Raw genomic sequence first — 72,089 nt, 5'->3', positions numbered from 1 at the left:
CGAACCCGGTTGTGACCCGTAGGTTTCTTAGGTGAAATTCATCATTTTTCCTATGGATTAGGCCAATCTACCACTCCCAATCCTCATATAGACCCTTCCTCTACCATTTCTACATCAAATTTGAGAGGATTGGGTTTGGAATTGAGAGGTTTTGCACCGGTTGGTGCGACAGCTTCGGGGTGGCAATCCACCAAATCCAAAGGTACCTCAGTCAATCACCACCATCGATAGACTTCCCATGAGGTCCAGAACAAAGCCAAATCAATTGTAGGGGTGGCGAAGCACCGGAGATGGCGAATCAAAAAGCACATTTTAAAGGGTTTCCGACGGGTTTTAGTGGAATTGGGGCTTTTTCCGACCAAATTGGTCTTAGCCATAGGTATGAAAGTTGCTCCACTCACTGAGATCTTCATTTTTTGTGAAGTTTGAGAATTTTTAGAAATAGTTGAATTTTCCGGCGAGACGGAGAAGTCGACCGCCACCGGCGGTGACGCGTGTGGCGGCGTGTGCCCAACGGGCAATGCTATTTTACACTAAATTGATATCCTGATCTCAAATTTGATATCCATATGATGTGATTTGAGTATTGTGAATCTAGTTTGATTAAGGTGCGTTACTTGATAATTATATGAATCGACGATCCGACCGTTGGATCGTCACCAAACTTTGATACGTTATAACACATAATATTTGAGGATATTAGAAACTTACGGATCAGGAATCCGACTTGCGGATCTTCCCAGTTAGGACATGTAAGTTATATGTTCTATTGATAAGAATTCTAAGACATGATTTGATAATTGTTCTAGGCGGCAATCGTTCGTGACGCCTTGATATTTGTGCTAGGGAGTTATAGCACGGACTCCAGGTGAGTGGGCTTTTCGATTTTCTATATATACGTATATACATTTCCCATTTTTCCCAGAAAGGGTTTTAAGTGGAATTTCATTTAAGATGTCATGTCATGGTTGCTTTACATTTTAACCTATGCATTAGTATAGTTTTGCATAATGTTGCATGATGTTGCAGAGCCCACGTAAGCTACAGGTGAGTACATTATGATGTTAATGGTTGTGATGTATATGGTTATGCCTGGATGCATTTGGTACTCATTATCCTGCACCCCGGTGTTAGTGTTCCGCCCGAGGTCAGGGTCAACCTTCACGTGATCGTTCACTTCCTGCACCGTACGCTCACCTTGGATCCAAGGCAGGTGCCAGCCTGTAGGTGACTTGCAATACTTCGCACAGCCTTCACGTGATCGTAACACTTAAGCGTATTTATTTACACCCACCTTGTCGTACAGACCACATTGGGTGGTTCTGACTTGTGTGTAGGTTTAGAGTCGTACAGGTTATGTTAGGTGACTCTGGCTGGCATATCATTTTACATTGATTTATTTCACATGGCTTACTTATTTCATTGCTAAGATACTTGATATGGCATATACTTGGTTTTCAATACTCTCGAGCATGATTTCTATATACGTATGTATTATTATTTTCTGGGAAATTATACGGGTTTTACGGCAAGGGGTTATACTGTTTTCAAAATTGTTTTTATTAAAAACTTTATTTTCAGGCCCACTCACCATTGATTTTTAGCCCTTCCAGGTTTTAGCTGTTGGAAGTTCGTATTGACAAGGATTTGTGGTGAATCTCAGTATAGGTGGCTACCTCTGAGGGTATGATCTTTACCTACCTCTGAGGGTATGATCTTTACAGTAGTGTCTGAATCTTCAAACCTATTTGAATCTCAATGCACAATCACAGAGCAGGAAACAGACACTACAACGAAGTGTCTGAATCCACAGAACAAGAAATAAACACTACATTGCAGTGTCTGAATTCACAAACTTATTTGAATCTCAATGCACAATCACAAAACAGAAAACAGACACTGCAATGAAGTGTTTGAATCCACAAAACAAGAAATAGACATTATTACAGTGTCTGAATCCACAAACCTATTTGAATCTAAATGCACAATCACAAAATAAGAAATAGACACTGCAACAAAGTGTCTGAATCCACAAAACAAGAAGTAGACACTGCATTGTACCCAAATATTAATTTGTGTAAAGATTGACGTTGTTATTTTATGACTCTGTTCACATCTCATGTATGTAGGGCTGGAAAAAAAAATTCTGAATTACCCAAACCCGATCGAAAAATCCATAATTCAAAACCGAAAAACCCCAAAATAAAAAATCCCGAAAAGTTTGGTAACCCATACCGAAAAAATCCCAATGATTCAGTACAGGAATTGGGACTTGGTTGGCAGATGTTCAGTAATCCCGAACCAATTTATATACATATTATACATGTATTTGTCACATATTATATATATTAGAACAAATTGTAACCATTGGATTCGGTTAAGATTGTTGGGTAAAAGACCCCACTCTCTCTAATCTCTCAAGGAAAATTTTATTTAAACCCATGTAACCTCTTTTTACACCCAACTTAAATTTTAAATGTTAATTGCCTATTTTACCCTATTGCATAATTACTATTAAGTACAAATTAATAATATAACTCAAATTTATCAATAAACCCAAACACTATAATTAAACCCTACGATCACTCTTTGTTTATCCTACTTTCATTCTGACTAAAACCCTAATAGCTTTCATAGAGAAAAATAAGTTTTTTTATTGATGGATGGTGATTTTGAAGTTTTGAATTCTCCAACCAAGGTATGACTCAATTTATGAAATTTTTGTTCGTTTGATTTCAATTTTTTAAAGTTTAAAAGTTATCTTACTGTAATGTTTTGCGTCTACCTCCTTGTACCTAAGTTCAAATCTCTTCCCCGTAGATTATAGTAGTTTTAAATATATGGTTTGCTTCTGGCTCTGGTTTTGGTCACAGGCTCACAGTTGTTGTTATTGGAATCGGTTTTGTTGAAAAAAAAATTATTATTTCTAGTTTAAGAAAGCAAAACTGGAGACATGCATGCTTGTTCTGTATGAGTTCAATTTCAAGGAGGAAGAAGAAGAAGAAAATAGCGTAATTAATCAATCTTAATTCTTAGTTTTAAAGAAATGGTGTTCAATATTCATCTCTCAGCTTGAAGAGATCATGATTGAAGCTTTTAATTGCCAAAATTCAATGGTTCTATAACCTAAATCGGGAGATACCAACCATTATGGATCTAATAGGTAGTACACTAGTTTGCATTGATGTACTAAACTCAAGAGAGACCAATAGTTTGCATTGATATACTAATTGCAGAAATAGTATTGCCTAAAAGTCCTAATAACTGATGATAATCTGAAAGCTAATCTTGAAAAGCAAAGCACGATGTCAGGAGAGACCAACAGTTATGGGTGTAAAAATAAATTCACATATTGAATTGGGTTTATGGGGGTATATTAGGTAGTAAATTAGGGTTTAAAGAGATATTAATAGTTTAGTTAAAAATCAAATGTGTGCAAAGAGTAAGTTGGGTGTAAAAATAGGTTACATCGGTTTAAATAAATTTTCCCATCTCTCAAATGTGTCAGCACTCTCTCACTCATATGACCTCACTCTCTCTAACCTCTCAAATATCTCCACACTCTTTCCTCTCCTCTTCTCCTCCTCTCCTCAACTATGTCAACAGGCTCTATTTAATCTCTCGAATCGTTTCTAGACTCTCTACTCTTCTCCTCCTCCATCTGTGAGCAAACTCAACACGTCCGACCACTACACCTCTATGACTCCTCCATATTCCAGATCCAAGCTTCCATGGTTCCACCTCCAACGACCTCCAAATCGAAGCTTCTCTGATATGAAGGAGCAAAGACTCATGAAATTATTGTACCTTGGTTTCAATTTGGATTCTTAAATTGAGAATTAGGGTTTTGAACATTCAATTTGGGGATTTAGAATTAAAATTAGGATTTATGTTTTGAAAATCCTCTAATTTCAATTACTGCTTGATATCTTTGTATTTGGCTTTCTGCTTTTGAATTTGATCGAGGGCTTCTTCGATCTTTGTATTGTTGACTCTCTGATTTTTTTAAGGGTTGTTTGCAAATTTGGGATTTGGGGTTTGCGTTCTTCATTCGATCTTCTAAATTAGGACTGTAGTCATTCCCAATCCTGAACTGGAAAACCGAAACAATTTTGAGAATCCCGAAATTCGGAAATACCAAAATTTTAGTTCGATTTCGGGTTTTAGAATTGCATCCCAAAAAAGAGTCGCTTTGGTAAGATGGTGTACTTAGAGAATTTTCAAGATAGTTCATAAAATTAAATTTAAAGTGCCACGTAGGATTTTTTGTGTTCCAAGAGAGATGTCAAATGAGTCTTCAAATATAGGACTTTTTGTGTATTCATAGCATCTTCAAGATCATTGAGCGGCGACAGTTTTCAAAAATTTTCTTTTTCTTTTGATTTATGCCCATGACAAAAGACTTTGAAGAGGATTCGACGTTTGTTGGAGATAATTCAAAGTAATGCTTGTTTATTGACGATTGCAAGATCATCAGACGGTATTGCAATCTTTTCGTTGTGATGCCTTTATGGTGGTTCTACAATTTGCAAGGTTTAGTCCATGACTGTTATCTTTCATGTTGGTTATTATCTGTGATTAAAGAATTGTATTGTATTGCTAATAAGTTTGACAAATCAATAATGCATATATTATATTTGCAAGGATTCTAGTCTTTTTTCAAAAGTGAAACATTTGACGCATAACATTCCGTTGTGGCTTAAATTTGATATTTTCGCACCATACAAGTACATCTTTGCTCATCGCTTCGTGTCTCAATTTTGAAGTATTTAACTAGAACTATATATAAAGTATTTGTTACAAAATATTGGTTGTTGTAATGAGGTTAACAAAGATTTGCAATCTAAAGAGATGCGTATTTATGTTGCTACAGAACAAGTACAATGATTGATCGCTTATTTTGAAAAGTATAGAGAAACTAGTTTGCAGAGGCCATAACTAATGCTATAAAGCTTCTTGTTGAAATGGACATTGATTTCGTGGTTCTAGAAAAGCATCAAGTTTGTAGCAAAAGACACTTTAATTAGAATGATTATGAATCATCCCAATCAACTGAACAATCAGTGGAGGAATCTTTTAGGGTTCATTACTTCTTACATATAATAGGTCAAGCTATTGGTTCACTAAAGAGAAGGTTTGAAGAATATCAAGCATATGATGATATATTTGGGTTTTTGTTCATTTCATAAAGGTTGAATTCGATGGACAATGATAAATTGAAAGATTGTTGTGATCATCTTCAAAACTTTCTCAAGAAAGTTAAGTTCTTTGATGTTGATGGGGATGCATTATTTGTAGAGTTTAAGCTTTTACGAGAGTGTTTGCCGAAAGAAATGAAGAACATTGACATATTGAACTACTTGAAGAGAATGCGTAGTTTCCAGACTACAAGCATTGTATACAGAATTTTGTTGATTGTACCGTTACGATTGCATCTGCGAAAAGAAGTTTCACAAAGTTAAAATTATTAAAAGCATACTTGCAATCAACCATGTTGTAGGAAAGGTTAGATGAACTTGCTTTGATATTGGTAGAAAGTGGTTTCTTAGACAAAATTGATTATGAAGGTTTAATTGATGATTTTATAGCAAAGAATGCACGAATAAGCATCTTTAAGTGAAACTTCAATGCTAGACTTTTTTAAGTTTTTTTCATTTGTTTCTCAAAATTGAAGTGGTTGTTGATTATTTACTAATATGGTTATTTTTGTAGTTTTCTTTATTTAATGATATTTAGAAACCGATAATTATTGTGATTTTTTAAGTTTGTTTCTGTATTTGCTTTTTATCACCAATACATTGTTCAATTTTTTTTCTAAGATTGTCTTAAGAATGGCCCTTTTATAAATTTGTCACAAGGCCCCTAAAATATCTGAGAGGCAGCCCTGAGGTACACACGGTAAGTGCAGGGAAACAGTCCTTGCAAGTTGGAACGGCAAGGGCAGAAAAAATATAGCCCCCCAGATTCTGAGCAGCAGCGGCACTGTGGTACGTTAGGTTTTCTTTAGACCTAGCTCTCGATGCTATGTAGAATTGTACACCCAAAATACTTTCTTATTTATTATTCACCAAAGCTGTACAATATATACACACACAAACCTTGTCTTACAAGGAAAACTATAAACACAACATATTTCCTTCCTAATAAAAGACTCCTACAATGTCTACAATGATTCTTACAATATATATTCTTGACGACTCAAGTTAACAGAAGGTTGTGCCTCGAACCGTGTCTTTCGACAGGGTTCGATCCCGTTTGCTGGAACTTCACAATTCATAATACAAAACATTTCAAAGAGAAAATGTTACTGCAGAGCACGCTGTACTGCTCTTCGTAATCATTTCAACCGGTCCAGCTTTGGTGTATGTGAACATGTCTTCGATGAGGGCCAAACCTTTCCTCCAGCTGAGGGAATATCTTACCAAGCATTTTATACATAGTTTTATAATACCATTTACTCCACCTCTTGCAAAACGCAAGTGATCCAGTAGCAATTCCAAAGCCAACAATAAATCCAACTTCAGCACCAATCAGATCCCATTCAATTCCGTGCGCAGGATTTGAATGTTTGCCTTCTAATGTTGGTGACAACCTTGCTGATCCGTCATCTATGTTACCTAGCGATAACGGTGGCCCATATAATCCTTTATTGCCTACGAAGGAATCTGCTGAAAAAGACTGAATCTGAGTGCCGGTTGGAATCTTCCCGATTAGTCGATTGTTCGAGAGATCCAGGAATGAGAGGAAATTAAGTTTGGAAAACTCTGATGGAATTGTTCCGCTCAATCTGTTGTCCGAAAGGTCTAACGATTCAAGTTGTCGTAGGTTGCCTAATGACGATGGGATTGAGCCAGTGAGAGCATTACTGGACAAGTTGAGGCCATAGAGGGATTTCAGCTCTCCCATATCCTCAGGTATTGATCCACTAAACCTGTTGCATGAGATGTCAATCAAGGTGAAAACAGTTAGAATCTTTACCAACTCCATTTGCTGACCTTTACTGGTAACTGTTATAGCATCCTGATAGTACACTTGCTCGAACTCTAGAACTTGAAATCGGAGGTGATTAATCTTTGACATGGCACCGTCTTCGTCAACCATCATTGCTTGCCATGTTTTCAAAAAACTTCTTGGTATTTCGCCAATAAAATTATTGCGAGCTATGTCAATAATTTGAAGCTTTGTCCAGGAACTGTTGGTCTTGAGGCATTCAATGCGATCATAAAGTTTGTTACAGCGCAAGATAAGTACACGCAAGCTGGATATGCTCTTCAGTAAGCACGGAAAGACATCTGTTATCTGATTGTTTCCCAGGTTTAACACCTCTAACATTGTGCAATTGGCTAGAGATTTTGGGAACTGACCACCAATCACATTGCCATTGAGGTCTAGAGTTTGTAGACTGCAGGGCTGAGGAAAATTATCTGGAAGAGTGCCAGAAAGTTTGTTTCCCCTTAAATTAAGTACTGCCAGTGTCCAGCTCATCGCAGTCAAGCACTGGGGGATCGGGCCACTTAGAAAATTATTGGACAAATCAAGAACCTGAAGATATGGTTTATTGCACATTGATTCTGGAATGCTTCCATTTAACTTGTTTCTTGAAACAGAGAAGAACATAGTGTACGTAAGAAAATCACCAATGTCAGCCGGAATGCTTGAGCTGAAATTATTTCTTGAGTAATCCAAATAAGTGGCCAAACGTGGAAGCATTGGGACTTGTCCCTGAAGCTGGTTGGAATGAAGGTCAAGCATAGACAAAGTAGAAGTAAGATTGAGGAAAGGACCTTGTAGAGTTACCAGAGAGTTGCAAGAAAGATTTAGTTGACCAAGATTACTGATTCTCCAAATCCAGTTGGGTATCTCACCATGAATCTGGTTTTCTGACAGGTCCAAGGTGCTTAATGTTGATTGATTTCTCAAAAAACCTGGGATTCTTCTCAAATTGCCAGAAGCTAACTTCAATGTGGTAATTTTCGGAAATGAAGAATGAGAGGAATTGGTGTGATTGTAATTAATAGACAAGCTATTGCATGAAAGGTCAAGACTTGAGAGATTTTTCAGCTGCTGAATATCATTAAGAAGGAAAGAGCCGGTGAAGTTGTTTGAAGAAAGTGAGAGTACTCTAAGCTCTCGTAGATTAAAGATGGACATAGGTATAGGACCTTCCAAACTGTTGCTGCTCAATTCAAGGTTGTATAGGGTACAAATAATTCCAAATTCAGGCAACTGACCAGAGAAGTGATTGTTGGAAAGCTGTAACTTTTGCAGCAAGGGAAGCGAAAACACAGAAGGTGGAATAGTTCCATCAAGTAGATTGTGTCGCAAATCGAGGTTCACCAGATTAGCAAGGTTTTCCCAGTGAGAGGAATTAATCTGCCCTGTTAGCTGATTGTAAGAAAGATTTATTATGGTCAGATGCTTTGCCATACTGAAGGATGGAATTGTACCGTTGAACTGGTTTCTCGACAAGTCCAAATAAACCAACTGTGTAAGGTCTTCCATTGATCTCGGGATTGACCCAATGAAATTGCAAGTTGAAACATCTACGTTGGACAGCAGTTTGAGGTTGCCAATAGAGTTTGGAAGCAACTGGCCTGAAAAATTTGCCCCATTGAGAACCAGGGATTGAAAAGATCCACCCTTCGGAAATTCCGGTAAGGATCCTTGAAGCTGCGGATTACCAGATAAGTCAATACTCTGCAGTGTAGGTACGATGAAGATCTTCTCCGGAAATGTACCATATAATCCAGAATTCATGAGGTGCAAGGAAGTCAAATTTTTGAACTTTGAGAAGAATTCCGGAACTTGAGTAGACAGATTATTGTTCTCTATCCGAACAACTGAGAGTGATTGAAGCTTCAGTAATGAACTATCAATAGGGCCTGAAAGATTACAAGCTGACAAACTCAACACTCTCAAGTTTGGGAGTGAAGACGATATCGCTTGGCACCAATTGCTCCCCTGTTCTGATATCCTTACGCCATCTAAATGAAGCTCAACAAGCTCAGAAAACTTCCGAATGAGCACATTCAAATTCGGATTCTCAAGATTCAGTGAAGGATTTCCTGGAAAGTAAAAGGTAGATAAATCAAGAATTTCCAACCTTGTCAAATGTGAGATCTCAATGGGAATTTGCCCGGAATAAGCAGTATTAGACAAGTTTAGATAGCTCAAATCGGTAAGCTTTCCAATTGCAGATGGAATTTGAGAGCCATGACCAACTTTATTGTCGGCCAAATTGAGGCTTTGAAGATGCTGAAGATCAAAGAGGCTGCTTGAATTGTCAATGTTGCCTGAGATACATTCACCACTGATGTCAAGACCAACGACACGTCCTTCACTGCAACTAAGACCAGCCCAAGAACAGCAGTCAATGCTTGAATTCCACGATACGAGCTTAGAGGAAGTGGAAGGATCAAATACAAGGCTTTGTTTGAAATGGAGCAATGCAAGTTTCTCATCTTGAAGACATTGGCTGTGAACTGGGATGACATTAATACAGAGGTGGATCAACTTAACAGTCATTAAAAATAGAAAAAAATGGAGCAAAGTTTTCATCTTGATAAACTGTTAGAGACACTGCTGGAAGATAAGTAGGTGCTGTCAATGGATACGGTGGCTGGCGGCTATAATCTTGTGGAAAACACCTTAATGAAATTTTTTGATGTTAGCTTGACTTCGAAGTCTTTAATTAACCCGAAAAATGGAGCAGGAAAATAAGGGTTTGAAATATTATCTCTTATGTAACAGATGCTATCGACCTTTTCTTTTATATTTTTTACTTGTTTCGCTTGTCAAACCATACAACAACAAAGACTTATCCCATTAAGTGAAGTCGACAATATGAATTCCAGAATGCTATTGCGCTCGGTTTTACACTAGGTATGTTGTTAGCTCCAAGTACTCCATGTCATTTCTTGACGTCTTTCCAAATTTTCTCTATTTTCTAATGATTTTGCTTGTCAAACAAGATGCAAGGAAATTTTAAATTGTGATGATGCCATTCTCATCGAAAGCACTGTATATGTTACATTTTGATGACGAACAGTTTGGCTAGGTTATTACAAAGGAAAGGAGCCACTGAAGATGTTCGAAGAAAGTATAGTATCTTGAGCTCACGGAAATTAAAGACAGACATCGGAATTGGCCGTTCAAACTTGTAGCTACTTGAATCTGTTAAAGAATTTTGACATGGAAGCAGTAAGCTATTGAGGATGAGGTACACAGAATCAAGAAGAAGAGGACTAAGAATGAAAGGAAAGTTGCAGAGAATGTGTAGTGAGAATTTTCAGAAAACTTGCAAAGAGTGTATGACCTCACTATTTCGAGAAATTTTTTACTGTGACCGGAACACAAGTGGTACATCACGTGTTTTTATATAAGTAATGGAAATTTTTATTTTTTAAGTTATTAACTTTTTAACACACATATCCATCATTTGTATAATAACACATGATGTACCACAGGCCCTGTGTTCCCGTCACACAGAAAAATCTCTTCACTATTCCATGCAATTCACGTGAAGAGTGTTTGAGAGAGAATCACTCTTCCAACGGTTAGGTGAGGGGAATATCCCAACTTCACATTTTCAATCCTAGCCGTTCATCTTATCAACTTATGAGCTTAAGACACGTGACATTTTAACACAGAAAAGTTGATAACGGAATTTAACCACCTGGCATATGAACACATGTATATACAAAATCAAATCAACCGTTTACCATTCAACATTCCCCTTTATATGTTGAATTGATTTCATTCCAAGTAACTCTCTAAGTTCAACAAACAAGCCAACGCATCAAGTCAAGTTCACTTCTAATTAAATTTTTTTTAACAATTTTAACTTTATTTATTGACATTGAATATTAGAATCACTTTGATTGGTCCAAAATTTGTTATTTCATACTAAAAAGAACATCTTCATTAGAAAAAGTTGTTTACGAGACAACGCAAATAGGATAAAGTTACGCCACAATCAAATCTCAAGCTTATATAAAAGTATATTAGCATTGCATCCATGTGAAAAGAATCTAAAGACTCATGAAATCAAGTGAAGACTTTTTTTTTTTTTTGGGATAGAAAATCAGGTGAAGACTACTACTATCAGATCCAAGGCTAATTGATTTTTGGGGTTTTTAGATCCAGGTCCAAAAACGTAGAGTGTTTTTAGGAATGAGTCCAGTTATCTAATTATATGTTTTTATTTCTTTTATACTCATTTTATATTTTCTAAAAATATTAAAAATCAATTAAAATCTTCTAATATTATGCATTTTCCAACTCCAAAAAAATATATGTAATATCTTATAACAAAAAAACTAATATACTAACATAAATTTATCTGAAAAACATTATACCCTAACTCAAGTAACAAATATATGAATGTATATAATATCTATACGTGAGATATGAAACCTAATTAAAAGGTAGAAAAAACATAACATACCTCGAAGCAAAACATATTAATCTGTGACAGGTTGATTATAAAAAAAGAATATGTCATATAGGTAGATAAATATAATTAACCTGTGATATAAGTTGATTATAAAAACTAAAAATAAAATCTATAAATGGGGTTTAAAGCAGGAGGAAGAACGAGAAATAACAAAAAGATAAATAAAAAGAAATAAGCAAAGAGATAATTGGGAAGAAATTTCATTTTTATAATAAATCTTATCATTAAACAGATAACTATTGATAATTAAATAATTAAATATAACAAATTGGACTTATTTTAATAAACTAGACTATTCTTACTATTGGATCAAAAAATTGGACTTATATCAAGTTTCTCCATATTTTACTTTACAGTTTAAATAATTCTTGGAAAACAAAATCGTAGAATCTCTTTTTTGTTTAAAATAACAGAATAATTAGAAGAATCAGTCTTCAATTCTGACCAACCGGTGGCTGTCTCTCACATATGTATTAATTAGCCTCTTGCCACACACATATGAGTGTGGCAATTGATCTTTTTATATTTTTTTATTTAAATGATTAATTTACATATTTTTAAAAACTTATTTTAAAAAAAATGAATTAATGACATGAAACCATCCACTAACGTGGGAGGTTTTGTTTTTTGTTTTTTTTTTCCTATAATTTTTAATATTAAATTCATTCAAAATAAAAATATGGTTAAATACTTTAGCTTCTTTTGGTTCAATTGTAATTTATGAAATTCTTAAAGGGCAATTTATGGTATTTTGAATGTTTCACCATTTTAGGGGGCTCACTTTATATATAGAGTGATGTTATTCCCACCCCGATGTCTTATCTTCCCACCCACCTGTTAATGAATTTTTTAATTACAAATTTGTCCATTTACAAAAAAACTAATAAGGACATTAATTATCTTGTTTTCCTTAATTAAAAAAATAAAAAAAAGGTTTGGGCATGGGAGACAATTTGTCTACCTTAAACCCTAACTCATATTTTCATATCCTTTACCAAAGAAAGTAACAAATAGCAATGGACTTAGAAGATGACTTTTTTTTTAACAGATAGAACATGACGCTTCTACGAAAGACATAGAAGATTATGTTTCCATTGAAAAGGTAGAAGAATAATTTGTGTGTAAATTTGTCGTTGTCGAATTCTTTTGAATTTGGATACCTCTGTTGTTTCCATTTGATTTTCAGACCTTAGTGCTTTTCATTTACATATTATTTGTTATATTTTTTAAGAGACAATTTTATAATTTCATATGTGCGTATATATTAAAGGTTATTTTGGGAATAATTGGGTGGCAAAATAGCATTTTAATTTTTTAACTTTTTAAAGATGGGTGGGATTATAACGTGAGTAGAAAAATAAGACAACGCGTGGGTCTAGTAGCTCTCTATGTATATAGACTAATTCTTGTAAGGCCTGCTTGTTGCAAAACCAGACCCTCATCATCCTTTAATAAATAGGCTCCCTTCAATCTTATTGCCTGGAAAATATGCACGTACGTTCTTATGTACCAAATATCTTCACTATTTTGGTTTTTAATTAGTGCTTTGCATATTAAACAATGAACATGAGAATTTCTAATTTGGAATGCATCATTTTCTTGGTAAGAAATGTTGATTTCAATGCCAGAAAGATTTTAATCTATACTTTTTAGGGTGTATTTTTGCTTACCACCAGGGGCATAGACACTATATGGCCAGCATTGGCCTAGGCCTACCCTCACTCTTTCAGCTTTCTAAGTAACTGGTATTATAAGTTCATTTTCCTTTATAAACTTAGTATTATATTTCTTTTAGTTTACACAAAATTCTTAAATTCTATTCACTAATAATTAAAAAAAGAGGTCTCTTTTTCTTTTCAATCCAACAATACTCACTCAAAAACTAAATTTATCATCTTATTTTATAAACAAATCAGTAACTTTTGAAATTTCTTATATTTTGTCCTTCAATTTCCCCACCCACAACAATATTAAGGTTTGTAAATTTCTCTCTTTTTTTAACTTTTTACTAAATTTTAAAATTTCATATATTTTCTTCTCCAATCCCCAATCCATTCTTCTCATTTTTTGTTTGAAAACTCCCAATCTATTCTATATTGACTTAGAGTGATGCTATAGATACCACCTACTTGAGCCATATTTTGAGACCACATAATGATAGCAGTTAATGATTGGACTATTTATGTGAATCATTAAAGAATGAAGCCAATCATCAATTACAACACCATGGGCCTTCTAAATATGGTCAAAAAATATAATCATCAATTACAACACCATGGGCCTTCAAAATATGGTCAAAAAATATAATCTCCATAGCATTTTTCATTGACTTAATATTGAAAGGTCAATTTCTCATAATCCTATTTAATTTCTGATTAATTACTCTCTATCTTGACTTGATATTGGAGGGTTAATTTCAACAAAGAAAACAGCATTTAGCGCATCAAAAAAATTAATTAGCTCATAACTCCAAGCATGTATTATACAGTTATACTCCCTTGTAAATATTATCTATTTATGTATTTTTTTAACATTTAAGTGAGACCCCTACTAGGGTCAGTTCTAAGATTTTTTCGGTTCGGGGCGAACCAAAAAATGTGCCCTAACTTCATTTAAGAAAAATTATTTGTTTTCACATGTAAAATTTCGATAAATGAGTTTATTTACTATTGGTGACATGTCATATGGTTTGCAAATTTGGTATACACATAACTCTTTGTTGAAGATTTAACTTGAATTGGAATAAATATCTAAAAACTGCAACCCTCATAGCCACTAGCTAGTAATTAAAAAGAAATCAACAATCAAATAGAAATTCGTAAAAATTGGAAAGAATAACAAAGCACATAGCATTTTGAACTCAAGGCTCAAGACCTTTCGTTAATTTTAAACAACAGAAACCATTGTTTCTTATAAAACTTCTTCTTGATCATTTAACAAAACTTATAAATTTATATTCTTATGAAAAGAAATTTGTAAAAATTGGAACGTATAAAAAAGCACTTAGCGTTTTGAACCCGGACCTCCACGTTAATTTTAAAGAACATAAATCACCACTTCATGCTGATCATTTTACCAAATTTTATAAATTTATATTCTTATGAAAAGAAATTCATAAAAAAATTGAAAAACAAATAAACACGCATAACATTTTAAACCCAAGACCTCCTTAATTTTAACCAACATGAACCACTAGTTCTAGTTAAACCTCTTGGTCATTTAACCAAATTTTATAAATTTATACTCCTATGCAAACATATATGAATATAACGCCCAACTAATTTTGGTGCTCCTACATTTTTTGGGCCCCAAACGGTTGCCTAGCCCGCATTGGGCCTGAGCGTAAAATCTTGACTCTACCATAGCTCACCACCCTCAAGTGGTAATAATGCTACCACCCTACTTATTATCGTCAAATGAGTTTAAATTTTGAGATTTGCGTATATCTACTACACGTATCTCAAAATTTAACTTCATCTAATGGTAATAAAAAGGGTAATAAGTATCACCATCACATAATGATAGTGAACACAAATATTACTTAATTATTACTGTGTGAAACCGTTGATAAGTCCAGGTCATCTTGATTGGAGGTCAATTTTGGAAAAGAAGGACAAATTGTCATTTATTTATTACCTTTGATTATGGATGATTTTGAAGCTGATTTCATTGTCATGGTTGATAAACATCAAAAAGTCATGCAATCATGTTGGTAAAGCTTGACATTTGGCCATGGAGCCTGTGCTTATTAATAATGTAAGGGTGTGTTTGTTACTTTGGACTAGCTTTAGAGATTAAGATGAATTGGCTTAGAATAGACTAAGTTGAACTAACTTAATGAAGCTTTTGATGCAGTGTCGGACTAAAAACAAGATTCTCGCTTCTCTGTTAACACTTCTATCTCATACAAAAGGCTGAAGAATAATAATATTAGGATACATGTAGAAAATAATTTTCGGATGGATTCAGATTTTTATTTAGTTTTTAAACTCTTTTTAAGGCCTAAATAGTCATCTTAACTTTCATTCTTCATTAGTCGTGTTGTTGAAGCTAACTTGTTAAAAGACTTCTCTTCCCAATTTGTAAGCAACAATAAATTTGTAAAACCTCTTCAAAAGTTGTCATTTTTCTTTGTTTTGAGAATAAAATAAGTTACAATGGTAAAGGCAGACATCACAAAAAAGTTTGGAAGGTCTTCAACGATTACAAATCCATGTTAGTCACTCAGTCAAAAAAGCATTTTAGAATTAACCTAACAAAACTAGAGTCCTTGGGGGTTTCAATTCACGAATTTGAGAAAGATGGATTTTTAGGATTTTATTTACTAAATGAGTGCAAAAATAAATTTACATTTTAAATTGAGTTTGTGGAGGTTGTTTAGATAGTAAATATGGGTTTCAAGTGGTATTAATTCCTTAATTAAAAATAATATTGGTGTAAAGAGTACTTAATCTATATACAAGCTATTCAATACACTACGCATGAAAAACGAATTAGCAAACCCTGTGTAGAATTACATATGAAATTTATAATCGAATGACCGAGTCCAGTTAGAATTTGCACGCTCTCACACCACCAGCCTACAAATCTAAAAACAAGATTCTCGCTTCTCTGTTAACACTTCTATCTCATGCAAAAGGCAGAAGAATAATAATATTAGGATACATGTAGAAAATAATTTTGGGGTGGATTCAGATTTTTATTTAAGTTTTAAAGGCCTAAATAGTCATCTTAACTTTCATTCTTCATTAGTCGTGTTGTTGAAGCTAACTTGTCAACAGATTCTTCGTTGGTCGTGTTGTTGAAGCTAACTTGTTAAAAGACTTCTCTTCTCAACTTGCACATAAACCAAGTTGCACATTAACTGGGATAGCTTGCTAACCGCGATAGGCCCACTAGGCTCTACCGAGTTTCTAGTAATGATAATTTAACGATTTGAAACTTGTTGACCAAAAGTCAACCCTTGGTCAACTTGGACAACGGAATAGTCAATAAACGTAGTAATCCAATCTGGAAGATTCGTACATCAGATTTCCGATCCATAATTTATAAGGGCTCTTTTTTCTCCTAGAATAATATACTAAAATTTTGTGAAGATCTGACGGTCGGATCGCCGCCAATCGCAAATTTAAGTGGCAAACCACTATGAAGCTATTAAAACATCGAAATTTCACAAAACATATGCTAAAAAACAGATTTAGGGCATTGAAATTAACCTAACAAGTGTCTTGGGCCGAAACCCGAAATCAACATTGGACGGAATATTCACAAAACGAATGCTTTTACCAATTTCAATCATCTTTTTTCATACATTTCGATGACTAAACGACTTTAGTTTTAATTGATTTTTTTTTTTTTGTGCAAAGGCAATACATATAGAATGATTTATAACATGAACATTTTTTTTATCATAAACACGAAGTTCAATGAATCGGCAACAAACAATTTGAGTAGGAACTCTTACACATTCGTCGAGTAGCCAATTATTAGGTTCAAATCTTATGAATAATTCTTATAGATGTTATGTTCAAAAAATTAAAGTCTTTTAGTCAATCTATTGTAGTAAATATATGAACGGTTCATAATACTTTTACCAATTCCGTTCATCTGTTTTTATACAGTTCGATGACTAAACGACTTTAGTTTTAATTGATTTTTTGCAAATGCGATCTATTGTAGCAAATACATGAACGGTTTGTAATACTTTTACCAACTCCGTTAATCTATTTTATATAGTTTGATGACTAAACGTTTGCAGAGACAATATTTATAAAACGATTTATAATATGAACGGTTCTTATCATAAGCACAAAGTTAAATGAAATCGGCAACGAATAATTTGAGTAGGAATTCTTACACATTGTTAAGTTGTCAAATATTATTCAATGTTTAACGGCAATTTTATGTGTGGGTACTTTTTAAACAACCCGACACCCTACACTCATGTGGTGGGGTACGTTGAGTCGGGTTTAATGATCAACTTTTTGGATTTGTGTTATAACCCGCCCACCCACCTGGACATGGATTAGTAGTCGGTTTTAAACTGTTAACCCGTAGAAACTCAGACTCGCTTAAACTCCATTCTTTTCTTTATGAGATGATGATAATGCTCATTACTTGAAAGCATGAGCAAGTTAAGGTCACAAATCTTGGAAGCATTAGTCCATCTTCAACCCCGCAAAAACACCCAACCCAAACTGAATGTATGTAGTTTGGGTAAGATGGTGATTAATGTTGTTCGGTCGCATGCAAGTTCCACCAAATGATAACCCAATTGAATGGGTCGGCTAATGGGTTGAGGTTTAACGCAGCTCAACCCACCCATGTCTACTCCTAACCATTGTGCCATTGTGCCATTGTGCATGAGCACTTAGGCGTATCTAACCCTAATCGTTTTGAGTAAAAATAAGGCGATGGTCCATCATCAAATTATGCTGGGTGGATTTGACAGGTCGTTTTAACCATATTATTGATGTATTGTATTTGAAATCATAATCACAAGCCGACCTAGATTTCCCAATATATAGCACTTGTATGGAAAATAAAAAATAATAAAAATGATTCTAAAAAACTTTCAAAAAATAATAAGCCGACCTAGATTTCCTTATATATAGCCGCTTAGAACTTCTCCAAAGGAGATGTCAAATTTAAACATAAAATTTAAATTTAAAGGCTTATAAATATGTAGCACATTGATTTTTTTTTTAAATTTTTTATCCAACTGATATGTCAAATGTAAACTATTATTTATTACATTATTTACTTTTTATTGTGATAATTAGTATTTTTGTTAAACAAAAGATAAGAATAAAAATTATGAAAAGCATTTATTAATTTCTAAAAATAGATTTAAAGCAGCTGTCAAATTTGACAGCAACTTCCTCTGCTACCATTCCATGTCATTCCACATAGGAATTGGCATTTTGGTTGGAAAACACTAGTGATGTCTTCTTTTTTTTTTACCATTATTGCTGATGTAAACATTTTGACATCTCATTTGAAGATGGTCTTAGAAAATAAAATAATAGCAGAAATTTTTGAATGTCATATAAATTTATACATATTTTTAATTTGTCATTGGTACTAAAATTTTAAGCAATTTGCCATACGAATTTTCTGAAATTATTAATTTGTCATCTCACACTAATTATATTAAGTTTTTCATCCAAAAGAATGTTATTTTGGACTTTTAACCTCATTTTTCACATGTTTATTTATTTATACAAATATATATGTATGCTAGGGTGGGCGATAAATTAGTTTTCGTTAACTTATGGTGAACTATTAAAATAGTACATTAGGCTCACTAACATGAAGTTTAACTAATTACAAGCTTTGAGAATTCAACGTGGTCAATCATGTCCATTAAAAATAAAAGGCAATTGAAATGTTCCAAAGAACCTTGAAAATAAGTCATGTGCCTTGAACATGGCTTATTTTGGATAGAAAACTTAACCAAGTTAAGATGAGTTGACAAATTAATTATTTTTTAAATTTGATATGACAAATCGTTTAAAATTTAAGTTTATATAACAAATTAAAAAAGGGGTATAAGGTCATATGACAATTTAAAAAAAATTCCAAAATAATATTTAGTAACAACATTAGACATGATAGAGCTAATAAGAATGCACAAAGCACATGTCAAATGGAAACTGGTTAATGTACCTTTTTATAGTTGTTGTTTTCAAGTTGTTTTTTTATTATTATTTGTAGTTTGTTACAGAGTCATTTTTCTCTCTTACCAAAAAAAAAAAATGTGAAATGTAGAAATTAGTTTACCATACTTAGCATTTTGCTTTCTAATGTCAAACAAAAGTGAAGTTCATTTCCTCTATTTTTTTTTTCGGGTGAATAAATTTAATTTGTAGCCTTAATCATATAAGAAGTAAAGAAAAAGCATGATTGAGTCCTAATATTAAAAATATTTTTACCTAACCGAAATGTTTTTCTTCTTTTTTGTAGGCAAAATTGCTTTTGCCGATGCATTTTATGTGGCCCAAACAGTGGTTCGTTTTAACGGTTTAAGGTCCAACAACGACCCCGTCGCAAGACCCACGGGCAGGAACCGTACGCGTAGCAAATCTAACAAGTTCCAACAATTGTTACTTTGTAATACGGTCTATTGTTGTTGCTTTTTACTTGTTTGCGAGAGTTTTTAGATTTGATTCTCGTCAAAAGCGAACTTGAAACACATTATAGCACTATTATGAAGGTAAGCTCACCTCCCTTAGTATGAACAATATCGTTTGTTAGAAAAACTAGTACATGACCACAAAATGTGTGAAATTTTTTATTTTTGTTTTTAAAATTGAATGAGAGAGGTAAAAATGAGAGAGAACGTGGAACTGGAGAGAGAGGGAGAGAAGTTTATTTTTTAATTTTAAGAATTGGAGGTATTAAAATTAATTGTAAATGAGGCTTAAACATAAAAAATCAAAATTTTGTTTTATAAATTATGTTTTCGCCCCTACCTGTTTTTGTTGTAATAAGAGACTAAATAGTTTTTACTCTCTTTTGATTGAAAAAGAGCGTTTTATTCGTATGTAGTTTGGATAGAAACAAGTTCCAACACTTTGCCATGCTGCGCACCACGTTTTGAAAGAGGGGAGAGCGAGAGAGCCTAAAAATTTACACTTTTAGCCGCTTATTTGGTGTACTCGTTTAATGGCTCACCACATGTTTGATGAAAGTCCTTGTCGGCATTACGGGGTTTATAATTATATGAACGTATCGCACGAACAAAGTAAAAATTAAGGAAAAAAATATGAAGAGTAACAACTCCTCCTCGTCCTCCCACTCCGTAACCCACTCCACTAAACTTGTCAATGTAGCTGAAAACAGAATCTTTACCAGCCCATTTCCAGTCCTTTATTGGTAATTGTCATAGCATCCTGATAGTATACCTGACTGAACTTTAGAACTTCAAATCGTATGTGATTAATTTTTGACCCGGTATCATCTTCAACAGCCATCATTGCTTGCGAGGTTCTCAAACATCTTCCTGGTAATTCACCACCAAAATTATTGTGAGCTATGTCTTTGAAGCTTTGGCTGGGTACCACTGGTTTTGTTGCGTCCAACGTGTCCATAAAAAAGGTTGGATCGAAAAAAAAGGACACGCAAGGAGGACATCTGCTTCAAATAGCAAGGATAGATACATGGTCTGATAGATCAGCAGATGCTTGGCAGGCACATGGCTTAACATAGCAGCAGGATGCTCCACAGACACTTGATTAGCACCAGCAGCAGGATGCTTCACAGACATATGGTCTCAAAACCACATGGAGTATGAGAATTCCTACCCGTTACCATTTACGGAGCACATCAATCAGGAAGTATGCTGGCATGCTTCCCCGGAATCTCATCCTGAATATCTTCCAAGCCAAGCTTTAACATCAGAGTTCTTACCAGAACCATTAGGCCAGGAACTTGATGTTATGAAGCAAACACTGGAACCATTAGATTCTACCCTTGCACCCTTGCTAGATCAGATACTAGGCTTTGTTTGAAATGGAGCAATGCAAGTTTCTCATCTTGAAGACATTGGCTGTGAACTGGGATGACATTAATACAGAGGTGGATCAACATAACAGTCATTAAAAATAGAAAAAAAGTGGAACAAAGTTTTCATCTTGATAAACTTTTAGAGACACTGCTGGAAGATAATCTTGTGGAAAACACCTTCATGAAATTTTTCAATGTTAGCTCGACTTCGAAGTCTTTAATTAACCATCAAAATAATTTTTCTGATTCGAACCAGGAAAAATCAGGCAAGAAAAATAACTGTCTGTTTGGTATTGAATTTGAGTCCAAAATTTTTTAACTCAAAAACAATTTGTAAGTATTAAGATAAAAAAAAAAAACCTGTTTGATAAGCCTATTTTTCAAAACTGGACTCAAAAAAATTTAAAAACAGCCCATTATAATTTGAAAACAACAAAGTCAGGTTTTAAGAATTTTTTTTTTCTTCACGAATTCATATCCCTGCGCCGTGCTCTGCGATGGAGGTCTGAATGACCTGCGCCAGACCACGAGCAGGCCTTGCGCCTCACCAATGACGAACGACCAAGAGATTCCGGCCAACATGGTGAAGGTTCCGGTGAATAGCTTTAAGCCTCAAATCTCTGAGTGCTTGATTGGGAACGAAACTGGGCCATTCTCTTCACTGCCAGGAACGATCAAGGTAATGGGTCTTTCTCTTACTGTTTTGTTTGGTTCTTTAGAGTAGCATATTAGCAAGTTAATCTGAAATTTCTGGGTTTCAAGAGCTTGTTTTAGCCTATGAATTTCTGGGGGTTTTGTTGCTTTTTTATTGAAAATGTGTAACTTTTCTGGGTTAATAGCCTTTTTCTGGGTTTAAAGAGCTTGTTTTAGATAGTGAATTTATGGGTTCTGTTGCTTTCAGTTTGTTATTACGTTATATTTGTTTTTTTTGGTTTAATCTAAATGTTTGGGAACTTGTGGTTCTGAATTAAAATGTGGGTTTGTGGTATTTTGGCTCAAAGTCTCTTACTTTGCAAGCTCTGGTTTCAAATGCAATCTCTGGCTTTTGAAGATAGCATAAAGGTGGGCAAAGGAGAAGGGCAATTGAAAACGTTGTGACATAGCTTGCTTAATGATACTCAATGAATATTGCAGCTGCAACTTTCTTTCTTACACACACACACACATATCTATTAAAATTGGTGTGATATTTAGAGAGGCTAAGTATACATTATATATTTCCATTAAAATTGGTTCCGTTGAGCTATTAGAGCTTGCACATTAGGTGTTTGTGAAAATTCCCCATCGAGTTAGCCTCTAACTTTAAATCTGTAACATACATATCAAATTCTCAAAATATCAGATATCTTTACCCCTTTCAGGTAGTTGCACATAATAATGTGTATTAATATTAATTATAGATTATGGCCCTGCTTTGGAACTAATGTATCTGTCTTTTTCATAAGTTGGTAGTATTCTCTTGTACTATGTCAAACGAAATTGAATCCCTATCCTGAAATTTTAAGTTATTAAGAGATATAAAATAATTTATGTAAGCAGCCCAACAATAGGCAATGGAATGACAGGATGCTTAATATACCTATTTTTATGATTGTTAGATCGAAGAAGGAAGTCCAATTTATCAAGGATCAAGTTTTGGAGTAGCAGACGCCACGCCACCTTTTGTTCAAGGTATGGAAATCTTGAACTTGGAATCTGGCTGCTTTCGTATTGTGTTTTTTCTTTGACTGCTCTGGATTGTATGTATGAAGTCAAAACTGAAATGCTGTTGCAAGTTACCGTACTGGCAGTGGTGACGTTATATAAAATTAGTAATAGTGGACCATGGTTCCTTTGGATCTTACATTGCTTTGGAATTGAGGTTAAGCTTGGTTGGCAGCTTAGATTGCCCTGGTAATGCTATAGTTGACCGTTACTCACAACTGACTCCCAACTGTATTTATAATCATTCAGGATCGATGAAAAGATTCGTTGGGTTTCAATTAATTTTCCCATGACTTGGTCAAGCTTCCATTCGTGACTGATATGATTGTGGATTTTTTATAGTAATAGTACAATCAGGGTCGTTTTGTTGTTGTGAAATGGGAAGTAAGACTCATGACTCATGACAGTATATCGCCTCTGTTTACCCAAACGGTTGCCGATGTTAATATATGCCTTGATTTTGGTTCTGCATTAAAGTTCAGGATTGGCTTCACTGGCCTTTCTTTACTATTTGATCTGCTTTACCATCAATTTTGATCACAGTTTTTATATTTTATGATTGGTGTTTAAATTGTGTCTTATGCATCAAATACCATTGGTGTTTACGATTACCGGAATATTATACTTTAGCATTAACATTCATAAGTGAATGTAGCTTTTAGCTTTGTATTAATTTCGATGTTTTTATTTACATTGGAGTGCTTAAGAATCGTTTTCCTATTCTAAAGTTGATGCCAAATTATCCAATTAGGAAGCAAAGATGCATTCCGGTTGCATGTTATGCCGTGCACAATTTCATTAGAATGCAATTAAGGAATGATACTTTGTTTCAACAATTTGAAGACAAGGATGTTGATGTGGTAGATGAAGAAAGCTCAGGGGCGAATCAAGAAGGGGAAAGCATGCATTTGAATGACAACAATGTTATGAATGATGTTAGAGACCACATAGTCGGATCAATGTGGCTTGATTACGTCAATAACAATTAGTCTCAAAGTTTATTGGTTTTCTAGAATGTTTTAATGTAGTATTTATTATCTAAGACTTGAAGTTTAATTTGATTATCGAGCATATATGTGTTGTATTAGCACATGGATATCAAAATAGTATGTTTAAGGTTTAATTTCATATGTTTTGTATATCTTAAAACAAATACATAATTGGGGAAAATAAAAAAAAAATCTGTTTTCAAGAGTTAAACCAAACAAGTTTTCAAATTTTTAGATTCAAAAATAGTTTTAAGTTCAATGCCAAACACGTTTTTGAAACTTAAAAAAAATTGTTTCTAAGAGATGTTTTTAAAAGTTAGTTTTAAGAACAATTCAAGTTTTTTAGTAAAATACCAAACAGGTCCTAAGAGCAACTCCACTGTGGTGGATTGCTCGGGGGAGAGGCCAGAGAAAAGGGCCCGAGGCCCCGTGGATTCGCTCCAGCGTGAAGGAGCCCGAGTGGAAGTGAAGGCCCGAACTTTGGGCCTATGAAGAATTGCCAGCCCGAGAGCTTGAGAGCCCGAGTGGATGTGACGCCAAGGCTGACGTCAGCCCCGCGTCAGGCCTTTTTTTTATTTTTTTTATCAGGCGCATGCACCCCACTCAGGCGTGGGGGTGCGTTGCCCGACATAATTTCAGAAAAAGCAGCCAACTTTTCAGATTGAAATGTTATCGTTGGGAAGCCACGTGGCTTCCCACGGTCCGTTCAATCTCAACGACTCTCTAACTTGGACCGTTAGATCTCAACGGTAAAAAAAATTAAAAAAATCTTATTCAATATCAACCGTTTGATCTGAGATCAACGGTCGATATTAATATGCTTTATAAATAAATAAATAAAAGAAAAAATAGTTTTAAAATTAAGAAAAGTTACCGTTGTGACATGTGGCATAATCTGGAGTGTTGGAATTCAAATTTTTTTATATCCAACGGCGGATATTAATTAGTTGAATAAAAATTTTAAAAAATTGTAAAAAATCTGAAAAAAAATCTAATTTTTTTTTAAAATTGTTTTTACTTTTCTATAAAACCTTCTTATTATCATCTAGCTTACACCACAATTTCATATTTTTTTCAACTACTTTCAATCACAATCCTATCTTTCTCTCAAAGTTTCAATCCAATTTTTTTCAACAAAATGACTACTGATGCAGGTGGCGCAACGAGAACAATTAAAAATCTTATCCGAAATTACAAATAAAATTATTTTGTATTATTTAATAATTTTTCCGATAATGACATGTGGCGCAATAAGCCCGATTAAAAATCTTATCCGAAATTACAATTAAAATTATTTTGTATTATTTTATAAATAAAAAAAATACTAATATTTTATTCCCTATTGCCAGGGCTATTGGTGCAACGATGGAGATGCAAAAGGTGATTACTGTTCATTAAGGCAATTACTATTCACTGGGGGATAGCATAATGTATTGCCTGAGGGGAGGTTTTAAACGGTGGAGTTGCTCTAAGGGTTTGAAATATTATCTCTCTTATGTAACAGATGCTATTGACCTTTCCTTTCATATCTTTTACTTGTTTTGCTTGTCAAACCATACAACAACAAGGCCTTGTCCCATTAAGTAGAGTCGACAATATGAATTCCAAAATGCTATTGCGCTCAGTTTTACACCAGGTTTGTTGTTAACTCCAAGTACTTCATGTCATTTCTTAATGTCTTTCCAAATTTTCTTTCTTTTCTTATGATTTTGCTTGTCAAACAAGATGCAGGAAATTTTAAATTGTGACAATTCCATTCTCATCGAAAGCACTGTATATGTTACATTTTGATGACAAACAGTTGGGCTAGGTTATTACAAGGGAAAGGAGCCACTGAAGATGTTCGAAGAAAGTATAGTATCTTGAGCTCACGGAAATTAAAGAAAGACATCGGAATTGGCCGTTCAAGCTTGTTGCTATTTGAATCTGTTAAAGAATTTTGACATGGAAGCAGTAAGCTATTGAGGATGAGGTACACAGAATCAAGAAGAAGAGACTAAGAATGAAAGGAAAGTTGCAGAGAATGTGTAGGAGAATTTCAGAAAACTTGCAAAGAGTGTATGACCTCACTATTCCGAGAAATTTTTTACCGTGACCGAAACACAAGTGGTACACCACGTGTTTTTATATAAGTGATGGAAAATTTATTTTTTATATTAACTTTTTAACACACATATCAAATCATTTATATAATAACATATGATGTACTACCTTGTGTTCCCGTCACATAAAAAAATCTCTCCACTATTCCATACAATTCACGTGAAGAGTGTTTGAGAGAGAATCACTCTTCCAACGGTTAGGTGAGGGGAATATCCCAACATCAGATCTTTCAATCCTAGCCATTCATCTTATCAGCTTATGAGCTTAAGACACATGATATTTTAACACAGAAAAGTAAGAACGGAATTTAACCACCTGGTATACGAACACATGTATGTACAAAATCAATTCAACCGTTTACCATTCAACATTCCCCTTTATATGTTGACTTGGTTTCATTCCAAGTAACCCTCTAAGTTCAACAAAGCCAACGCATCAAGTCAAGTTCACTTCTAATTAATTTTTTTTAACAATTTTAACTTTATTTATTGACATTGAATATTGTTTTGGGGTGTAGAATCACTTTGATTGGTCCAAAATTTGTTATTTCAAACTAAAAAGAACATCTTCATTAGGAAAGTTGTTTACGAGATAACGCAAATAGGATAAAGTTACTCCACAATAAAATCTCAAGCTTATATAAAAATATATTATCATTGCACCCATGTGAAAAGAATCTAAAGACTTATGAAATCAAGTGAAGACTGTTTTTTTTTTTTTGGACAGAAAATCAGGTGAAGACTACTACTATTAGATCCAAGGCTAATTGATTTTTTTACTTTACAGTTTAAATAATTCTTGGAAAACAAAATCGTAGAATCTCTTTTTTGTTCAAAATAACAGAATAATTAGAAGAATCAGTCTTCAATTCTGACCAAGCAATGGTTGTCTCTCACATGTATATAATTAGCCTCTTGCCACCTACGTTATGACATAATCAATATGGAAAAATAAGACAATGGATGGGTCTAGTAGCTCTCTATATATATAGATTAATTCTTGTAAGGCCTGGTTGTTGCAAAACCAAACCGTCATCATGCTTTAATAAAGGGGTGCTATCCACACATCCCATTTTATTTCTCACACATCCCTTGATAATTTATGTCCATTGATATTCTTCAATTCATCCGATCCGACGGCCGAAAATTAAAAAGGTATATGAGAAATAAAATAGGATGTGTAGATATCACACCCCTTAATAAATAGGCTCCCTTCAATCTTATTGCCCGAAAAATGTGCACATAAGTTCTTATGTACCAAATATCTTCACTATTTTGGTTTTTAATTGGTGCTTTGCGTATTAAACAATGAACATGCGAATTTCTAATTTGGAATGCATCATTTTCTTGGTAAGAAATGTTGATTTCAATGCCAGAAGGATTTTAATCTGTACTTTTTAGGGTGTATTTCTGCTTACCACCAGGGGCATAGGTACTATATGGCCAGCATTGGCCTAGGCCTACCCTCACTCTTTCAGCTTTCTAAGTAACTGGTATTATGAGTTCATTTTATCTTTATAAACTTAGTATTATATTTCTTTTAGTTTACATAAATTCTTAAATTCTATTCACCAATAATTAAAAATAAGAGGTCTCTTTTTCTTTTCAATCCAACAATACTCACCCTAAAACTAAATTTATCATCTGATTTATAAACAAATCAGTAACTTTTGAAATTTCTTATATTTTGTCCTTCAATTTCCCCACCCACAACAATATTAGGGTTTGTAAGTTTCTCTCTTTTTTTAACTTTTTACTAAATTTTAAAATTTCATATATCCCCAATCCATTCTTCTCATTTTTTTGTTTGAAAACTCCCAATCTATTCTATATTGATTTAGAGTGATGCTAGAGATATCATCTACTTGAGCCGTATTTTGAGACCACGTGATGATAGCAGTTAATGATTGGACTATTTATGTGAATCATTAAAGAATGAAGCCAATCATTAATTACAACATCATGGGCCTCCAAAATATGGTCAAAAAATATAATCTCCATAGCATTTTTCATTGACTTGATATTGAAAGGTCAATTTCTCATAATCCTATTTAATTTTTGATTAATTACTCTCTATCTTGACTTGATATTGGAAGGTTAATTTCAACAAAGAAAAAAGCATTTAGCGCATCAAAAAAATTAATTAGCTCATAACTCTAAGCATGTATTATACAGTTATACTCTCTTGTAAATATTATCTATTTATAAATTTTTTAACATTTAAGTGAGACCCCTCCTAGGGTCAGTCCTAAGATTTTTTAGGTTCGGGGCGACCCAAAAAATGCGCCATAACTTCATATAAGAAAAATTATTTGTTTTCATATGTAAAATTTCGATAAATGTGTTTATTTACTATTGGTGACATGTCATATGGTTTGCAAATTTGGTATACACATAACTCTTTGTTGAAGATTTAACTTGAATTGGAATGAATGTCTAAAAATTGCAACCTACATAGCTACTAGCTAGTAATTAAAAAGAAATCAACAATCAAATAGAAATTCGTAAAAATTGGAAAGAATAAAAAAGCACATATCATGATGAACTCAAGGCTTAAGACCTTTCGTAAATTTTAAACAACAGAAACCATTGTTTCTTATAAAACTTCTTCTTGATCATCTAACAAATTTTATAAATTTATATTCTTATGAAAAGAAACTTGTAAAATTGGAACGTAAAAAAAAAGCACATAGTGTTTTGAACCCGGACCTCCACGTTAATTTTAAATAACATAAATCACCACTTCATACTGATCATTTTACCAAATTTATTCTTATGAAAAGAAATTCATAAAAATTGAAAAATAAATAAACACGCATAACATTTTGAATGTCACATCCTGGCCCGAGCCCCCACCACATTCCGGGCTCGACTCCACCGTAGCATGATATTGTCCGCTTTAGGCCTCGACCACGACCCTCAAGGTTTTGTTTCTGGGAACTCACATGAGAACTTCCTAGCGGGTCACCCATATGGGAGTGCTCTCGCGCGCTACTCGCTTAACTTCGGAGTTCCCATGGAAGCCGAAACCAGTGAGCTCCCAAAAGACCTCGTGCTAGGTAGGGATGAGAATATACATATAAGGATCACTCTCCTAGGCGATGTGGGATGTTACATTGAACCCAAGTCCTCCTTAATTTTAACCGACATGAACCACTAGTTCTAGTTAAACTTCTTGGTCATTTAACCAAATTTTATAAATTTATACTCATATGCAAACATATATGAATATAACGCCTAACTAATTTTGGTGCTCCAACATTTTTTGGGCCCCAGAGGGTCGCCCAGCCCACACTGGGCCTGGGCATAAAATCTTACTCTGCCATAGCTCACCACCCTCAAGTGGTAGTAATGCTACCACCCTACTTATTATCATTAGATGAGTTTAAATTTTGAGATTTGTGTATATTTACTACACATATCTCGAAATTTAAATTCATTTAATGATGATAAAAAGGGTAATAAGTATCACCATCACATAATGATAGTGAACACAAATATTACTTAACTATTACTGTGTGAAACCGTTGATAAGTCCGGTCATCTTGAATTGGAGGTCAATTTTGCAAAAGAAGGACAAATTGTCATTTATTTGTTACCTTTGATTATGGATGATTTTGAAGCTGATTTCATTGTCATGGTTGATAAACATCAAAAAGTCAAGCAATCATGTTGGTAAATCTTGACATTTGGCCATGGAGCCTGTGCTTATTAATAATGTAAGGGTGTGTTTGTTACTTTGGACTAGCTTTAGAGATTAAGATGAACTGGCTTAGAATAGACTAAGCTGGACTAACTTAATAAAGTTTTTGATGTAGTGTCGGACTAAAAACAAGATTCTCGCTTCTCTGTTAACACTTTTATCTCATACAAAAGGCTGAAGACTAATAATATTAGGATACATGTAGAAAATAATTTTTCGGTGGATTCAGATTTTTATTTAGTTTTTAAACTCTTTTTAAGGCCTAAATAGTCATGTTAATTTTCATTCTTCATTAATCGTGTTGTTGAAGCTAACTTGTTAACAACTTCTTCATTGGTCGTGTTGTTGAAGCTAACTTGTTAAAAGACTTCTCTTCCAAATTTGTAAGCAACAATAAATTTGTAAAACCTCTTCAAAAGTTGTCATTTTTCTTTGTTTTGAGAATAAAATAAGTTACAATGGTAAAGGCAGACATCACAAAAAAGTTTGGAAGGTCTTCAACGATTACAAATCCATGTTAGTCACTCAGTCAAAAAACCATTTTAGAATTAACCTGACAAAACTAGAGTCCTCGGGGGTTTCAATTCACGAATTTGAGAAAGATGGATTTTTAGGATTTTGTTTACTAAATGAGTGCAAAAATAAATTTACATTTTGAATTGAGTTTGTGGGGGTTGTTTAGATAGTAAATCTGGATTTAAAGTGGTATTTATTCTTTAATTAAAAATAATATTGGTGTAAAGAGTACTTAATCTATATACAAGCTATTCAATACACTGCGCATGAAAAATGAATTAGCAAACCATGTATAGAATTACATATGGAATTTATAATCAAATGACCGAGTCCAATTAGAATTTGCATGCTCTCACACCACCAGCCTACAAACCTAAAAACAAGATTCTCGCTTCTCTGTTAACACTTCTATCTCATACAAAAGGCTGAAGAATAATAATATTAGGATACATGTAGAAAATAATTTTGGGGTGGATTCAGATTTTTATTTAAGTTTTAAACTCTTTTTAAGGCCTAAATAGTCATCTTAACTTTCATTCTTCATTAGTCGTGTTGTTGAAGCTAACTTGTTAACAGATTCTTCATTGGTCGAGTTGTTGAAGCTAACATGTTAAAAGACTTCTCTTCTCAACTTGCACGTCAACCAAGGTGCACATTAACTAGGATAGCTTGCTAATCGAGATAGGCCCACTAGGCTCTACCGAGTTTCTAGTAATGATAATTTAACGATTTGAAACTTGTTGACCAAAAGTCAACCCTTGGTCAACTTGGACAACGGAATAGTCAACAACCATAGTAATCCAATCTAGAAGATCCGTATATCGGATTTCCGATCCATAACTTCATGAGGGCTCTTTTTTCTCCTAGAATAATATGCTAAAATTTTGTGAAGATCTGACAGTGGGATCACCGCCAATCGCAAATTTAAGTGGCGAACCACTACAAAGCTATTAAAACATCGGAATTTCACAAAACATATGCTAAAAAACAGATTTAGGGCATTGAAATTAGCCTAACAAGTGTCCTGGGCCAAAACCCGAAATCAACATTGGACGGAATATTCACAAACGGAAGCTTTTACCAATTTCAATCATCTGTTTTTATATATTTTGATGACTAAACGACTTTAGTTTTAATTGTTTTTTTTTTTTTTTTTTTGTGCAGAGGCAATACTTATAGAATGATTTATAACATGAACGCTTTTTTTTTTTTATCATAAACACGAAGTTCAATGAATCAGCAACAAACAATTTGAGTAGGAACTCTTACACATTCATCGAGTAGCCAAGTATTAGGTTCGAATCTTATGAATAATTCTTATTGTTGTTTTGTTCGGAAAATTAAAGTTTTTTAGTCAATCTATTGTAGTAAATACATGAACGGTTCATAATACTTTTACCAATTCCGTTCATCTGTTTTTATACAGTTCGATGACTAAACGACTTTAGTTTTAATTGATTTTTTGCAAAGGCGATCTATTGTAGCAAATACATGAACGGTTTGTAATACTTTTACCAACTCCGTTAATCTATTTTATACAGTTTAATGACTAAACGACTTTAATTTTAATTGATTTTGCAGAGACGATATTTATAAAACGATTTATAATATTAACGGTTCTTATTCTTAGCACAAAGTTAAATGAAATCGGCAACGAATAATTTGAGTAGGAACTCTCACACATCCGTTAAGTAGTCAAATATTATTCAATGTTTAACGGCAATGTTATGTGTGGGTACTTTTTAAACAACCCGACCAATCTACCCTACACTCATGTGGTGGGGTACGTTGAGTCGGGTTTAATGATCAACTTTTTGGATTTGTGTTATAACCCGCCCACCCACCTAGACATGGATTAGTTGTCGGTTTTAAACTGTTAACCCGTAGAAACTCAGACTCGCTCAAACTCCATTCTTTTCTTTATGAGATGCTGATAATGCTCATTACTTGAAAGCATGAGCAAGCAAGGTCACAAATCTTGGAAGCATTAGTCCATCTTCAACCCGCAAAAAGACCCAACCCAAACTGAATGTATGTAGTTTGAGTAAGATGGTGATTAATGTTGTTCGGTCACACGCAAGTTCCACCAAATGATAACCCAATTGAATGGGTCGGCTAATGGGTTGAGGTTTAACGCGGCTCAACCCACCCATGCCCAGCCCTAACCATTGTGCCATTGTGCCGTTGTGCATGAGCACTAAGGCGTATCTAACCCAAATCGTTTTGAGTAAAAATGAGGCGATGGTCCATCAGATTGTGCTGGGTGGTTTGGACAGGTCGTTTTAACCATATTATTGATGTATTGTATTTGACATCATAATCACAAGCCGACCTAGATTTCCCAATATATAGCACTTGTATGACAAATAAAAAATAATAAAAATGATTCTGAAAAACTGTCAAAAAATAATAAGCCGACCTAAATTTCCCTATATATAGCCGTTTAGAGCATCTTCAAAGGAGATGTCAAATTTTGCACATAAAATTTAAATTTAAAGGCTTATAAATATGTGGCACATTGATCTTTTTTTAAATTTTGTTATCCAATTGATATGTCAAATGTAAACTATTATTTATTACATTATTTACTTTTTATAGTTGTAATTAGTATTTTTTAAAACAAAAGATAAGAATAAAAAATTATTAATTTCTAAAAATATAATTGAAGTAGCTGTCAAATTTGACAGCAACTTCCTCTACTACCATTCCATGTCATGCCACATAGGAATTGGCCTTTCAGTTGGAAAACACTAGTGATGTCTTTTTTTTTACCGTTATTACTGATGTGAACTTTTTGACATCTCCTTTGAAGATGGTCTTAGAAAATAAAATAATAGCCGAAATTTTTGAAATGTCATATAAATTTATACATATTTTTAATCTATCATTTGTACTAAAATTTTAAGCAATTAGTCATACGAATTTTCTAAAATCATTAATTGTCATCTCACACTAATTATATTAAGTTCTTCATCCAAAAGAATGTTATTTTGGACTTTTAACCTCATTTGTCACAAGTTTATTAATTTATACAAAGATATATGTACTCTAGGGTGGGCGATAACTTAGTTTTCATTAACTTATGGTGAACTATTAAAATAGTACATTAGGCTCTCTAACATGAAGTTTAACTAATTACAAGCTTTGAGAATTCAACGCTGTCAATCATGTTCATTAAAAATAAAGGCAGTTAAAATGTTCCAAAGAACCTTGAAAATAAGTCATGTGCCTTGACCATAGCTTATTTTGGATAGAAACTTAACGTAACGGAATTAGGATGAGATGACAAATTAATTATTTTCAAAATTTGATATGACAAATCGCTTAAAATTTAAGTTTATATAACAAATTTAAAAAGGGATATAAGGTCATATGACAGTTCAAAAAAAAATCCAAAATAATATTTAGTAACAACATTAGACATGAGAAAGCTAATAAGAATGCACAAAGCACATGTCAAGTGGAAAATGGTTAGTGTATCTTTTTATAGTTGTTGTTTTCAAGTTTTTTTTTTTTTTTTTAAATTTATAGTTTGTTGCAGAATCATTTTTCTCTCTTACCAAAAAAAAATGTGAAATGTAGAAATTAGATTACCAAACTTACCATTTTGCTTTCTAATGTCAAACAAAAGTGAAGTTCATTTCCTCTAATTTTTCGGGTGAATAAATTTAATTTGTAGCTTCAATCATATAAGAAGTAAAGAAAAAACATAATTGATTCCTAATATTAAAGATATTTTTTTCCTAATCGAAATGTTTTTCTTCTTTTTTGTAGGCAAAATTGCTTTTACCGATTTTTTACAACTGCCCATTGGGCTTATAGTAAGCCCAGATGAATTTTATATGGCCCAAACAGTGGTTCGTTTTAACGGTTTAAGGTCCAAAACGACTCCGCCGCAAAACCCACGGGCAGGAACCGTACGCGTAGCAAATCTGACAAGTTCCAAATAGGCCTGGCAAAAAATACCGAGAACGAATCGAATCCGGTCGGTCGGCTATTTTTTTTCGGTTCATTCGGTATGGGGTACAAGATCAGTTCGATTTTGGTTTTATGTTTGATACCAAACCGTACCGAATCAGTTTTCAATTAAAATCGTCGTCCACGTGGTTTGTTTCTATTGGTGCTTATCTGAGTTCACAAGCACTTGGTCGCACCGGAGTGGATCCCTATTGGTGCTTAGTTACCACTCGATGCTTATCTGAGAAGAGTTATGATTTTCACACACCCTTAACTACTTTTTCCACACTCTTTTGCTTATCTGAGTGCACAAGCACTTGGTCGCACCGGAGTGGATTCCTATTGGTGCTTAGTTACCACTCGATGCTTATTTGAGAAGGGTTGTGATTTTCACACACCCTTAACTACCTTTTCCACACCTTTTCTTACTTTTTAATACTTAATTGGTATCCTACTATTTAATCTTTCATATATACCCTTTCTCCTTTTTTTATGGTAATTAATGAAAGATTAAATAGAAAAGGGTATATATAAAAGATTAAATAATAGAATACAAATTAAATATTACAAAATATGGACGGATGTGGAAAAGTAGGTAAGGATGTGTGAAAATCACAATCCGAATTGAATTATTCAGATTCTCACTTTTCTCACTCCGTCTCTCTCAGTTGCCGGCCGTCCACTCCTCCTCCTCTCCAATCTCTCTCACGATCTCACCTCCACCACAACCATTATGACTTCGTCTTCTCTCATGGTAAGTCAATCTCTTGAATATGTTTGCACTTTATAAAATTAGGGTTTTAATTTTAGATTCAAATTGGGATTGGAATTGGAGGTTTCTCTGAAATTGTAAGATTAGGGTTTTAATTTGTCGTTGGATTTTGTAGTTTTGATGTAGTTAATCTCGGTCTTTAACACTAATGTAATTCGGATTGGAATTGGGGTTTTCTCTGAAATTGGATTTTGTAGTATTGTAATTGTAATCCTTCCGTTGTTTTAACACTGATGTACTTAATCTCGCCGTATTGGATGATACTATTGATTCTGTGTTCTGCATTTCATTAATGTTTATGTTTTAAGATCAAGTATCAAGTAAAGAAATTTGCATGTGCTACAGTTAGAATTGAAGGTTAAGCTCTAATTAAGGCTTACATGTTCACCCGAACCTTAAACTAAGAATGAAATCATCAAAACTCAATTTTACATGGCAAATTTTGATTCATCCAAGTAAACATAGATTCATGGATTAGAAGTTGACTACTTGTTGAATGCACTGAAATGAGTAGATTATGAAATTTGATCCCCTTATCGTCTTAATGCTTTCGTAGTTTTCAAGTTTTAGGGTGTTTACCAAGAAAAGAAGATTAATGGTTGTTAAGGTTAACTAAAGCTTAAAAATGTCAGAGTTTGATACCATATTGCTTATACATAGGTGATTTATGGAATAAAATGGTAAGTTAGTATGTGATTAATTTTTGACTCGGAACCATTAGGCCAGGAACTTGATGTTATGAAGCAAACACTGGAACCATTAGATTCTACCCTTCCTAGATCAGTCCTGGCCCCTGAAGCTACTGTGGTCAATATGGAAGACATGCCACCATTGCCATCTTAACCACCAATGCAATGGAGGATGGAAATACAACATGCTTCCCTTTTTTCACAGAGAGAATTGGTTGGAGTTGGTCTGGATTCTTTGCTGCCAATCCAGCCATCGGAATCAGTTGAGAAAGCTCAATTTGATATGCCAGCACCACAGGACCTAGTAGATTTACCAGGAGACTTACAAGAAGGATTTAGTTGACTAAGACTACTCAACTTCCAAATCCAGTTGGTTATTTCACCATGAATCAGGTTTGCTGAAAGGTCCAAAATGCTTAATTTTGCTTGATTTCTCAAGAAATCAGGAAATGTTCTCAACTTTCCAGAAGACAATTTCAATGCCGTAAGTTGAGGGAAGGAAGAATAAGAGGAACTAGTATCAGCATAAGTAATCAACAAGCTATTGTATGACAAATCAAGACTCGAAATTCACAAACCCAGGACCCTTCTGTTTTCGAATTAATTGTTCAAAAGCTATAAATTTGAGACTTAAGACATGTGTAGACACCAAACTTACAACCAACAGTGAAGAGAAAGAATGGAACTCGATGAAATAAGCTTACAAGTTACACACTCTCACCTAGAGCATGAACAGTACAGCCAAAAGGAAAGATGAAAAAACTAACTCAAAAGGATAAGCAACAGCTAGTTATCAATGCAATTGAAAACTATTGTGTGGAAGGAAAACCGAAGCATAAAGGAATTAATATACCTATTCCAAAACACTAGCTTTGGAATAGGTATATAATTAGTCAAATCCACATGTTATCATTTTTTAATGTGGGTTTCCTATTAAACATTTGGGTTTATCATTTTACCACTTTTTTTGAATTAATATACCATCTCACCATGAAAACATGTGGGTTTCCTATTAAACATGTGGGTTTATCATTTTAACACATTTTTTGAATTAATATACCATCTCACCATGAAAACATGTGGGTTTCCAAGACAGCCACAAACAAGGAATTAATATAAGCTGTTGGGTATGTGGGAAGTCATTCTAGAAAAACCACTTCAATTTTAACAGATTTCAGTACCAACAAGGCAACAATAAAGATTAAACATATGAAAAAACATCCTATTTAATACAGTTGAAAGTATTATCGACCATTATTATATAAGTTTTGAGATTTAGAAGCGTTGGCTGCCGGAGAGAGTTCTTTGAGAAATATCCTCAGCTGTATGTGATCAGCATAGAACTGGTTCAGCTGATTTCATATCCTGCACTTATCAAACCATCGACATGTATATTAGTGTGTATATATATATACACATATATTTACACGTATATAGATATAAGGAAACCAACATTAGAAGTATAGATACTTACTGGACATATTCGATGTTGTTTCGTGTAGAAGATGAGTTTGAGATGGCTGCAAAAGCATCGGTTGACATGGCTATAGTAGAAGGGCAAGGAGATTGACGGCAAAGATCCACCACCTTCACCTCCACAGTAGCACCATCCTTGCAGGGCATATTAGCAGGGACGGATCTACAGAGGGTCCTGGGAGGTCCCAGGACCCCTCGGCCATCCTAAAATGTTGCTAGAAATTTTCCGGAGGACCCCTCGTACTCGAACACGAGGCCTGTGCTGCTGTGCAGATTGTCTGTGTTGCTGCAGCAACAGGTTGCAGTTTGCAACGGAGAAGAAGAAAACAGGGGAGAAGAAAGAAAACAGGGCATTAAAAAAAAGGGTCCAAAACGCAGTGTTTTGGCCCTTTTTTTTTTTTTTTTTTTTTTAATTAAACCAATGAAATCAACGGTTGCAATTGGTCCACCTTTGCAACATGATTACATATTATTTTTGAAAGTCTAGCCCCACATCCTGTCGTCCCTTTCACTTCTTCTTTACCCGTGCCTTCCACTGCTTTTCCCCCTAATCCCCCATCTTTCTTATATTCACCCAAAACCCTAAATTTCTAATCCCACCCAATCCCATATTATAATTACATTACTCCAATATTATACCTCCACTTGTTTAAATTCTCCAAGCCACCACTATTTGGTTCCAAATTCAAGTAAGTTTTTTGGTATTCTAATCTAATCTCAATTAAATTATATTAGATATTGGTGGAGATTTTTAGTCTATTATTGATATGATTGTTGATGTGTTTTATGTTTGTATACTCATTTTATAATTGAAATTTGGATGGAATTTTTTTTTAACCTTTATTATTGGGACCCCCCGAGTTTAAAATCCTGGATCCGCCACTGCATATTAGGTCCACTCAGGCACCTAATTTTATAGAGCCTTCCACACGCAGAACCACCGTCCCACAACCCTTCACTCACCGCCACAAAAAGGTACATCGGAGGGAACTGGTCTGGCCTACTCCCAAAGCATTTTGTTGCTGCACAACAATTACAATAATGGCATAAGAAAAGCTAATTGTCATTGATATGGTCCAACTAATTCTCAATACCCTATTCAACCTGCAACTAACTAGACATGAATTACTCACTTAAAACCATTTAAACCCCCTAATTGTGATCAAGGCAATCACACAACAATACAGTAATCATTGCGTTGAGATGAATAAGTTGTTTACTCACGCATATAAGGAGGACCGTATGCAGTTGCTGTGCCGAGATCGCCAGAAACTAGCCTTAATTCTGTGCAAAAAAAGCTTAAAACCATTAACATGAGGGTTTTGGAAAATGTGGTCGAAGGAGCGGCCATCATTTTAATGGGTCTTTTGATTTTGAGGGTTTTGGAAGCTATGAATGATATTGATAAAGATTTACCGTCGCAATTTTAAGAGAACCACAATGGAAGCTATGAATATTTTTTTGTTTTATTTGGATGGTCGTAATTAACAGAATTTTTTTATATCAACATAAAGAAAATTCGGATGCCCAATTTGGATGGCTTAATTTAAACTAGCATATAGGCACACAAAGTGTGTGAGATTTTTTTTTTTTTTTTTTTTTTGAAATAGAAGGAGAGGAAGAGAGTGATAGAGAATGTGGGAGTGAGAAGTTTTTTTTTTTTTTTTTTTTTTTTTTTACATTTTTTTTTAATTAGAGATATGTTAAAATTACATGTAGGTGAGGCTTTGAAAAGAAAAAAAAACAACAACAAAATTTGGTTGTCTGAAATTACATTTTTGCCCCATATTTTTTATTCATATTCTGTTTTAATTAGAGGGTTAAACGGGTAATTTTATAGGATTTTAGTTGACAATGAGTGTTTTATTAGTTACTGGAGATTATTCTAGATCCACCAAGCTGTCATATTTCAAACATTTTTTGTTTTTGTTTTTTCTTTATAATCTAATGGCTATGATCAAATGAAATCAAATCTAATGGTAAAGAAAAAGATTTGACGGCACAAAATTAAATCTAACTCTAAAATAATTTAAGAAAATTATTTAAATCAAATTTAACTTAAAACTTTATAAAATATCTATGTATTTGTATGATTTTTATTTACTTATCGAAATTTAAATATTTTTAGATTAAAATGTTCATAAAAATAAATGAGGATAATCTACATAAATTTTATTTTTTAAAAAGTTACCAAAAATTATCAAGTGATCTGGGCCTTTCAAATTTCATCCAACGACCAAAAATTATCATAGCATTTAAGTGGCCAGAACAGGTGAGCCGTTTGATGAAATTTGAAAGATCCAGATCACTTGATCCGATAGCCTTGGTGGGAGAGATCCGGAGAGTATCTCTTTCCCTTGGCTAAAACCTTATTTTTAAACATCCCAATAGCCATTAAACTAAACATATTTAGTTCTGGTACATTCGGATAAAGATTATATAGGTAAACATCAGCGTTCCTGTATGCTATTTTGGCATTTGGGGGCAACCACATTTTAGTCCGACATCGAAAATGAGAAGAACCATTCTATTAATAATTTAGTACCACACACAATTTTGCCGAGACCTTTTGTTAGAACCCCTTATCAGTTAATCTCCCAGGTGGCTTAGGATATCGGCAATATCGACTCGTGTGTAACTTAAAGGTATATCATAGAGAAAGAAAGGTAGATCGAGAGAATTAATATTTTGTGCATCAGTACCTGCACTCAGTTTGCACCAATTGAGCATCCTTAAAAACGCCACAGCATGCCCAAAGAAATTATACATGCCACTGGGAAACACGTAACATATATAGTTAAGTCAAAAGTCAACAGTAAAATGCATTTAGAAGAGAATGGGAGGTGTGGATATGAAAAACTTACATGGATTAATTCCAAAGCGGAAATTCGAGCCATTTGGAGTCGTTTGTACAAATAACTGGAATACAAGTAATCTCGGACAACCGTGGCCTTGCACACCATGAAATTTGGTTTTTCTAATACACATTTGTAATTTGGTGAGGCGTTGCATAGCTTGGAGACTTGGTAAATTCATCAGATTCTCGCAAAACAAAATCGTCAGTTGAGCAATGGATGTAAGGGCTACCCAACCATTCTGGCAAAGTCTCCACCCCCTTAATAGAATATATCTCCATAGATGTTAGAGAAGTGAGGTGTTGAATTTGTTGAGGCAGAGACTTTAGCTTAGACCAACCCCTTAACACTAAACTTGTAAGATACATTAATGATCCAACTTGAAAATCAGGGAAGGAATCGAGCTTCTCCCAAAACCCATCGATATACAATTGCTTCAAGCCAGTGGGCCACTGTAGCCCCTTCGGCATATATTTTAGGTTTCGCAAACCTACAATCGACAAAGGACGGAGAGAATGAAAGTGGTCTAAACTTGGAAGAATCTGTAAATTAGGGATATCTCGTATTTGCAGCGTCTCAAGAGAGAGTGGGAATTGATGGCTGCTCACCCAACTTTTTAATCTTTCACAATTTTCAATCCTCAGTTGTCGAAGGAAGGTCATGGTGCGCAAGTCTTAAGAAGATGTAGACTAATGCACTCATCCTCGTCAATTCTGCTACTTTGGGCACAAAAGGACGCTGGCTTTGGGCAACTCCATAAACACAGTTTTCCAAGACTAATGCTTTCCTCCTCCTCCTCCTCCTCAACGCTCCTACTTTTGACACCAAACGTTGATAGCTTTGGACATTCCCATATCCACAATTCCTAAATAGAGGTACATTGTTGTGGAAGAGCAGGTAAGCTTGTTAATTCACGGCAATCCCAGATTATCAATTTCTGAAGAGAGGCGGTGAGGGACACGCTGCATTTCATTTCAATTGATGTCAGATTATTCCAATCCTCTATATACAATTCCACGATAGAGGCCCACACACTCAATGGGCCTGATAGTCCATTGCGATTTTGTATACTCACTTCCACGAGAGAGGCCCATAAACTTAATGGGCCTGACCATAACCGTAGAACTCTGCTCCAACATATTTCAAGTGAGCTATTCCTTTAATATTAAGCTCCGTAAGATTGGGTAGATGACTGAGCGATGGGACTACTTCACATTTGTCGCATCCAAGTAATTGAATCTTCTTCAAGCTGTTGAGCGGTAATGACCCACTCATCATCCACAATGGAAACTTAACGCCCATGAAGTTTTCAATACTTAAGCTCTTTAACTCCAGATGTCGTCAGAGGCCTTCTAGGACATCCTCCTCCTCGTTATTGTCAGTTGTTGATCTATCTGCTGTCCATTTGAGTTCCAAATGACATACTTTCGTCTTATCCTCTAATTTAGCTTTCTTTGCTTCTTCTCCATTCTTTATGTGCTCCAAATTACCGACAATGAATTCACCTTTCAATTGTTTCAAGCCAGCCAACTCTTCAATCTGACGACCAACGTCATTACCCAACGAAAAGTAAGGTAATGTTCGAAGGCAAGTCAGCTGTCGTATGCCCTTTGGGAATTTGATATCTTCATCAAAATAATTATGTCTCAGGTTGATCAAGTTTTGCAATTGTTTTGGAAACTCTTCAAGGGCACAATATACTGCTCTTAATGTCTGAAGGCTATAGAGCTTGCCTATAAATTTGGGGAGTGCTTTGAATCTTGTTTCGGAAATGTCAAGATACCTTAAGTGTTTCGGCCTACCTACTGAAACTGGAAATTCTTCAATATTAGCATTACTTAAATTTAAGACACGTAAAGCTTTGAACCGTGGAAGAATGTTAGTAGGAACTTCAACGCCATTGAAAAGCAGTGACCACAATTTCTCAGCATTTCTTTTCGGAAATTTTCCCAGTTTATTAGTAGAAACCCGAGCAACATGTCGAATCTCTATGCCACATAAGTCTCCAGTCAAACTCTCAGTTTTGGATAAACTTTTTGCACGATCATGCATCTTGCATTTGCTAACAATGCCATTGTCACTCATCGTAGCAACTTGAAATAAGGAGCTCTGCAATAAAATATCAAAATATTCATTGCCTATGTCCTCCATATCTTTACTTTCGTCATGCGAAGGGCGGAGTAGTCCTTGAGCCATCCAAAGTTGAATCAAGTTGTCTCTTTGAATTTCAACATCTTTCTCAAACATTGAGCAATATGCAAAACATTGCTTCTATGATGGTGATTCTAAATTGTCAAAACTCAACCTCAAGACTAGCACAATTTTATCTTCTTCTTTTAATAGGTTGTTCCATATTTTACTGTTTTTAAACAATGACCATTCTTGAATACTTTTTTTAGTGTGTAAAATGCCTCCCAAAACTTGTTAATTGGATTAGTGAGTTCAAAGGTGTCCTAAAATAATGTAGAAAATAGACTGTACATAAGTAAATTCATTAATTATATTTGACTTCACGTATTTTGTTTTTTTTTTTCTTTGAATGCCTAAAATATCGCTAATTACATTTTACATATACAACTAATTTGATGCAGATTGAAAAGGGGGATTAATGATTCCACCCACCCCAAACACCAAAAAAAAAGGCATTAATGTTATAATTTATTATTTGAATAGGATTTTTTTTTTCTCTCAAAAATGTTTTTCTTTTTATCAACGACCACCACAATTTTGTTTTAGGGTTCAAAATTGTTTCTACGGTAAAAATAATTTACCAAAATATAAATAGATATATTATGTTGTTTGTGGCTTGAAACAGAGACAAAATAATGTATCTATTTTCCTTTTTCATAGAAACTAATGTACCTATCTATATGTTAGTGTACCTACTTAGAATAAAAGTATTAATTGTAAAAATAATTTACTTATCTCATTATAGCTATAACAATGTACGCAAAAACTTATATTATTATTTTTGATCTAGCACATTATAACTATATATATTGCAATACAAACAATTTACCTATCCCTTGAAATTTAAACAAGACAGATTAATATAGCTATATATATTATTTTTATATAAATTAATCTACCTATATACATTATTTATGGAAATATTATTTTTTGGTATATGTGGAAGACATAATTTAGTGAGAGGAATAACATTTATGAAAAAAATTAGGGTGATTAATAACATCTTTATATTTGTACGTATTTTTTGGTACATGTGGAAGACATAATTTTGTAACATCCCACATCGTCCAGGGGAGTGATCCTTAAATGTATATTCTCATCCCTACCTAGCATGAGACCTTTTGGGAGCTCACTGGCTTCGGGTTTCGTAGGAACTCCGAAGTTAAGTGAGAAGGGGGTTAGAGCAATCCCATGATGGTGATCCTTAAATGTATATTCTCATCCCTACCTAGCATGAGGCCTTTTGGGAGCTCACTGGCTTCGGGTTTCGTAGGAGCTCCGAAGTTAAGCGAGAAGGGGGTTAGAGCAATCCCATGATGGGTGACCCACTGGGAAGTTGCTCGTGAGTTCCCAAAAACAAAACCGTGAGGGAATGGTAAGCCCAAAACGGACAATATCGTGCTACGGTGGTGGAGCGGGCCCGGGAAGTGATCCGTCCCGGGTCGGGATGTGACAATTGGTATCAGAGCCTAACCCTGGCCGCGTGTGTGCCGACGAGGACGTCGGGTCCCTAAGGGGGGTGGTATGTGACATCCCACATCGCCCAGGGGAGTGATCCTTAAATGTATATTCTCATCCCTACCTAGCATGAGGCCTTTTGGGAGCTCACTGGCTTCGGGTTTCGTAGGAACTCCGAAGTTAAGCGAGAAGGGGGTTAGAGCAATCCCATGATGGGTGACCCACTGGGAAGTTGCTCGTGAGTAGGGAATGGTAAGCCCAAAGCGGACAATATCGTGCTACGGTGGTGGAGCGGGCCCGGGAAGTGATCCGTCCCGGGTCGGGATGTGACAAATTTAGTGTGTGTGTGTGTGTGTACACATATATTTATACGTATATAGATATAAGGAAAGCAACAGTAGAAGTATATGGGAGTGGAAAATTTAGGTAGATATTTACTGGATGAATTCGATGTTGATTTGGGTAGAAGGCGAGTGTGAGATGGCTGCAAAAGCATCGGTTGACATGGCTATGGTAGAAGGGCAAGGAGATTGACGGCAATGGTCCACCACCTTCACCTCCACAGTAGCACCACCTTTGCAGGGCATATTGGGTCCACTCAGGCACCTAATTTTATAGAGCCTTCCACACGCAGAACCACCGTCCCACAACCCTTCACTCACCGCCACAAAAAGGTACATCGGAGGGAACTGGTCTGGCCTACTCCCAAAGCATTTTGTTGCTGCACAACAATTACAATAATGGCATAAGAAAAGCTAATTGTCATTGATATGGTCCAACTAATTCTCAATACCCTATTCAACCTGCAACTAACTAGACATGAATTACTCACTTAAAACCATTTAAACCCCCTAATTTTGATCAAGGCAATCACACAACAATACAGTAATCATTGCGTTGAGATGAATAAGTTGTTTACTCACGCATATAAGGAGGACCGTATGCAGTTGCTGTGCCGAGATCGCCAGAAACTAGCCTTAATTCTGTGCAAAAAAAGCTTAAAACCATTAACATGAGGGTTTTGGAAGATGTGGTCGAAGGAGCGGCCATCGTTTTAATGGGTCCTTTGATTTTGAGGGTTTTGGAAGCTATGAATGATATTGTGACAAATATGAGCATATTGTGACTATCTCTTCGCCACGTTCGTTTCTTGTTCATTAATTCCTTCATTATATAATCTCTAGCTGCCATATGAATACACGGGTGGTATAAATTGTTCCGGGTCTGACTGTGAGAGATGACGTTATTATGACCATCCAAAATAATAATTACAGATAGGGGATATGTCGTTATTGTGACATTTTGTAAATATGTTTGATACAAAAGCCCCTCCATGTGGTATTTTAGTGGATAGGGTGTTAGGTTTCTACCCATGCATCCCGGGTTCGAACTTTCTCTCTGTAATAATAGCAAAATTAAAAATAAAAAAAATACAAAAGCTTCTTCTCACTTAACATAATATTATTGGCCCGATGCATTATGTGAAAATATTTATGTGCAATGTGCATTGCTCTTCAAGACAAGGCAAAATCTCTATATGCTAAAACTCAATAAGGTGGTATTGTGGATGACCAGTGGGCAGACATTTTTGCCCCTTGATTTCTCCTCGCTCACCCGCTTTATCGTCCTCTTTGTACAGTGGAAAGACGGTTTTCCCCATTCTTTCCACGCGTCCGTCATCGTTGATATCCCGGCTTCGAGTTCGAGGGTCCTCTTCTGCGTTTAGCCCTTTGTTTCTTCTGCTCCTTTTCTGATTCCTACCTTATTCTAGCTGTGTTCTTCTGCGATTGTTTATTCTTCTTAAATATTGTGGTCTCTGCATCGAAAAATATTGGGGGAAAGTTCCTGCTTTTCGTGTTTTAAGGGATCTTATTTCAGGTCTCTGATTTGAGGAGGGTTTTGCATCTTTTTAAACCTGGAGTTGTGGGTGTTTTGTCCATCCTCATAAAATTGGTCTCTATTTCTAGAGTTGCGATCGGGGGGCAAATATTTTGCAGTTTTTGCGTTCGTCTTTGTCTGGGATTTGCAAATGTTGGCCGAATCTGTTACATGTTTTCTTCTCTGTTTGAGCGCCGGCTTTAGATTGTTGGGAAATAAATTTTATACAGCTGAGGTGTGATTCATAACTACTGTCTTTCAGTTTTTATTCTGTAATTTTGTTAGTTTGGATGAAACTGTAATAATTTTGTTTTGGGTTAGTTGTGGTCTTCAAGAGCAGTGATCGTTTTATGTCGTTTTGAACATCACAAGAGCCGCCTCCCTCCCCGCTGCTTCCAACGTCTCCTCTCCTTTTGTGGCCGACTGTGGATGTTTGTCTTTCTTCTCTCCTCTCTTTTTATTTATTTATATATTTATTTATTTTATAGATTTTTTTGGAAATTAAGATTGACTGCTTACTTCTTTTTTCCTATTTGTTTGTTGTTTTTTTAGTATCTGCCACTTCCGCTGGTGCCCCTGGTATGTCGTTGTTATTATGTTAATGCTGCTCTGATATTTGTTTGTTGTTTTTTTAGTGCATGAGATCGATCTTTGTTTTATTATTATTTTTGCAGTCATTGGATACATGGAATACAAGGAGGTTTTGCAATTTCACACTTTTCCACATTTACGATTATTTGCACAACATTTGAACTTTGTTATCTGTATGAGCTTTCGTTTTAGTGACTTCTTAAATTTCGTCATGACTGACCCATTTTTTCCAACTCTACTTTAATGGTTTTCAAGGAACCAGTTTGCATATGCATTGATAATTGTTGGATTAAAATGGATTTGTATTTTTTTGGAAGAAATGATAAGAAGAAGAAGAAATTGAAAGGGTAAAGCTTCATATTTTGAAATATAATTAGATGAAGAAAGAGAAAATTACTTGGTAAAGATTTGAGCTTTAGCTACTGCATGCAGATTCAGCTTTCCTTTGCATTTGAATGAGTTGGAAACTGAGTGGAAAATGTTGAGAGAGAGAGAGAGAGAGAATTGTGTTGGGATTTTGGTAAAGATTTGAACTTTGGTGGTAAGCTAGCTGCTTTAAGCTCGCACAGGAAAACCCAGCAGCATATAGAGAAGTAGACTGAATTGGCCCTTTGAATAAGTTTGAAATGAGTTGGAAACTGAGTAGAAAAATGTTAGAGAGAGAAATAGAGAATGTGATTTGATAATTGATAATATGATCAATCCTTGGGGACATGTATATTATATCAAATTAGATTAGAATTTTCTGATTAAATTAGATTAAAATTTGATCATATAAAATATAACAATTTATACATATTCGAAATATGCATTAAAAAGTTTTAAGTCTAAAATTACATGGATTAGAATGACTTTTCTAGATGCTCAAATGCTTTTTACTGAAGAGTGTTTTGTGTTTCTACTGCCGATAACCAAATGTTGTAAAGTATACCTTAATATATATTCTATGCTGGTAAGCAAAGATGTTTTTCGTTACACCTTAACAAATACCTATGAAATCTGCAGTATTATCTAATTGAATTGGTTAGTTTTGATTTGCATTTTGTTAATTTATATATTTGTAATAGTCGACTGTGTTGAAGTTTTAGTGTATCACTTTCTATCAACACTCTGCTTCTTTTTCTTATTATATTTTATGTGTTTAAATAGCATGAACATACTAAAAACCTGTTAATTACAAACTATCTGTTACAAGTTTGTACCGCCTGTTTTCTTCTTTTATATCCAGTAGTTTTAAGACCCGCAGCAACGTGCGGGCACTATTGCTAGTTTTATCACTATTGCACAATGAGATTGACACTTATTGCTAAAGATTTGCCGCCGCAATTTTAAAGAGAGAACCACAAATGGTAGCATAAGGTACTGCTTTAATAAGGACCTCAGGTTGCCCCGTTTGATTTCCATCCTTGAATTTTTTTTTGTTTTATAAGATGCTTAGTTCTAAAAAAAACGTTAGGCGCTAGTCGGGCAGCAGGCTGGGGTCTAACGTTTAGGCGCTTATGCGGATTTTAGTAAATTTTTTGTATATATTGTAAATAAGTGTATATTGACACTTACAAAAAATTATACTTGTATGAAATTCATGGATAAAATAATAAAATAATGATAAAATACAAAAAGAGTATCCAACAAGTCCAAATTTTAAAAACACATTAAGCATATATGCCATATAATTTAAGACATTTTGAATGATTATATCTAGTTTTTAAAAAATAAAAGTAAAAATCCCTACGTGGGTTGGATGGTTCGTAATAAAGAGAAGTTTTTGATATCAACGTGGGTGGTTCATAGAGAAAATTCTGATGCCAATGTGGGCCGTTCATAGAGAAAATTCTGATGCCAATTTGGGTGGTTCATAATAAAGAGAAAATTCTAATGCCAATATGGGTGGTTCATAATAATTTACAAAATATTTTTTTAGAAATCATATTAATTTATGTTGAATTTAAAGAGAAATAAAGGTGTCAAAGGATGTGAAAAAGGCACACTAGGACGCATAAAGATGGACTTGCACGGTTGCACCAATACTTAATAGTAATGACATTTTCAGCCTGACATCCCATCATTTTTTATGAGAAAAATCAATATTTTAGGATTGACAGCCTATGGCTTTTTACAAAAAGCAAGCAATTTGATGCTAGCTGTCCAAATTTGATTGGAGAGAAACTAAGAAAAAAATTAAATAACAAAAGTATGTAGAGTGGTCACATTGTGTGGAAGGAAGAGAGAGTAAGGGCTAGTTTGGTATTGTTGTGCTTTGAAAAAAAGTTGCTTCTGCTGTGCTGTGAGAATAAGCAGCTGTGAAATAAAGCAGTAAAGTGTTTGGTAAACTTTTGTGTAAAAGTGCTTTTGAAAAAAAAAAACAGTATTAGAGTGTTTGGTAAACTTTTATGTAAAACAGATGTGAAAAAAAGCCGATTTTTCAAAGCTGGGTTTTGCAGCTTCTTGTTTTTGGCTTTTTTTCATCCAAAACTGTGAAAAAAAGTTGAAGCTGAGTGTTTACCAAACACAAAAACAGCTCCCAGCTTTTTTTGATAGCAGCTTTTTTCAGAATCACCTCAGTACCAAACCAGGTCTAAGTCATCGTTTTCGTTTTTTTCTCTTTGTCACCGTTGAAATCAATTTGCATGTCTCTAGTTGTCTAAGAGAATTTGCTTGATTTTCTTATTATTGGGCTGAAATAAGCTTTAGAGAGAAACTGTATCTTCTGGCTAGATTATTTTACGATGTAAGCTTAATTTAAACTAGCATATAGGCACACAAAGTGTGTGAGATTTTTTTTTTTTTTTTTTTTATTGAAATAGAAGGAGAGGAAGACAGTGATAGAGAATGTGGGAGTGAGAAGTTTTTTTTTTTTTTTTTTACATTTTTTTTTAATTAAAGATATGTTAGGATTACATATAGGTGAGACTTTGAAAAAAAAAAAAAAAACAAAAAAATTTGGTTGTCTGAAATTACATTTTTGCCCCATATTTTTTATTCATATTCTGTTTTAATTAGAGGGTTAAACTAGTAATTTCATAGGATTTTGGTTGACAATGAGTGTTTTATTAATTAGTGAAGATTATTCTAGATCCACCAAGCTGTCATATTTCAAACATTTTTTGTTTTTGTTTTTTCTTTATAATCTAACGGCTATATCAAATGAAATCAAATCTAATGGTAAAGAAAAACATTTGACGGCACAAAATTAAATCTAACTCTAAAATTATTTAAGAAAATTATTTAAGAAAATTATTTAAATCAAATTTAGCTTAAAACTTTATAAAATATCTATGTATTTGTATGATTTTTAATTACTTATCGAAATTTAAATATTTTTAGATTAAAATGTTCATAAAAATAAATTAGGATAATCTACATAAATTTTATTTTTTAAAAAAGTTACCAAAAATTATCAAGTGATCCGGGCCTGATTAATTCCAAAGCGGAAATTCGAGCCATTTGGAGTCGTTTGTACAAATAACTGGAATACAAGTAATCTCGGAGAACCGTGGCCTTGCACACCATGAAATTTGGTTTTTCTAATACACATTTGTAATTTAGTGAGGCGTTGCATAGCTTGGAGACTTGGTAAATTCATCAGATTCTCGCAAAACAAAATCGTCAGTTGTGCAATGGATGTAAGGGCTACCCAACCATTCTGGCAAAGTCTCCACCCCCTTAATAGAATATATCTCCAAAGATGTTAGAGAAGTGAGGTGTTGAATTTGTTGAGGCAGAGACTTTAGCTTAGACCAACTCCTCAACACTAAACTTGTAAGATACATTAATGATCCAACTTGAAAATCAGGGAAGGAATCGAGCTTCTCCCAAAACCCACCGATATACAATTGCTTCAAGCCAGTGGGCCACTGTAGCCCCGTCGGCATATAAATTTCTAGAGAGTAAGGATGACCGGTTAATAGAAAGATACGAAAGGTGGGGGAAATGAGAGAGAGAGAGTGAGAGAATCGGCTGAAATGATGGAAAAATAATAATAAAATAACAGGAAATAACAGGAAAAGATGAGGCGTGAAGGAGCTAGAAAGGGACCGGTTTCTCTACTCTTTCACTTTCTATACACTCTCATCATTTCTTATTGTGTGCGATTACGGTTAAATTATGTTAATTTTTTATATTAATTTTTTTATAAAAATAATATAAAATATTAACGTTAGTTAACCCGCATAAACCAGAGGGAATAAAGAAGAATGAGAAAGTATTGGAAGTAGGAAGACAGACAAGCCAGGTCTGCTGGAGAGAGGACTGTCTGACATGGGAGAGAATAAAATGAAATTGGGGAATGGGACATGAGAGAAGAAGTGAGAGAGACTTGATAGTGAAAAAGTAATGATGGTTTCTGATGGAGTTGGAAAAATGGAGGAAGTAAGATTTTTTTTTTTGTTTTTATTTGAACGGTTATAATTAAATTATATTAATTTTTTATAATAAAAGAAAAATAAAATAAGAGAATATAAAATAAAGGAATAAAAGTCGATGAAAAGAAGAGATGAAAAGAATCCTAATCCAAAATGAAGTGTTCAAAATCCAAACAAAACAATATTAAATCTTCCACTTGCCTTCAATAAAGCCAAGAAATTCTCACGCAACACATCCATGTACGCAACCCACGATCAGACTTCCATTTGGACTCAATAAATTATTAATTAAAGGCCACTTGCTTCTCTTGGTGAAATCAGACAGCTTATGCAAGCATTTTCACTGCACAAAGGCTGGTTTTGTGTTCCAGGTAAAAAGCATGCAGTGGTGCGTGCTGCAGAAAGAGAGATTCTAAAACCATCTCTAACTGCTTCCAAAAACGAAAAAAAAGACCATCTCTAACTAAAAGAGGGTCACTTTTAATCATTTGACATTTTAAGATATTAATATTTTAATAAACAATATAGGCCTTTATGACTTGTTTTAATCATTCGATCCTCTGAACCCTTAGGTTGGAGATGGTCTAAGTTTTGAATTTGTCTCATGTATTCTTACACAATTTCGAACATAATTTGTTCGTTATAACTTCAAATTGACTTTCATCTGCAGCCACTTGTTCGAAAGAATAAGTATTGCTCAGAAATAGTAAAATAAGAATGGAAAAGTGAAGGGAAAATTGAGGTTTACGTGGAAAGCCTACGTGGTATCTTAGGAGTATTTTGATAATTTCATCACTACAGAGAATAAAATACGATAAATCTCAGGACGGAATGTCACATCCAAACAAGACAATTGATGCATATCAATTTACAAATTCTGACTTTTATTCAAATTTTAAGTTTATTTCTCTCATGATCTCATCTAAACAAAATATAAGAGAAATCTTATTAGATGGTTCTTAATTTTGCCAATTTTATATCAGATTCTTTTTATTGAGTACAAGAAACTGTTGGAATATGATTATAATAACATAGATTTCCCAATATATGTAGTCATATGGGAAGGTACACCATAATATTAATGTACTGATATAAATATGATTGTAGTAAAATAAATTAATTAATTAATAAAAGAAATAAAATAATTATTTATTTAATTAATTAATTATAAAGGCATATGAACAGTTGTATTTCAACTCCTTCACAACTTCTTTTGAAGAACACAACTCCTTCGTATTATTTCATCTCTATATATTTATCAAATCCTTTTCTGTCAGATTTATTCAATTTCCAATTGTCTGAAATTCCATCCTACAACCCGTTTGAACCCAGGCCTGAATTAACCCAACAATTCGAACTATATTCCCCTACACCGTTTCATTCGACAGAGAACAAAATTCTTTCTAAAAATGGAGGAAACTGATTCTATGGTCGATCATATTACTAAAATGGAAGTAATGGCAAAAGACTTAGCCAATGCTGGCCATCTAGTTTCTGATAAAATGCAAGTTAGTGTTCTTCTTGGTAGCCTCCCAAATTCTTGGGAAAATGTAGTTACTTCTATGACTTATAGTCAAGTGGAATTAACAATGGACACATTGCCTGCAATGTTGGCTATTGAAGAAGTTCGTAAAAACTATAGGAAAAATGAAACTGGACAAGGCAAAACCAACCTCCTTATAGCGGAAGATTCTCAAAAAAACAAGCAACACATGCACAAGCCACATAGTAGTAACAAGCGCCCGAACTTCAAAAAGTTTGGACACCACAAGCAAAACAAGTTTAAGGGAAAGGAGAGTGCATGTTACAATTGTGGAGAGACTGGTCATTATAGATACAAGTGCCCAAAACGACGCAAGAACAACAAAAATACTAAAGAACTGATTTTGACTGTCTCTAAAGCACTCATTGCTGAAGATCAAGGATGATGGTGGATAGACTCAAGAGCAACTCGTCATGTATGCAAGGACAAAAGTTGCTTCATCAATTTCAAGGAGAAAGCACTAAGAGAACATCGTCTCTACATGGGCAACAATACTTATGTTGATGTTTTGGGTGAAGGAGATTGCAAGATCAATAATAGTAAATCTATCATTGTGCTTAAAAATGTTCTGTTTGCACCAAATATAAGAAGGAATCTTGTCCCTGTCTCTATCCTAGAAAAGAAAGGTTTTGACCCAAGGTTCATGAATGGTGCTGTCACTATTGGGAAAAAAGGTTATGTATATATAAAAGGGATACGAGTCGATGATATGTACTCAGTTTGTATTAATAAAAGTATTTCTTCCGAGTATGCTTTTGTCTCTATTGTTCAAAATTTGTCATATTTATGGCATTTACGTTTAGGTCACATAAATAAAAATAAAATGATACGCATGAGTAAAAATGGAATGTTGCCTCAAGTAAATGATTTTGATACATGTGAATCATGTATTAAAGGAAAAATGACTAGAAAATCATTTTCTCAGCATTGGACTTCTACAAATTTACTTGAGATAATGCATTATGTGGACCAATGAGAACTAAAACCCATAGAGGAATGAAATATTTTGTGACTTTCATCGATGATTATTCCCGTTATGGACGTGGTCTACTTCTTGCAACATAAAAATGAAGTCTTAGACAAATTTAAAGAGTTTAAGGTAAAAGTAGAGAACCAATTAGGAAGATCTATAAAAACCCTTAATAGTAATAGAGGTGGAGAATTTGAAGCCTTTGATGATTTCTGCAAGGAGAATGGTATAAGGCATAATTATACTATGCCTTATACACCGCAACAAAATGGTATCTCAGAAAGAAGAAATCGAACTCTAATGGATATGATGTGATTTATGATGTCTTATGTTGACTTACCTCTACATTTTTGGGGTGAAGCTTTGGCTACTGCAGCATATATATTGAATAAAGTTCATACAAAGGTAAAGCCACTAACTCCATATGAATTATGGCATAGGCGAAAATCAAACTTAAAAGTTTGGGGTTGTAAAGTGCATGTCCTCATTCCAAAGCCATTAAGAAATAAATTACAAGCAAAAACTTTGAAATGTAAATTCATAAGATATCCTGATAATAGTAACGGATATAGGTTTTATCATCCTGAGAAAAGATTGATCGAAAGTAGAGATGTTACTTTTATTGAAACTACTAATTTGATTAATCCAATACAAGAATTGGAATCTTTGGTAGAAGAAAATTCTCCTACAAATGATCAAGATTTGCATCTTGATTTAGGCTTGTCTCATGATCATGAAATTGACAATGATCAAGTGGGAGACGTAAACATGGATGATCATAACAATGTCGATCATGACACACACATGGATGATGATCATGATATTATCATGGAAGATATAAATAGTGGGAAAAATGATCAAATCAGTGGGAGTAAAAGAAAAAGGGAACCATCTAAAAGATTGAAAGATCACTTTGTTTTCAATCTTGAAAAGGTAGATCATTTAGTGGGAGATCCAAACCCAAGGAATTATAAAGAAGCAATGAATAGTTTTGAGTCTGAACAATGACAACAATCAATGAATGAAGAACTAGATTCCATAAAGAAAAATGAAGTTTGGGAATTGGTTGATCTACCTAATGAAAGAAAGCTTATCGATTGTAAGTGGGTACTTCGTAAGAAGTACAAATCAGATGGTACCTTGGATAAGTTTAAGGCTCCACTTATACTCAGAAACCTGGTATAGATTTTGTGGTCACTTACTCTCCAGTTGTGAAGTTTACATCCATTCGTATTCTTATGGCAATTGTTGCTATAATGGATTCAGAACTTCATCAGCTAGATGTCAAAACAGCATTCTTGAATGAAGATTTGAAGGAAGACATCTATATGATTCAACCCGAAGAATATCATGTCAAAGGACATGAAAACAAAGTCTATAAATTAAGAAAGTCGTTGTACGACCTTAAACAATCATCAAGACAATGGTATTTAAAGTTTCACCAAGACATTATGGAAATAGGCTACAAATAAATCCATTGGATCATTGTGTTTACTCTTGGAAGTGCCAAGATAATTTTTGTATGTGGTCACTATATGTAGATGACATCTTATTTGCAGGTAACTCTGTAGATATGATTGAAAAGACTAAGTCATATTTGGGATCTAAATTTGAAATAAAAGATATGGGAGAAACATCTTATGTTCTAGGAATTAAAATTACTAGGGATAGAGATGCCAAAACATTCTATTGGGATCAACAAAATTACCTGGATAAAATATCTAAAAGATTTAATATGCAAGATTGCAAGCCAGTTAGTACACCTATTTGTAAAGGAATGATGTTTTCCAAAAATATGTGTCCGGTACAGAAGTAAGACATCATTGATATGCAAAATGTTCCATATGCCCAAGCAGTTGGAAGTGTGATGTATGCTATGACCAGCACAAGACCTAACATATGTCATGCAGTTGGATTGGTAAGTAGATATCAATCCAACCTCGGAAAGCAACATTGGATGACAGTAAAGAGAATTATTAGATATCTAAAAGGCACCCAAGATATGAAACTTTGTTTCGGAGTAAATGATCTGGATTTAGTTTATTATTGCAACGCAGATTTCGTAGACGACTTGGATGATAGAAAGTCAACAAGTGGTAACATTGTCTTGTTTGGTGGAACTGCTGTTTCTTGGTTAAGTAAAAACAAGGCTGTGTTCCAAAGTATACCATGAAAGCGTAATATATATCTTGTAACACAGCGGTAAGTACTGCAGTATGGGCTAAACGATTTATCGATAGTTTAAATATAAGTATACCTAAGGAGCACGTCAATGTGTTTTGTGATAATAAGTCCACCATCTTTCTGATAAAGAGTGGAGCAAATAGTTCCAAAGGAAAACACATTAATATTAAAGATCACTATATACAAGATATAGTGGAGAAAGGAGAGGTAAAGGTCGACTACATACCCTCCGAAGAGATGGTGGCCGATCCGATGACCAAGGGATTGTCTCTAGAAAAATTCAGAGAACATGTGACTACAATGGGTTTGCAAAACATCTAGATGTGTTGTAGTGTGAGACGTGCGGTGGGCATCGTTGTATGGTTTTAGGGACGCCTAAACTTGGACAAGTAGATACGACTCTATCTGGTTCTTTAGTATTTGGTCGGTTAAAGATAGAGGGCACTAGCGAGGTAACCAAGTTATAATAAATCGTCTTGAAAGTAAAATCCATAATAAGTTTCAAGAAATAATTTTTATAACACTGTGGCGTATAATGCAGGGCTAAATCATCATTTATATGTGACATCCCGTCCCAAATTTATAAAACGTTCGTGCAAAATTACCATTTTACCCCTAGTGCGTTAAAATTTCATTTAGTGTGGCTTCGGGTAGTGTGGGAATGTGTGAGACACACACACCCACCTGTCATTTTCTCTTTTCCTCTACCTTTCCCTAAATCACTCTTTTCTGTCTCTTTGTCTCTCTCTCTCCCCGAGCTCATCTTCTTCCTCTTTCTTCTTCTCTCTTCAAACACACACGGACACACACACACATACAATCAAACCTTCACAAATCAAGAAACAAATTACACCATCGAACTCGTGAAGTGGAGAGGAGTCCAGTGGTGCTATTTTCAGGTGAGGAATCTTACGTTTTCACGTCGTTTCGACGAACTCCGTTTTGAGCACTATTCATGCAAAATTAATCTAGCATGTTTTTGGACATTCTAAGCTTGTAGATGTGTTGGTGAGGTCCTAAGGAGCTTGGGAATGCTTCGTTGGGTGAATTTGGACGTCGGGAAAGCAAGGTTCAAAGTTGGCCGATTCTAAATTGTGTGGACAGGTATAATTCCTTAATTTTTAGGCCTTAAAAGTAGTCTAACGTGATTCTACTAGTCCTAAGCTTCATTTTGGTATAAAGAACGTGAAAAATGGTTGAAAAACGAGTGAGAAAATGAAGTTTGAAAATTTTCCAGTTTTCCGGCGACGGCGCCGGCGACGGCGGCGGCGCCGGCGGCGGCGGCTCGCCGGAGAAGACAGGGGAATATTCCGTTGGACTTAACGGAATATTCCTACAGGACTAACGGCGTCAGTCAACGGAATATTCCGTCGGTGTGCCGTGCACGTGGCCGCGCGTGGGGGCGCGTAGACCCGTGCCATTCCAGGCGCGTGGGGGCGCGTGCGTGGTCCAAAAATTATTATAAAAATATGTGTGTGATCGTGAGGTTGTGTAGATCAATTTGGTATATTCATTTGTCCAATTTGAGCAATGTATGAGAAATTATTACGAAGAGTTGGTTATGTGCTTTGAAATTGACGTTTTCGTAGCTTTTTCGCTTATAGGTGATACGTACTCCGAGGTCGAGCGTATTCACTCGAGGCAGGGGGGCTACGACCCTTCCAATTATCAGTGAGTGGGCTTTTGGTTTTCCGTATATACCTATATACGTTTATATTCCCAGAAATTGTTTAGGAAAGGTTAATTGTTTTATGCCATGCATCATATGTTTATCGTTCATGCATCATCACATGTATTAGTAGTGGCACACATATATATATGCGTATTGGGTGCTGTGGATGCCCAGGTAAGTGCCAGGTAAAGGTTATTCGTATTTTACATTCAGCAGTAGTTGGAGATGCTTAGCGAGCTCATAACCTGATTCCCCGGTGTTAGTGCTCGCCTTGAGCAGGGCCAGCCTTCACGTGATGTTCACCTCCCCTGCACCTTATGCTCAGCTTGGATCCAAGCTAGGTGCGTAGCCTGTCGTACAGACCACATGAGGTGGGTTCGACTCGTAGGTGACGTGCGATTATTCGCCCAGCTTCACGTGATCGTAGCACTAGAGCGTATTTATACGCAACACCCAGTCCTGTCGTACAGACCACATTAGGTGGTTCCGACTCGTGGGCAGGTTCAGTTGTTTAGTTATTGTGAATGAGATTTGAGCTCTATATGCAGCCGTACAGGTCACTTTAGGTGACTCCCGGTTATTAGTAACGTGTTATTGATATGTGTTATGCTTGAACATTTACGTTTATTATGAGATTCTGATGTGATATATTCTCGAGCATGAATGGCATATATTGGAACATATCTGGCATATCTATACATACGTATATACTTTCACTTTCTGGGATGTATACAGGTTTTACGGCGAGGGGTTAGAAGTATTTTGTTAAAGAGTTTTCAAAGAGCTTTGTTTTTGCCCACTCACGCTTTTGTTTTACGCCCCTCCAGGTTCTAGTTGCTAGCGGTTGCGGTGGTCTTCCCAGAGGGCGTCCCGGCATTTCTGACAGATACTCACCAATGTAGGGTCACCTTCGGGTGTATTGTTGTCGTAGTATTCTCTTTGGACTGTTGTAGTCTCGCTCTGAACTGGGTGTCTCACGTACGCTAGTACTTGTCTTAGTACTTTGTATGCTAGTTTTTAATTTATTCGTACTTTTATATTACTTTACTTAGCTTCCGCACGTGCACATGGTTACGTCACCTCCGAGTGACGGCCAGCACGCCCTGATCTCGGTCGGGGTGTGTCAGTTTGGTATCAGAGCATAGGTTTGGCAGTCCTGTGTCTGTGTGAGTATTCTAATAGTTTTGGTGCCTTCTGTCAGAATCATGCCGCCTCGTCGGGAACCACGTCGCTCCGATGAGTCTAGTTTCCCTAATCTCGCTCAGCTGGGGGAAGCTATTGCTAATGCTATTCAGTCAGCTATTCGCCCTCCCCAGAGGACTCCTCTGGAGACTATGTATAACCTGAAATTGGATAAGTTCCACGGTCATGAGGGGCCCGAGGGAGCCGAACGTTGGTTGGAACATATTGAGAAGACTTTCCGAGTATTGCATAATCAGGGGAACCTTCCGGTTGAGAGATGGGTTGAGACGACCTCATGGTTTCTGGGTACAGAATCTGCATCTTGGTGGGAGCATGAGCTTCATAGTTTAACTCCAGCCGAGATGACCGACTGGAATGTTTTCACTAGGTTATTCAAGAGGAGGTTTGTGCCCCCAGAGTACGTTGACCGCAAGAAGCAGGAATTCACTGATCTGAAACAACGGAAGATGACGGCTAATGAATACTATCGCAAGTTCACTGATCTGTCCCGTTATCATCCTGATATTAATAGTAATCCAGCCGAAATGCTTCGTCTTTTCCGTGGAGGTACTAAGAAGAAGTGGCGTTCGATGGCGACCACTACACCCTGTGAGTCCTACCAGGAATTCTACGAGAGACTGTTGAGAATTGAGGACTCTGAAAACATGTCGAGCGACAGTGATGAAGAAAGAAAGGATGGCAATCAGAAGATAGATGATAAGGGAAAAGGTCAAACGTCGTTTGGACCTCGTCCGACTCAGAACTTCAAAAGGGGTGGTGCTAGTTCGAGTTCATCTAGTAGTGGTTTCAGTACCTCTGGACTAAGACGAGGAGGTAGGTTTGCTGGAGGAGCTCGAGGTCAGAGACAAGGTAATAGTGGCCGAGGTCAAGCTCAGTTTTGCCATAGGTGTAATAGCCGACATTACGGCGAGTGCAGGCGGGGCAATAGTGGTTGTTTCGCGTGTGGACAAATGGGACATAAAGCGGCGAATTGTCCCCAGGGTCAGCAACAGAAGCCGCAGCAGACCTTTATGCCGCCACCTGCACCAATGCTGCAAGTTCAAGGTCCGAGTGGGTATGGTCAGGCAGGTAGAGGTGGTGCCTACCACTACCAGGGTGATGCTGTTCCCTATGCTCCGGGACAACACCAGTATCCCCAGAACCCGTATTCACAAGGTGGTTATCCCCCGTATCCTGGTAACTACATGCCGTATCCTCCGATTCCAGCAAGTGGTTCTCAGTGGTACCCGAGAGGACAATATCAGCAAGCGGAGATGGCCACTAGTAGTGCAGGGTCTTCAAGACAGTTGGGTCAGCCCAGTCAGGGGCGTGGAGCTCAAGGCCGCGGTGTCCAAGCGAGCAGAGGTCGCGGTGGACGACAGCAGGGTCAAGGGCGCATTCACAACATTTCCCTGCAGGATGCTCAGAACAACCCGGATCTAATAATGGGTACGTTAAACATTCTTGGCTATTTTGCTAGAGTCTTAATTGATTGCGGAGCTACACATTCCGTTATTTCTCATACATTTGCTCAAGTGACACAACCTCACCCCACACCTCTAGGGTTTGATTTAGAGTTTGCTATGCCTAGAGGAGAGAGGTGTATGGTAGATTGTATGTACCCAGGTTGTCCAGTGATAGTAGAGGGTGTTGTTATGCCAGCTGATCTTATCCCGTTAGATATTGTTGACTTTGATGTGATCTTGGGCGCGGATTGGTTGCACCCCAATCGTGCTAATATTGACTGTTACGGGAAAGTAGTTACGTTTCGTCGTCCTGGACTACCTATGGTCACTTTTGTGGGTGAGCAGAGTGGGGTAAGACACGGTGTTATTTCGGCTTTACGAGCGAAAAAGTTGTTGTCTAAAGGTTGTCATGGGTATCTAGCTCATGTGGTGTTAGATGAGGCCGTTCCGAGCCGAATTGAGGATGTGAGAGTGGTCAGACACTTCCCTGATGTTTTTCCCGAGGATTTACCTGGTTTACCCCCAGATCGAGATGTGGAGTTCACTATTGAGTTGCTTCCAGGTACTAATCCTATCTCTTTGACTCCTTATCGTATGGCTCCCGCAGAGTTAAGGGAATTAAAAGTGCAGTTGCAGGAATTAGTGGATAAGGGGTTTATTCAGCCTAGTACTTCACCTTGGGGCGCTCCAGTGTTGTTTGTGAGGAAGAAGGACGGAACTCTGAGGCTGTGTATTGATTACAGACAACTGAATCGGGTGACGATTAAAAACCGTTATCCATTGCCTCGTATCGACGATTTGTTTGATCAACTTCGAGGTGCCAGTGTATTCTCTAAGATAGACTTGAGGTCTGGGTACTATCAGCTGAAGATTAGTAGAGATGATGTTCCTAAGACGGCGTTCAGGACTCGTTACGGCCATTACGAGTTTCTAGTTATGCCGTTTGGGTTGACAAATGCACCAGCAGCTTTTATGGATTTAATGAATCGAGTGTTCCAGCCTTACTTGGATAGATTTGTTATTGTTTTCATTGACGATATTTTGGTGTATTCTAAGTCCAAAGCGGAGCATGTTCGACATCTTACTTTAGTGTTGAAGAGATTAAGGGAACACCAATTGTATGCTAAGTTTAGCAAGTGCCAATTCTGGTTAGATCAAGTTGCATTTTTGGGGCACATCATTTCTGCTCAAGGTATTTTGGTTGATCCTCAGAAGATTGCAGCTGTGGAGAGTTGGGAACAACCACGAACAGTCACTGAGGTGAGAAGTTTCCTTGGTTTGGCGGGGTATTATCGAAGATTCGTTAAGGATTTTTCGGTGATTGCCTTGCCACTGACGAGGTTAACGAGGAAGGAAATGAAATTTGAGTGGGATGATAAATGTGAACAGAGTTTCCAGCAATTGAAGCATTGTCTCACTCATGCACCTGTTTTGGCACTTCCGGACGATAATGGTGAATTTGAGGTTTATAGTGATGCTTCCTTGAATGGTCTGGGATGTGTATTGATGCAGCATGGTAGGGTGATTGCTTATGCTTCGCGGCAATTGAAACCCCATGAGATGAATTACCCTACACATGATTTGGAGTTGGCTGCTATTATCTTTGCGTTGAAGTTGTGGAGACACTACCTTTACGGGGAGAAGTGTAGGATCTTCACAGATCACAAGAGTCTCCAATATCTCTTTACTCAGAAGGAACTTAATCTTCGTCAAAGGAGGTGGTTGGAGTTACTCAGCGATTACGATTGCACGATTGACTATCACCCTGGTCGTGCGAACGTAGTGGCTGATGCACTTAGCAGAAAGTCACAGGGCCGCATTAATGCGTTGTATGCGAGTCATGTTCCTCTTTTGGTGGATTTGCGTGCTACAGGAGTAAGATTGGAAGCAGAAGATCGAGAAGTAGCATTACTTGCTAATTTTCAAGTTAGACCAATTCTTGTTGATCGGGTGCTTGAAGCTCAATTAGTTGATCGGGAGATTCAAGAATTGATCCAAGCTCGAGAACAAGGAAGGAGGAGAGACCTCAGAGTGCGTGTTTCGGATGGCATGTTACTGCAGGAGGGAAGAATGTTCGTGCCTAATGATGGGGATTTGAAGAAGGAAATTCTCGATGAAGCACATATCTCAGCTTACGCCATGCATCCAGGAGCTACTAAAATGTATCATACCATTCGACCATTCTACTATTGGCCGGGTATGAAAAGGGAGATAGCTGAGTATGTGAGCAGGTGTGCTGTTTGTCAACAGGTTAAAGCAGAAAGAAAGAAGCCGTTTGGGCTGTTGCAGCCGCTTCCCGTTCCAGAATGGAAATGGGAAAATATCACCATGGATTTTGTGTACAAGCTTCCGCGTACACATAACGGCTTTGATGGCATTTGGGTGATCGTTGATCGGCTCACTAAGTCGGCACATTTTATTCCAGTAAGAGAGAAGTATTCTTTGAGCCGGTTAGCGGAATTATTCATTTCAAAAGTTGTGAAATACCATGGTGTTCCTGTAAGTATTGTCTCGGATCGTGACCCACGGTTTACATCGAAGTTTTGGGTAGCTTTTCAGGAAGCTTTGGGTACGAGACTGCTTTACAGTACGGCATATCATCCACAGACAGACGGACAGTCAGAGAGAACTATTCAGACCTTGGAAGATATGCTGCGAGCTTCAGTACTAGAATTCAGTGATGCTTGGCACCAACGGTTAGATTTGATGGAATTTGCTTATAACAACAGTTTCCATTCGAGTATTGGCATGGCGCCATTTGAAGCCTTGTATGGCAAAGCTTGTCGTACACCGTTGTGTTGGTCAGAGGTTGGAGAAAGAGCCTTGGTAGGTCCGGAGATTGTTGAGGAGACTACTCAGAATATTCAGGTAATTAGGTCAAACCTGAAAGTAGCTCAGGACAGGCAGAAAAGTCTAGCAGATCGACATGCTACGGACAGAGTGTATGAAGTCGGAGATTGGGTATTTCTGAAACTTTCACCGTGGAAAGGTGTCGTGCGGTTTGGAAAGAAGGGGAAGTTGAGTCCCAGGTACATCGGACCATACATGGTCACAGAACGAGTTGGTGAGGTAGCTTACAGGTTGGAGTTGCCTCCAGAGCTGGCTAGAGTGCACAACGTTTTTCACGTGTCTATGCTCCGACACTATGTTGCTGATCCGTCGCATGTGATACCTCCTCAACCTCTGGAGATTAATCTAGACTTGACGTATGACGAGGAACCATTAACGATCTTAGATTGGAAAGAGAAGGTTCTGAGGAACAAGACGGTGAACTTAGTGAAAGTCTTGTGGAGGAATCATTCTGTAGAAGAAGCTACATGGGAGACAGAAGATCGAATGAGGGATAGATACCCTAGATTGTTCTTCGACTACTAGGGGTTATATTTGGTTGTTTTGAATTTCGGGACGAAATTCTATTAAGGTGGGTAGGTTGTGACATCCCGTCCCAAATTTATAAAACGTTCGTGCAAAATTACCATTTTACCCCTAGTGCGTTAAAATTTCATTTAGTGTGGCTTCGGGTAGTGTGGGAATGTGTGAGACACACACACCCACCTGTCATTTTCTCTTTTCCTCTACCTTTCCCTAAATCACTCTTTTCTGTCTCTTTGTCTCTCTCTCTCCCCGAGCTCATCTTCTTCCTCTTTCTTCTTCTCTCTTCAAACACACACGGACACACACACACATACAATCAAACCTTCACAAATCAAGAAACAAATTACACCATCGAACTCGTGAAGTGGAGAGGAGTCCAGTGGTGCTATTTTCAGGTGAGGAATCTTACGTTTTCACGTCGTTTCGACGAACTCCGTTTTGAGCACTATTCATGCAAAATTAATCTAGCATGTTTTTGGACATTCTAAGCTTGTAGATGTGTTGGTGAGGTCCTAAGGAGCTTGGGAATGCTTCGTTGGGTGAATTTGGACGTCGGGAAAGCAAGGTTCAAAGTTGGCCGATTCTAAATTGTGTGGACAGGTATAATTCCTTGATTTTTAGGCCTTAAAAGTAGTCTAACGTGATTCTACTAGTCCTAAGCTTCATTTTGGTATAAAGAACGTGAAAAATGGTTGAAAAACGAGTGAGAAAATGAAGTTTGAAAATTTTCCAGTTTTCCGGCGACGGCGGCGGCGCCGGCGACGGCGGCGGCTCGCCGGAGAAGACAGGGGAATATTCCGTTGGACTTAACGGAATATTCCTACAGGACTAACGGCGTCAGTCAACGGAATATTCCGTCAGTCAACGGAATATTCCGTCGGTGTGCCGTGCACGTGGCCGCGCGTGGGGGCGCGTGGACCCGTGCCATTCCAGGCGCGTGGGGGCGCGTGCGTGGTCCAAAAATTATTATAAAAATATGTGTGTGATCGTGAGGTTGTGTAGATCAATTTGGTATATTCATTTGTCCAATTTGAGCAATGTATGAGAAATTATTACGAAGAGTTGGTTATGTGCTTTGAAATTGACGTTTTCGTAGCTTTTTCGCTTATAGGTGATACGTACTCCGAGGTCGAGCGTATTCACTCGAGGCAGGGGGGCTACGACCCTTCCAATTATCAGTGAGTGGGCTTTTGGTTTTCCGTATATACCTATATACGTTTATATTCCCAGAAATTGTTTAGGAAAGGTTAATTGTTTTATGCCATGCATCATATGTTTATCGTTCATGCATCATCACATGTATTAGTAGTGGCACACATATATATATGCGTATTGGGTGCTGTGGATGCCCAGGTAAGTGCCAGGTAAAGGTTATTCGTATTTTACATTCAGCAGTAGTTGGAGATGCTTAGCGAGCTCATAACCTGATTCCCCGGTGTTAGTGCTCGCCTTGAGCAAGGCCAGCCTTCACGTGATGTTCACCTCCCCTGCACCTTATGCTCAGCTTGGATCCAAGCTAGGTGCGTAGCCTGTCGTACAGACCACATGAGGTGGGTTCGACTCGTAGGTGACGTGCGATTATTCGCCCAGCTTCACGTGATCGTAGCACTAGAGCGTATTTATACGCAACACCCAGTCCTGTCGTACAGACCACATTAGGTGGTTCCGACTCGTGGGCAGGTTCAGTTGTTTAGTTATTGTGAATGAGATTTGAGCTCTATATGCAGCCGTACAGGTCACTTTAGGTGACTCCCGGTTATTAGTAACGTGTTATTGATATGTGTTATGCTTGAACATTTACGTTTATTATGAGATTCTGATGTGATATATTCTCGAGCATGAATGGCATATATTGGAACATATCTGGCATATCTATACATACGTATATACTTTCACTTTCTGGGATGTATACAGGTTTTACGGCGAGGGGTTAGAAGTATTTTGTTAAAGAGTTTTCAAAGAGCTTTGTTTTTGCCCACTCACGCTTTTGTTTTACGCCCCTCCAGGTTCTAGTTGCTAGCGGTTGCGGTGGTCTTCCCAGAGGGCGTCCCGGCATTTCTGACAGATACTCACCAATGTAGGGTCACCTTCGGGTGTATTGTTGTCGTAGTATTCTCTTTGGACTGTTGTAGTCTCGCTCTGAACTGGGTGTCTCACGTACGCTAGTACTTGTCTTAGTACTTTGTATGCTAGTTTTTAATTTATTCGTACTTTTATATTACTTTACTTAGCTTCCGCACGTGCACATGGTTACGTCACCTCCGAGTGACGGCCAGCACGCCCTGATCTCGGTCGGGGTGTGTCATTATAACTGGGTATGGATTGTTTTTTCCTAGTTACTTGGATATGATGCCATTTTACTAAAGAGTAAAATGTTATTAGATAAAGTGGAATGGTGCGCACCAGGTAAAGAAGCCACATATCTGATGTTACATTCACTTTGTTTATGAGTAATACTCTTAAGAAACAAATCAGAATAGAAACCCATTTATGTTATCATAATTAAGTGGGAGATGTTGGAATATGATTATGATAACATGGTTTTCACAATATGTGTAATCATGTGTGAATGTACACCATAACATTGGTGTATTGATATACAAATGATTGTAATGAAATAAGTTAATTAATTAATAAAGGAAATAATATAATTATTTATTTAATTACTTAATGATAAAGGGATATGAACAGTTGTATTCAAACATGAAAAGTGAAGACCACAACTCCTCCATAAAGGTTATTTCATCTCTATATATTTGTCAAATCTTTTTTTGTCAGATTCATTCAATTCCATACTCACTCTCTGTTCATATCCTTCACACCATATTGTGATCGATAGTCTAACGACATCCATTTCTGATCCTGTGAATACCCAATTTCTATTAAAAAACACCAACTACTTGCATATTATAAATTTTTTGTTATATACAAATTACAGTCGAAGACATACATATCAATTTTTTTTATAGAGAGGAATGAGTCATTGGCTATAAATAGTAAATACAATTGGATAGAGGCCATTTAGTATGGTTTAGTGATATTTCTCTTCACTGGTAAGTGAGAGGTCTTAGGTTCGATTATCGCCAAATGCGAATTTGAACAACTTTTTTGCTAGCCTATTATGAGGCTAAGCCCATCCTCTCTTTAGTGTAGATATTATCAATTGTTCAAAAAAAAAAAAAATTGAACAGAGTGCCAAAGGTTAATTTTAGTATTTCACTTCGGGGTTAAATAATATGGAACATAGCGGGCAACCATGTGCAGCAAACAAATCATGAGAGATATTGGAAAGTGCAATGCAAAAGCCAATGCCATGCTCGTTGCGGGAAGAAGGAACCAATCTCCTTCTCCAAGTATCAAAGATAAATGTTAATGTTAGTACGAAAATTAACGTTAAATTATAAGGTGATAAAAAGTTCATAGAGTCTCACTTTAAGAGGTTTCATTTTTATTTCTTTAAGTATCAGATAACAAATACAATGATCAAATGATATGGAAGCTCATCTTCTAATATTATCAATTTCCATAAACAATTATGACAAATAATGCCAAATATATGGATCCCTTCTCATATTTCAGTCTTATAGCTTAAGTCCAAATCCGACAAAACTTACCTGCAATCCAAATTTCAAAATGGTGGCATGGTGGTATCCAAGTCTATTAGGCGATGCCATTTAGGCAAACCTCTTTTGACGTTTGGATTTTTTGTCACCAACATTGAACAAATCCGAATGATGAACCTCTCCTTATCCTAATCCACCAACATACGCTGCCATATGAATACATGGGTGCGTGGGTATAAATTGCCCTGGGTCCGACTGTGAGAGATGACATTATTATGACCCTCCAAAATAATAATATAATAATAATTACAAGTAGGGGATATGCCGTTATTGTGACATTTAGTAAATATTTTTTTATACAAAAGCTCCCCTATATGGTATTCTAGTGAATAGGATGTTAGGTTTCTACTCATATGTCCTAGGTTCGAACTCCCTCTCTGTAATAATAGCAAAATTTAAAAATAAATGACACAAAAGCTTCTTCTCACTTAACATAATATTATTCGCCTGATGCGTTATGTGAAAATATTTACGTGCAGTGTGCGTTGCTTTTCAAGACAAGGCAAAATTTTATGATGGTCTTGTTATTATATAATATTATTAAATTATTAATCAATTTACGGATTATAATATAAATGAATGATTTATTCCTTTTTCATAAACCTCATTTGATCACTATTGCACTACAATGAAATTGGGACATGGATTGTCTGCCTCCCACTTCCGGTGCCCTTCCGTGCTTTTTTGTTTGTGTGGTTACGGTTAAGCCACGTCAACATTTTATATTACTATTCATTTTTGTCTTATTATCTCTATAAAAAAAACAATATAAAATGTTGACGTGATTTAACCGTGACCACACAAAATAGGAGGGCACGGGAGGACACCGAAAATAGAAGGGCAGACAATCCTTGTTCATGAAATTGACACTTTTTTCCCAGGATCTTGTGCTTTATAAACCTTCATTATGCCAATTTAGGCCATAGTACCAAACCAAACAAATGTATAATTTGCTGTCGCAATTTTGAAGAGAGACTTACAACCACAAATCGGTAAGTAGGAATAGCGTAAGCAACTGCTTTAATAAGGACCTCTCGTCCAGCAAGAGAAAGAGAGTTTGATTTCCATCCTAGAATTTTTGTGCTTTATAAGATGCTTAACAAATGCCAAGATATTTCCCCGGGTCATTGCCACCATCCAAAAGTTCACTTTGTAGGCATGCATGTAAAATAGTCCTCCACCAAATATCTCGTTAAACTCCGTCCATCAGACTTCACAATTAGACAAAGCTCAGTGAATTATATTCAAGTTGATATGTACTTTCTACATCTTGAAAACTGACTATTATTTTTATTCCGTTGGATAAATCCGAATGATGAACCTGTCCTTATCCTAACCGGAAGAGGATCCTCTCCGGAGCCGGTTTCACCGCAGTCTTCGGATCTTCTTTCTCCCTCTTCTTTCTCTGCAGGTGGAAAGAATCCGGAGGCTCCGGTGGAACCTATGATCTTAGGCAACAAAAGCATGAATATTTTTTTTTTAAAATTTCAAATGAAAAAATAAAACTAATCAAACTCATTCACCAAATGATGCACAAAGCATACAACTTTGAAACCCAATCCCTATTATTAGTATTACACACAAATTCTTGACAAGCAAAACCCACTTCCAATTCCATGTAGCAAAAATTCGAGATATATGGGTAGAAATCTAACATCTAATCTACTAGAATATTGGACCACATATCATTGTTAATATGTATGTTAGCCATATGAATTTGGGTTTGCGACTTTTGGTGTGGGTAGGTATAATATGGGTCAGCCATTGCTTGAGTGAACCCCATGATCATCATCCAAGGTTGCATACGTGGAATCTGCTTCACCGATGAGCTGGGTTATGGTAGAAGAAGAGTCGCTTAACATGAAAAGAAGGCAAGAGGTTCGAACTCCGCCTCACACGCTTGATTTTCTTACATTCTTTCTATAGTGAACAAGGATAATAAAATTGAAAAAATCACAATAAATACTTCGTTAAGTGTTGAAATTAAATATGCACACCTAAAACAAACAATAATAACGATCATCAATATGATATTATCGACGTTTTGGTATTTGCCCCTATAACAGGGCCGCTACTTTTAAGTTTTTGGTGGCCTAGAGAGAGAAATTAAAATGGGACCCTATTCGAAACATTATTTCACAAAAAAAATAAAATGTTTAAATTTTTTTCTTTATAATCTTTTTCTGGGCTTAAAACATAATAGTTTGACTAAAATAAGTACATAAGAATACATTCATTGAAAATTTATTCCTCTAGCATTTCCAGAGTCAAAATCATCATGCACACATTTTTCAAAATCCAGCCTTTACAATGTATCCTTCTCAAAGCACAAAATTGTCAGTTTATTTAACATTTCATGTGTCATAGTCGATTGTGTCAGTTCATTTAACCTTTCATGTGTCATGGTCGATTCAACAACTTCAATCGTATTATTTTTTTTTTAGTTTCTTATATTATGAAAGAACTAAAACTAGGTTAGGAACCTAGAAATATTTGAAGGGAGATTGACAAGGAGAGAATGGAAAGAAAAAAGACGGAATACTGTTGTTTGCACTATAGGTTTGGGAAGATATAATTATTTTTTTATTTTCGTTTTGTCAATATATAGTTTGTTTGAGCTCCTATGCCACATTAGAGTTGTATTCTTCGAAGAAATAATATTTTTTATGTACACTATTGTTAAATATATATATATATATATATATTATATTCATATTAGCATTTCAAAATTTTGATTGTACACTCCTCATCAGAATAATTTTATTTTTAAATGTAGAAATTTTGAAATACATAATTTAGAATATCAATAATAATTCTCTTTTAGATATGTATACTAATAAAAAAATAATAATTTAAGGCCTCGAGCGGTCGACCTTCCCACCCTTGCTCAGGAAGGGCCCTACCTATAAAGCTAGGTTCTAACAACACTTAAGTATCTAAGACAAATTGATTTTGCTTTATAAGAGTGACTGGGTGTCAAAGAGAACTTGCTATTTTTCAATGAACAATGTTTGTCTATTCGAAAGAACTTATACTCAAAATTTTTCGTGTTTGAATCACATAGTTTTGTATTTATGATTAGAACCGTTCATATTATGAATCATTTTGTAAAGATCATCTCTGCAAAAAATGAATTAAAACCAAGGTCATTTAGTTCATCTATTGTAACAAATTTATAGACGGTTCGTAATATTCTTATCAATTATGTTTATCTATTTTTATACAATTCGATGACTAAACGACCTTAGTTTAATTGATTTTTTGTAAAAGTGATATTTATAGAGTAATTTATAATATAAACGGTTCCGATTATAGACACGAAGTTCTATGAATCGACAACGAACAACTTTGCGTAGGAACTCCTACTCATCCTTTGAATAACCAAATATTATTCTTTTTCAATTATGTGTCTGTCTAGTAGATAAATTGAATAGAATGTTTTGTATTAGGGTAATGCTAGGAGATCAAATTTTTTAATTAAATTTTGTAAACCAAATGATATGAATGTTAACGATTGAATTATTACTTAAGTGTTAATTAACGTGCTTACTTTCTATTTGTGATATATCATTTATCTTGCAAATTTAATGAAAATTTCGATATTTCTAACATTATCTTTTGTATTAATAATGGAGAAATAATATAGTACGCGATTCCTAAGTGAGATTCACCATTTTCATTTCCACGTCGAACATTTGCTCCTACCTACACCATTGTATTGTTTTAACCCTTCTTTTTCTTTTTCTTTTTTCAAGTATTTTACCTAATAATAGTCTAATGCCAAATTATAGCCATATGAATTTCATGTCCAACTTGAGATTAGAAATGTAATAATATAACTAATGCTCAACTTTTAATTAACTTCGCCAAATTTAGTATCATAACTCAATTAAGTTTTGAAAAAGCTTATAATATAAGTTTATCCAATACTTTTCAATATTACACTTTATGAAACCGAATGTCATCCACCCTTAAATGTATGTAAGTTTTCCTCTACATTCGCATATCCACACACCAGACTAGCCGCTCTCTATAAAACTAGAAATTCACAAATTCAAAGATCAAAGACTAAAACCAAACGTTTAATGAAGCATTGAACAAGACACGCTGTCGTTAATCATCAACCACGTATAACATATCCATCATTGAGATATGCCTGAAATTCTAAATTTGTAGAAATTTAAGTATTCTTTTATAATTTTTTTGAAAAGAATTGAGAAATCTGGTTGAAAAGAACTGAAAATTCTTGCCAATATTTATACACACCTAAGTTCTAACTGTAAAAAGATTTAGAAGTTTCAATTTATCCTCCATATTCCATAATATTTATTTTCTCTGAAAAAAAATATATAAATAAACATTGGCCAGCATATGAGTGTTAGCTACAAAGCCTACAACACTACGTGAGGACATGATGATGAACCTAGGCCCATAATCCTGGCCCAACTTTATATGGGAGTTGGAATTTTTACTTGGGCCAACAAGATCGGAATTGCCACCAGCACCTCTCTCGCGTGGTACTTTATGTTGGCCAATTCGGCTCGATATAAGTCAAATGAACCGTGTGCATCATCAAATATTGAAGGAGTACAGCTGTAATCTATATTATTCGAATTAAGAACAAGTAAAGCTACTTGCTTCGCATACTTGGAGCTACTCTTTTCATACCTCTAGTAATAATTTTATTCCGTTAACTTCTTCCCATTAGGTTCTTCAATTTGTTTGAATATACTACTCTATCTGTGGTTGCTCTTGTTAATAAGGGCAATCGTTAAAACCTTTATTTCATAACCTTCTGGCTTAATGGAATTTATTTGTTTTTTGGATTATAATTGTACGCCTTCAATATGCTGCTTATTCAACACTGCACATGTGTGGATCTATACCCTCTCATATGTTGCTTATTGAGCTCTGCACTTCGATCAATTGATTCAGGAATGTCCTAAAGGTTCTCTTCGTAAATTCTTAGTTATTTTTAAGCGAAAAAAAGAAGAAGACAGAAAGATAGACGAAAAACTTTGAAACGCTAATTAGTACGGAAAACACTAATTAGTACGGAAAATTGCATAATATCACCATAAACTTCTATGTTTGTGAGCATAGACTAAAATTTTTCCTGATTAATTATGTGAAATTCATGTTATGTGACAAGTTTTGACACCTACGTTCAACTCCCTCGAATTTCATCCATTTTTCTACTAAATAAAAAAAAATGTTACTCTTATCACATATTTGTATCATCTATTTGATAAATATGGGACTCACATGTGTTAGTGGACCATACCTCTATTAGAGAGATGATACAAATAATTGTACAAATATGTGGTAAATGTAGCATTATTCATTAAATAATATTCACATGCAGTGCATGTGGCTCCTTTTAAGGATGTTATTGTAATTAGACACGCATGGAATGTCAAATGTCATTTGGCTGGTGCTATTCACACACTCATTTTTACCTCCCACACATTCTTCTTAATTTCTGACAGTTGGATCAAATGAATTGAAAAAGGTTAAAGGACAAAATCCACATAGTGTGTATGAGGTAAAAGTAAGTGTATAAATAGCATTGTCGTATTATTTAGTTGCCACATCTAAATTGGTTGCTATGTGATGAGGTTGTTCTTGTTAGAGTATGAGTATGAGATTGAGAGTTTTAGTGGCCACTAAGAATGTTTTACTAGAAGAGTAGTGCTAATCCTTATTGGCTTGGGATTGCAATAGAACTTTAAATTTTATTTTTTGAACAACAACGATAGAGTGATTTTATTGATAGGAACCAAACAAAAAAAAAATGATAGAGTGATCTATTGATAGGAACCGAACAATACAAGAGGGTACCAAATTCAGGGCATCTAATCTTTGTGTTAG

The 72,089-nt window shown here is 35.5% G+C and overlaps 4 protein-coding genes and 1 long non-coding RNA gene across 12 annotated transcripts; 2 read left to right on the top strand and 3 right to left on the bottom strand.

Annotated features, from left to right (window-relative positions):
• Window positions 1-6,342: 6,342 nt before the first annotated feature.
• Window positions 6,343-9,525, bottom strand: LOC103930182 (receptor-like protein 7). The gene has a single exon (XM_048583406.1). The coding sequence runs from the start codon at window positions 9,523-9,525 to the stop codon at window positions 6,343-6,345; it is 3,183 nt and encodes a 1,060-aa protein (XP_048439363.1).
• Window positions 9,526-21,354: 11,829 nt separating this feature from the next.
• Window positions 21,355-23,829, top strand: LOC125476886. 6 transcript variants are annotated; one of them, XM_048583481.1, is made up of 3 exons: window positions 21,355-21,641; window positions 22,561-22,633; window positions 23,531-23,829. In XM_048583481.1, exons 1-3 carry the CDS (start codon window positions 21,513-21,515, stop codon window positions 23,653-23,655), a joined length of 327 nt encoding a protein of 108 aa, XP_048439438.1. In that variant the 5' UTR covers window positions 21,355-21,512; the 3' UTR covers window positions 23,656-23,829. The 6 variants fall into 6 exon arrangements, 3 of the variants coding, with proteins under 3 accessions (XP_048439438.1, XP_048439437.1, XP_048439439.1); XM_048583480.1 differs by having other exon boundaries at window positions 23,510-23,829; XM_048583482.1 differs by having other exon boundaries at window positions 23,418-23,829.
• A 10,586-nt stretch (window positions 23,830-34,415) lies between these two features.
• On the top strand, window positions 34,416-37,936 carry LOC125476912. Of its 2 annotated transcripts, XR_007258137.1 has the most exons (3): window positions 34,454-34,687; window positions 35,427-35,787; window positions 36,897-37,936. It is a non-coding gene; the product is annotated as an uncharacterized LOC125476912 (long non-coding RNA). The 2 variants fall into 2 exon arrangements; XR_007258136.1 differs by lacking the exon at window positions 36,897-37,936 and having other exon boundaries at window positions 34,416-34,687; window positions 35,427-36,032.
• Window positions 36,393-43,058, bottom strand: LOC125476908 (putative disease resistance protein RGA3). 2 transcript variants are annotated; one of them, XM_048583540.1, is made up of 5 exons: window positions 39,735-43,058; window positions 39,573-39,643; window positions 38,095-38,154; window positions 36,869-37,892; window positions 36,393-36,759 (listed from the first exon to the last, which is right to left on the bottom strand). In XM_048583540.1, the coding sequence occupies exon 1, from the start codon at window positions 41,970-41,972 to the stop codon at window positions 41,067-41,069; it is 906 nt and encodes a 301-aa protein (XP_048439497.1). In that variant the 5' UTR covers window positions 41,973-43,058; the 3' UTR covers window positions 36,393-36,759; window positions 36,869-37,892; window positions 38,095-38,154; window positions 39,573-39,643; window positions 39,735-41,066. The 2 variants fall into 2 exon arrangements, with proteins under 2 accessions (XP_048439497.1, XP_048439498.1); XM_048583541.1 differs by lacking the exon at window positions 38,095-38,154.
• A 566-nt stretch (window positions 43,059-43,624) lies between these two features.
• Window positions 43,625-44,544, bottom strand: LOC125476909 (EG45-like domain containing protein). The gene is made up of 2 exons (XM_048583542.1): window positions 44,297-44,544; window positions 43,625-44,094 (listed from the first exon to the last, which is right to left on the bottom strand). The coding sequence occupies exons 1-2, from the start codon at window positions 44,541-44,543 to the stop codon at window positions 43,808-43,810; spliced, it is 534 nt and encodes a 177-aa protein (XP_048439499.1). The 5' UTR covers window position 44,544; the 3' UTR covers window positions 43,625-43,807.
• Window positions 44,545-72,089: the final 27,545 nt, after the last annotated feature.

The sequence above is a fragment of a genome, unplaced genomic scaffold, assembly GCF_019419815.1.
Source record: "Pyrus x bretschneideri cultivar Hongxiangsu unplaced genomic scaffold, Pyrus_bretschneideri_v1 Contig2, whole genome shotgun sequence".
NCBI lineage: Eukaryota > Viridiplantae > Streptophyta > Magnoliopsida > Rosales > Rosaceae > Pyrus > Pyrus x bretschneideri.
This window is presented reverse-complemented; position numbering and strand designations above follow the sequence as displayed.

Excerpts from the sequence above, each read along its gene's own strand:
- LOC103930182 (XM_048583406.1), bottom strand. The coding sequence starts at position 9,525 with ATGACTGTTAAGTTGATCCACCTCTGTATTAATGTCATCCCAGTTCAC.
- LOC125476886 (XM_048583480.1), top strand. The coding sequence starts at position 21,513 with ATGACGAACGACCAAGAGATTCCGGCCAACATGGTGAAGGTTCCGGTG. Across the intron at positions 21,642-22,560 it reads CACTGCCAGGAACGATCAAG|ATCGAAGAAGGAAGTCCAAT; the intron begins GTAATGGGTCTT and ends TATGATTGTTAG. Across the intron at positions 22,634-23,509 it reads CACGCCACCTTTTGTTCAAG|ACAAGGATGTTGATGTGGTA; the intron begins GTATGGAAATCT and ends AACAATTTGAAG.
- LOC125476908 (XM_048583540.1), bottom strand. The coding sequence starts at position 41,972 with ATGTTTGAGAAAGATGTTGAAATTCAAAGAGACAACTTGATTCAACTT.
- LOC125476909 (XM_048583542.1), bottom strand. The coding sequence starts at position 44,543 with ATGAAGGAATTAATGAACAAGAAACGAACGTGGCGAAGAGATAGTCAC. Across the intron at positions 44,095-44,296 it reads ATACGGTCCTCCTTATATGC|CAACAAAATGCTTTGGGAGT; the intron begins GTGAGTAAACAA and ends ATTGTTGTGCAG.